Source organism: Durio zibethinus, chromosome 1 (genome assembly GCF_047325235.1).
Source record: "Durio zibethinus cultivar Kanyao isolate XHJ-2024 chromosome 1, ASM4732523v1, whole genome shotgun sequence".
In the NCBI taxonomy this organism is placed as follows: Eukaryota; Viridiplantae; Streptophyta; class Magnoliopsida; order Malvales; family Malvaceae; genus Durio; species Durio zibethinus.
The window spans coordinates 15,923,514-15,995,602 of record NC_143162.1 but is presented as its reverse complement, the minus strand read 5'-3'; positions in this window follow the sequence as shown (position 1 = coordinate 15,995,602).

The following is a 72,089-nucleotide window of genomic DNA, read 5'->3' as shown; positions in this document are numbered from 1 at the left end:
TGGCATTGGCACGCATAAATATGAAGATGTGGCTAAATCCACCTATCACCCTATCGATCCATGGCTTGCGCATCCTGTCTCTCTAGCCGACGTAGTGCCCGCCCGCCCGCCCGCCCGCCCGCTCGTTTCATCGGTTGGCTTAGGCATACGGAGTTCATTCCCAGTATAAGATTGGACCAGACTGAGGGTTGTAGTAGCAGGATCGGCAGCTCACAGAGGGGGACCCGATCGATCCTCGGCTTGTGTATCCCGTCCCTCTAGTCAGCTGAGCGCCCACACGCTCTTTTCGTGGGTTGGCTTAGGCATACGGAGATCATTCCCAGTCTAAGCATACGGAGTTCATTCCCAGTCTAAGATCAGACCGGACCAAAGGTTGTGACAGCACATGCTGGGCTCGGACATGTGCTGGTGCAGCATTTTTCTTCCCCGGGGCACCATCGTCGGAGCATCATTGGAGAACCTGACCGACGGCATTGGGGTTCCGACGATCGGGGTGGCTCGGGGGGGTGTGCGCATATGATGTGCGATGGGTGCTGGTACTTGGCCCTTATATTGGCTCCTATCCCTCATGAAACCTCGAGAACTCACACCCCCTTAAAGAGAATTTGAGATTTTACAGGTTTACTGCCAGTAGCCATTAAAGTGTCTGAAATGGGGACACTTTTTTCAAATGGTCACAAAACCTTGTACACAATGAGTATTTAGCTGAATTATTTTGTGCAAGCCAAAAAAAATACAAGGATCACATGTACCAAGTTTGGGGAAAAAACTCCTTTCGAAAAAATTTTAAAAAATCTCGAACCGTAAAAAGTTTTGAAAATCGTGAAAAATAGAAAACGGGTCGTCTTGCCATGAAACTTCATGTGAAGGCTTAAGGGGCCATTGTATGAATTTACAAGTGATAAAAATGGCATTGGCAAGCAGAAATATGAATATGTGCCTAAACCCACCTTCTACCCTACCAATCCACGGCTTGCGCATCCCATCTCTCTGGCTGATGTAGTGCCCTCCCACCCGCCCGCCAGCTCGTTTCGTCAGTTGGCATAGGCATATGGAGTTCATTCGCAGTCTAAGATCGGACTGGACCCAGGGTTGCGGCAGCACATAATGGGCTCGGGCATGTGCTAGTGCCGCATTTTTCTTCATCGGTGTACCATCGCCAGAGCATCACTGGAGAACCCGACCGACGACATTAGGGTTCCTGCGATCGGGGGGCCGGGGGGTGTGCGGACATGATGTGCGATGGGTGCCGATACTTGGCCCTTATATTGGCCCCCTATCCCTCATCAAACTTCGAGAACTCACACCCCCTTAAAGAACTTTTGAGATTTTACAGGTTTGCTGCCTGTAGCCATTAAAGTGTCTGAAATGGGGACACTTTTTTCAAATGGTCACAAAATCTTGTACCCTTTGAGTTTTTAGTTGAATTTTTTTGTGCATACCAACAAAAATAAAAGGATCACGTCTACCAAGTTTGCGGCTGAAACTCCTTCCAAAAAAATTTTAAAAAATCCTGAACCGCAAAAAGTTTCAAAAATCGTGAAAAAAAGAAAACGAGTCGTCTTGCCATGAAACTTCACGTGAAGGCATAAGGGACCATTGTATGAATTTACAAGTGATAAAAATGGCATGGGCATGCAGAAATATGATGATGTGCCTAAACCCACCTACCACCCTATCGATCGACGGCTTGCGCATCCCGTCTCTCTGGCCGGCGTAGTGCCCACCTACCTGCCCGTCCGTTCGTTTCGTCGGTTGGCTTAGGCATACGGAGTTAATTCCCAGTCTAAGATCAGACCAAAATGAGGGTTGCGGTAGCAGGATCGGCAGCACGCAGAGGGGGAACCCGACTGATCCCCGGCTTGTGCATCCAGCCCCTCTGGCCGACTGAGCGCCCGCACGCTCATTCCATGGGTTGACTTAGGCATACGGAGTTCATTCACAGTCTAAGCACACAGAGTTCATTCACAGTCTAAGATCAGACCGGACCGAGGGTTGCGACAGCACATGCTGGGCTCGGGCATGTGCTGGTGCCGCATTTTTTTTTGTCGGGGCATCATCGTCAGAGTATCACCGGAGAACCTGACCGACGGCATTGGGGTTCGGCGATCTGGGGGGTCGGGGGGGTGTGCGCTCATGATGTGCGATGGGTGCTGGTACTTGGCCCTTATATTGGCCCACTATCCCGCATCAAACCTCGAGAACTCACACCCCCCTTAAAGGGCATTTGGGATTTTAGAGGTTTGCTGCCATTAGCCATTAAAGTGTCTGAAATAGGGACACTTTTTTGAAATGGTCACAAAATCTTGTACACTTCGAGTTTTTAGCTGAATTTTTTTGTGCATGCCAAAAAAAATACAAGGATGACGTCTACCAAGTTTGGGCCCAAAACTCCTTCTAAAAAAATTTTAAAAAAATCCCGAACCGCAAAAGGTTTCAAAAATCGTGAAAAATAGAAAATGAGTTGTCTTGCCAAGAAACTTAACATGAATGCTTAAGGGACAATTGTATGAATTTAGAAGCCATAAAAATGGCATTGGCATGTACCACCCTACCACCCTATCGATCCTCGGCTTGCGCATCCCATCTCTCTGGCCGATGTAGTGCCCGTCCGCCCGCCCGTTCATTTCGTCGGTTGGCCTAGGTATACGGAGTTCATTCCTAGTCTAAGATTGGACCGAATCGAGGGTTGGGGCACCAGGATCGGCAGCACATAGAGGGGGACCCGGTCGATCCCCAACTAGCGCATCCCGCCCCTCAGGCTGACTGAGCGCCCGTACGCTCGTTTCGTGGGTTGACTTAGGCATACGAAGTTCATTCCCAGTCTAAGCATACGGAGTTCATTCCCAGTGTAGGATCGGACTGGACCTAGGGTTGTGGCAGCACATGTTAGGCTCGGGCATGTGCTGGTGTCGCATTTTTCTTTGTCGGGGCACCATCGCCAAAGCATTGTCGGAGAACCTGACCGACGGCATTGGGGTTTCGGGGATCGAGGGGGCCGGGGGGTGTGCGCACATGATGTGCAAAGGGTGTTGGCACTTGGCCCTTATATTGGCTCCCTATCCCTCATCAAACCTCAAGACCTCACGCCCCTTTAAAGAGCATTTGAGATTTTATAGGTTTGCTGCCAGTAGCCATTAAAGTGTCTGAAATGGGGACACTTGTTTCAAATGGTCGCAAAATCTAGTACACTTCAATTTTTTAGCTGAATTGTTTTGTGCATGCCAAAAAAAATACAAGAATCATGTCTACCAAGTTTGGGGCCAAAAAACCTTCTGAAAAAATTTAAAAAAATCCCAAACTGCAAAACATTTCAAAAATCATGAAAAATAAAAAACAAGTCGTCTTGCCATGAAACTTCACGTGAAGGCGTAAGGGACCATTGCATGAATTTGCAAGCCATAAAAATGGCATTGGCACGCAGAAATATGAAGATGTGCCTAAACCCACCTACCACCCTATCGATCCACGGCCTGCGCATCCCGTCTCTCTGGCCGACGTAGTGCCCGCCCGCCCGCTCATTTTGTCGGTTTGCTTGGGCATACGGAGTTCATTCCCAGTCTAAGATCGGACCGGACCGAGGGTTGTAGCAGCAAGATCGGCAGCACATAGAGGTGGACCCGGTCGATCCCCGACTTGCACATCCCGCCCCTCTGGACGGCCGATCCCTGGCTTCTGCATCCCGCCCCTCTGGCTGACTGAAAGCCCGCACGCTCGTTTTGTGGGTTGACTTAGGCATACGGAGTTTATTCCCAATCTAAGCATACGGAGTTCAATCCTAGTCTAAGATCAGACTGGACCGAGGGTTGTGGCAGCACATGTTGGGTTCGGGCATGTGCTGGTGCCGCATTTTTCTTCACCGGGGCATCATCATCGGAGCATCGTCGGAGAACCTGATCGGCGGCATTAGGGTTCCGAGGATCGAGGGGGCCGGGGGGGGTGTGCGCACATGATGTGCGATGGGAGCTGGTACTTGGCCCTTGTATTGGCCCCCTATCCCTCATCAAACCTCGGGAACTCACACCTCCTTAAAGAGCATTTGAGATTTTACAGGTTTGCTTCCACTAGCCATTAAAGTGTCTGAAATGGGGACACTTTTTTTAAATGGTCACAAAATCTTGTATACTTCGAGTTTTTAGCTGAATTTTTTTGTGCTTGCCAAAAAAAATACATGGATCACGCCTACCAAGTTTTGGGCCAAAACTCCTTCCGAGAAAATTTTAAAAAATCCTGAACCGTAAAAAGTTTCAAAAATCATGAAAAATAGAAAACGAGTCATCTTGCCATGAAACTTCACGTGAAGGCTTAAGGGACCATTGTATAACTTTACAAACCATAAAAATGGCATTGGCAAACAAAAATATAAAGGTGTGCCCAAACGCACCTACCACGCTATCGATCCACGGCTTGCGCATCCCGTCTCTCTGGCTGGCGTAGTGCCTGCCCACCCGTCCGCCTGTTCATTTCATCGATTGGCTTAGGCATACGGAGTTCATTCCTAGTCTAAGATCGGATCGGATCGAGGGTTGTGACAGCAGGATCGGCAGCACGTAGAGGGGGACCTGATCGATCCCCAGCTTGCGCATCCCGTCCCTCTGGCCAACTGAGCCCCTGCAGGCTCGTTTCGTGGGTTGACTTAGGCATACAAAGTTCATTCCCAGTCTAAGCATACGGAGTTCATTCCCAGTCTAGGATTGGACCGGACCGAGGGTTGCGGCAGCACATGCTGGGCTCGAGCATGTGCTGGTGCCGCATTTTTCTTCGTCGGGGCACCATCGCCTGAGCATCGTCAGAGAACCTGACCGGCGGTATTGGGGTTCCGGGGATCGAGGGGGCCAGGGGGGTGCGCACATGATGTGCGATGGGTGCTGGTTCTTGGCCCTTATATTGGCCGCCTGTCCCTCATCAAACCTTGAGAACTCACACCCCCTTAAAGAGCATTTGAGATTTTACAGGTTTGCTGCCAGTAGCCATTAAAGTCTCTGAAATGGGGACACTTGTTTCAAATGGTCACAAAATCTTGTACACTTCGAGTTTTTAGCTGAATTCTCTTGTGCGTGCCAACAAAAATACAAGGATCACGTCTACCAAGTTTGGGGCCAAAAATCCTTCCGAAAAAATTTTAAAAAATCTCAAACCGCAAAAAGTTTCAAAAATCATGAAAAGTAGAAAATGAGTCGTCATGCTATGAAAATTCACGTGAAGGCATAAGGGACCATTGTATGAATTTACAAGCCATAAAAATGGCATGGGCATGCAGAAATATGAAGATGTTCTTAAACCCACCCACCACCCTATCGATCCACGGCTTGCGCATCCCGTCTCTCTGGTCGGCGTAGCACCTGCCCGCCCGCCCACCCGCTCGTTTCGTCGATTGGCTTAGGCATACAGAGTTCATTCCCAGTCTAAGATCGAACCAGACTGATGGTTGTAGCAGCAGGATCGACAGCACGTAGAGGGGGACCCGGTCGATCCTCGGCTTGCATATCCCACCCCTCTGTCCGGCTGAGCGCCCGCACGCTCGTTTCGTGGGTTGACTTAGGCATACGGAGTTTATTCCCAATCTAAGCATATGGAGTTCATTCCCAGTCTATGATCAGACCGGACCGAGGGTTGCGATAGGACATGCTGGGCTCGGGCATGAGCTGGTGCCGCATTTTTCTTCACCGGGGCACCATCGTCAGAGCATCACCGAAGAACTTGATCGGCGGAATTGGGGTTTCGGTGATCGTGGGGGCCGGGGGGTGTGCGCACATGATGTGCAATGGGTGCTGGTACTTGGCCCTTATACTGGCCTCCTATCCCTCATCAAACCTCGAGAACTCACACCCCATTAAAGAGCATTTGAGATTTTACAGGTTTGCTGCCAGTAGCCATTAAAGTGTCTGAAATGGGGACACTTTTTTCAAATGGTGGCCAAAATCTTGTACACTTCGAGTTTTTAGCTGAATTTTTTTGTGCATGCCAACAAAAATACAAGGATCACGTCTAAACACAGCAAAAAGTTTTGAAAATCATGAAAAATAGAAAACGAGTCGTCTTGCCATGAAACTTCATGTGAAGGCTTAAGGGACCATTGTATGAATTTACAAGCCATAAAAATGGCATTGGCATGCAGAAATATGAAGATGTGCCCAAACACACCTACCACCCTATCGATCCACGGCTTGCGCATCCCGTCTCTTTGGCCGGCGTAGTGCCTTCCCGCCCGCCCGCTCGTTTCGTCAGTTGGCTTAGGCATACGTAGTTCATTCCCAATCTAAGATCAGACCGAACTGAGGGTTACGACAGTAGGATCGGCCGCATGCAAAGGGGGACCCGATCGATCCCCGGCTTGCGCATCCCACCCCTCTGGCCGACTGAGCGCCCGCACGCTCGTTTCGTGGGTTCACTTAGGCATACGGAGTTCATTCCCAGTCTAAGATTGGACCGGACCGAGGGTTGCGGCAGCACATGTTGGGCTTGGGCATGTGCTGGAGCCGCATTTTTCTTCACCGAGACACCATCGCCGGAGCATCGCCGAAGAACCTGATAGGCGGCATTAGGGTTACGGTGATCGGAGGGGCCGGAGGGGTGTGCGCACATGATGTGTGATGGGTGCTGGTATCTGGCCCTTATATTGGCCCCCTATCCCTCATTAAACCTCAAGAACTCACACCCCCTTAAAGAGCATTTGAGATTTTACAGGTTTGCTGCCAGTAGCCATTAAAGTGTCTGAAATGGGGACACTTTTTTCAAATGGTTTCAAAATCTTGTACACTTCGAGTTTTTAGCTGAATTTTTTTTTGCATACCAAAAAAAAATACAAGGATCACATCTAACAAGTTTGGGGCCAAAACTCCTTCCAAAAAAATTTTAAAAAAACTCGAACTGTAAAAAGTTTTGAAAATCATGAAAAATAGAAAACGAGTCTTCTTGCCATGAAACTTCACGTGAAGGCTTAAGGAAACATTGTATGGATTTACAAGCCATAAAAATGGCATTTGCATGCAAAAATGTGAAGATGTGCCTAAACCCACCTACCACCCTATCGATCGACGGCTTGCGCATCCCATCTCTCTGGCTGACGTAGTGCCCGCCCGCCCTTCCGCTCATTTCTTCAGTTGGCTTAGGCATACGGAGTTCATTCCTAGTCTAACATTGGACGAGATCGAGGGTTGTGGTAGCAAAATCGGTAGCACGCAGAGAGAGACCCGGTCGATCCCCAGCTTGCGCATCCCGCCCCTCTGGTCGGCTGAGCGCTTGCACGCTCATTTCATGGGTTGACTTAGGCATACGGAGTTCATTCCCAGTCTAAGCATACGGAGTTCATTCCCAGTCTAAGATCAGACCGGACCAAAGGTTGCGACAGCACATGCTGGGCTCAGACATGTGCTGGTGTAGCATTTTTCTTCCCTGGGGCACCATCGTCGGAGCATCATTGGAGAACCTGATCGGCGGCATTGGGGTTCCGACGATCGGGGTGGCTCGGGGGGGTGTGCGCATATGATGTGCGATGGGTGCTGGTACTTGGCCCTTATATTGGCCCTATCCCTCATGAAACCTCGAGAACTCACACGCCCTTAAAGAGAATTTGAGATTTTACAGGTTTGCTGCCAGTAGCCATTAAAGTGTCTGAAATGGGGACACTTTTTTCAAATGGTCACAAAACCTTGTACACATTGAGTATTTAGCTGAATTGTTTTATGCAAGCGAACAAAATACAAGGATCACGTGTACCAAGTTTGGGGAAAAAACTCCTTTCGAAAAAATTTTAAAAAATCTCGAACCGTAAAAAGTTTTGAAAATCGTGAAAAATAGAAAACGGTTCGTCTTGCCATGAAACTTCATGTGAAGGCTTAAGGGGCCATTGTATGAATTTACAAGTGATAAAAATAGCATTGGCAAGCAGAAATATGAATATGTGCCTAAACCCACCTTCCACCCTATCAATCCATGGCTTGCGCATCCCGTCTCTCTGGCTGATGTAGTGCCCTCCCACCCGCCCGCCAGCTCGTTTCGTCAGTTGGCATAGGCATATGGAGTTCATTCCCAGTCTAAGATCAGACCAGACCAAGGGTTGTGCCAGCAAGATCGGCAGCACATAGAGGGGGACCCGGTCGATTCCCGACTTGCACATCCCGCCCCTCTGGACGGCTGAGCGCCTGCACGCTCGTTTCATGGGTTGACTTAGGCATACGGAGTTCATTCCCAGTCTAAGCATACAGAGTTCATTCCCAGTCGAAGATCGCATTGGATCGAGGGTTGCGGTAGCACATGCTAGGCTGGGGCATGTGCTGGTGCCGCATTTTTCTTCACCGGGGTGCCATCGTCGGAGCGTCGCAGGAGAACCTGACCGGTGGCATTGGGGTTCCGACGATCGAGGGGGCTGGGGGGTCTGCTCACTTGATGTGCGATGGGTGCTGGTACTCGGCCCTTATATTGGCCCCCTATCCCTCATCAAACCTTGAGAACTCACACCCTCTTAAAGAGCATTTGAGATTTTACAAGTTTGCTGCCAGTAGCCATTAAAGTGTCTGAAATGGGGACACCTTTTTCAAATGGTCACAAAATCTTGTACACTTCAAGTTTTTAGCTGAATTTTTTTGTGCATGCCAACAAAAATAAAAGGATCACGTCTACCAAGTTTGGGGCTAAAACTGCTTTTGAAAATATTTTACAAAATCCTTACCCGTAAAAAGTTTTAAAAATCATGAAAAATAGAAAACGAGTCATCTTGCCATGAAACTTCACGTGAAGGCTTAAGGGACCATTGTATGAATTTACAAGCCATAAACATGGCATTGGCACACAAAAATATGAAGATGTGCCTAAACCCACCTACCACCATATCGATCCACGGCTTGCGTAACCCGTCTCTCTAGCAGGCGTAGCACCCGCCCACCCGCCTGCCTGCTCATTTCATCGGTTGGCTTAGGCATACGGAGTTCATTCCCAGTCTAAGATCGGACCAGACTGAGGGTTGCTGCAATAGGATCGACAGCACGCAGAGGAGAACCTGGTCGATCCGCTGCTTGTGCATTCCACCCCTCTGGTCGGTTGAGCACCTGCTCGCTCGTTTCATGGGTTGACTTTGGCATACGAAGTTCATTACCAGTCTAAGCATACGGAGTTCATTCCCAGTCTAAGATCAGATCGGACCGAGGGCTTCGATAGCACATGCTGGGCTTGTGCATGTGTTGGTGTCGCATTTGTCTTCGTCGGGGCACTATCGTCAGAGCATCGCAGGAGAACCTGACCAGCGGCATTGGGGTTCCAACGATCGGGGGGGCCGGGGAGGGTGTGCGCACATGATGTACGATGGGTGCTAGTACTTAGCCCACATATGAAGTTCATTCCCAGTCTAAGCATGTAGAGTTCATTCCCAGTCTAAGATCGGATCGGACTGAGGGTTACGGTAGCACATGCTGGGCTCGGGCATGTGCTGGTGCCGTATTTTTCTTCGTCGGGGCACCATCCCTGGAGGATCGTTGGAGAACCTGACCGGCAGCATTGGGGTTTCGGCGATCAGGGGGCCCGGGGGGGGTGTGCGCACTTGATGTGCGGCGGGTGCTGGTACTTGGCCCTTATACTGGCCCCCAATCCCTCATCAAACCTCGAGAACTCACACCCCCTTAAAGAGCATTTGAGATTTTACGGGTTTGCTGCCAGTAGCCATTAAAGTGTCTGAAATGGGGAGACCTTTTTCAAATGGTCACAAAATCTTGTACACTTCGAGTTTTTAGCTGAATTTTTTTGTGCATGCCAACAAAAATACCAGGATCACGTCTACAAAGTTTGGGGCTAAAACTCCTACCAAAAAAATTTTAAAAAATCCCAAACCATAAAAAGTTACGAAAGTCATGAAAAATAGAAAACGAGTCGTCTTGCCATGAAACTTCACGTGAAGGCTTAAGGGACCATTGTATGAATTTACAAGCCATAAAAATGGCATTGGCATGTAGAAATATGAACATGTGCCTAAACCCACCTGCCACCCTATCGATCCACAGCTTGCGCATCTCGTCTCTCTGGCCGATGTAGTGCCCGCACGCCCGCCGGCCCGCTCGTTTCGTTGGTTGGCTTAGGCATACAGAGTTCATTCCTAGTCTAAGATTGGATCGGTAGCACGCAGAAGGGGAACTGATCGATCCCTGGCTAGCGTATCCCACCCCTTTGGCCGGCTGAGCGCCCGTACGCTCGTTTCATGGGTTGACTTAGGCATATGGAATTCATTCCCAGTCTAAGCATACGGAGTTCATTCCCAGTCTAAGATCAGACTGGACTGAGGGTTGCGACAACACATGTTGGGCTCGGGCATATGCTGGTGTCGCACCATCACTAGAGCATTGCTGGAGAACTTGATCGACGACATTGGGGTTCCAGCGACTGGGGGGGCCAAGGGGGGGTGCGCACATGATGTGCGATGGGTACTGGTACTTGGCCCTTATATTGGCCCCCTATCCCTCATCAAACCTTGAGAACTCACACCCCCTGAAAGAGCATTTGAGATTTTACAGGTTTGCTGCCAGTAGCCATTAAAGTGTCTAAAATGGGGATACTTTTTTCAAATGGTCACAAAATCTTGTACACTTCAAATTTTTAGCTGAATCTTAAAAAATCCCGAACCGTAAAATAGAAAACGAGTCGTCTTGCCATGAAACTTCACGTGAAGGCTTAAGGGAGCATTGTATGAATTTACAAGCCATAAAAATGGCATTGGCACGTAGAAGTATTAAGATGTGCCTAAACCCACCTACCACCCTATCGATCCACGGCTTGCGCATCCCGTCTCTCTGGCCGGCGTAGTGCCCGCCCACCCGTCCACCCGCTCGTTTTGTCGGTTGGTTTAGGCATACGGAGTTCATTCCTAGTCTAAGATCGGACCAGACCAAGAGTTGCAGCAGCACATGCTGGGCTCGGGCATGTGCTGGTGTCACATTTTTCTTCGCCGGGCCACCATCATCGGAGCATCGCCAGAGAACCTGACCGACGGCATTAGGGTTCTGACGATCGGGGGGGCCGGAGGGCATGTGCGCACATGATGTGTGATGGGTGCTGGTACATGGCCCTTATATTGGCCCCCTATCCCTCATCAAACCTCGAGAACTTACCCCCCCTTAAAGAGCATTTGAGATTTTACAGGTTTGCTGCCAGTAGCCATTAAAGTGTCTGAAATGGGGACAATTTTTTCAAATGGTCACAAAATCTTGTACACTTCGAGTTTTTAGCTGATTTTTTTTTTGTGCATGGCAACAAAAATACATGGATCACGACTACCAAGTTTTGGGCCAAAACTCCTTCCGAAAAAATTTTAAAAAATCCTAAACTCCAAAAAAGTTTTGAAAATCTTGAAAAATAGAAAACAAGTCATCTTGCCATGAAACTTCACGTGAAGGCTTAAGGGACTATTGTATGAATTTATAAGCCATAAAAATGGCATTGGCACATAGAAATATGAAGATGTGCCTAAACCCACCTATCACCCTATCGATCCGTGGCTTGCGCATCTCATCTCTTTGGTCGACGTAGTACCCACCCGTCGGTTTACTCGCTCATTTCGTCGATCCGCTTAGGCATACGGAGTTGATTCCAATTCTAAGATTAGACCAAACTGAGGGTTGCAGTAGTAGGATCAGCAGCACACAGAGGGGGACCCACCGATCCCCGGCTTGTGCATCCCGCCCCTCTGGCCGGCTGAGCCCCCGCACGCTCGTTTCGTGGGTTGACTTTGGCATACAGAGTTCATTCCCAGTCTAAGCATACGAAGTTCATTATCGATCTAAGATCGGACCAGACCGAGGGTTACGACAGCAAATGCTGGGCTCGGGCATGTGCTGGTGCCGCATTTTTCTTCGTCATGGCACCATCGCCGGAGCATCGCCGGAGAACTTGACCGGTAGCATTAGGGTTACGGCATCGGGGCGCCGGGGGGGTGTGCGCACGTGATGTGCGATGGGAGCTGGTACTTGGCCCTTATATTGGCCCCTTATCCCTCATCAAACCTCAAGAAATCACACCCCCTTAAAGAGCATTTGAGATTTTACAGGTTTGCTACCAGTAGCCATTAAAGTGTCTGAAATGGGGACACTTTTTTCAAATGGTCACAAAATCTTGTACACTTCGAGTTTTTAGCTGAATTTTTTTGTGCATGCCAAAAAAAATACAAGGATCAAGTCTACCAAGTTTGGGGCTAAAACTTCTTCCAAAAAAATTTTAAAAAATCCCGAAGTGTAAAATGTTTCAAAAATCGTGAAAAATAGAAAACGAGTCGTCTTGCCACGAAACTTCACGTGAAGGCTTAAGGGACCATTGTATGAATTTACAAGCCATAAAAATGGGCATTGGCACATAGAAATATGAAGATGTGCCTAAACCCACCTACCACCCTATCGTTACACAGCTTATGCATCCTGTCTCTCTGGCCGGCGTAGTGCCCGCCCACTCGTCCGCTCGTTTCGTCGGTTCACTTAGGCATACGGAGTTCATTCCCAATCTAAGATCGCCTGAGACCAAGGGTTGCGGCAGCAGGATCAGCAGCATGCAGAGGGGGACCCGGTCGATCCTCGGCTTACGCATCCCGCCCCGCTGGCCGACTGAGCGCCCGCACGCTCGTTTCGTGGGTTGACTTAGGCATACGGAGTTCATTCCCAGTCTAAGCATACGGAGTTCATTCCCAGTCTAAGATCAGATCAGACCGAGGGTTGCGGCAGCACATGCTGGGCTCAGGCATGTGCTGGTGCAGCATTTTACTTCGCCGGGGCACCATCGTCGGAGAACCTGATCGGCGGCATTTGGGTTCCGGTGGTCGGGGGGCCGAGGGGGTGTGCGCACATGATATGCGATGGGTGCTGGTACTTGCCCTTATATTGGCCCCCTATCCCTCATCAAACCTTGAGAACTCACACGCCTTAAAGAGCATTTGAGATTTTGCAGGTTTGCTGCCAGTAGCCATTAAAGTGCCTGAAATAGGGACACTTTTTCAAATGGTCACAAAATCTTGTACACTTCAAGTTTTTAGCTGAATTGTTTTGTGCATGCCAAAAAAAATAAAAGGATCACGTCTACCAAGTTTTGGGCCAAAACTCCTTCCGAAAAAATTTTAAAAAATCTCGAACCGTAAAAAGTTTCAAAAATTGTGAAAAATAGAAAACGAGTTGTCTTGCCATGAAACTTCACGTGAAGGCATAAGGTACCATTGTATGAATTTACAAGCCATAAAAATGGCTTTGGCACGCAGAAATATGATGATGTGCCTAAACCCACCTACCACCCTATCGATCTACGGCTTGCGCATCCCGTCTCTCTGGCCTGCGTAGTGCCCGCCTGCCCGCTCGCCCGCTCGCCCGCTCGTTTTGTCGGTTGGCTTAGGCATACGGAGTTCATTCCCAGTCTAAGATCGGACCAGACTGAGGGTTGTAGAAGCACATCTAGGCTCGGGCATGTGCTGGTGCCGTATTTTTCTTCGTCGAGGCACCATCGTCAGAGCATCACCGAAGAACCTGACCGACAGCATTGGGGTTACGATGATCGGGGGGGCCGGGGGGTGTGCGCACATGATGTGCGATGGGTGCTGGTACTTGGCCCTTATATTGGCCCCCTATCCCTCATCAAACCTCAAGAACTCACACCCCCTTAAAGAGCATTTGAGATTTTATAGGTTTGCTGCCAGTAGCCATTAAAGTGTCTGAAATTGAGACACTTTTTTCAAGTGGTCACAAAATCTTGTACAGTTCGAGTTTTTAGCTGATTTTTTTTTTTGCATACCAACAAAAATACAAGGATCACGTCTACAAAGTTTTGGGAAAAAACTCTTTCTGAAAAAATTTTAAAAAGTCTTGATCTGCAAAAAGTTTCAAAAATCGTGAAAATTAGAAAACGAGTCGTCTTGCCATGAAACTTCATGTGAAGGCTTAAGGGACCATTGTATGAATTTATAGGCCAAAAAAATGGCACTGGCACGAAGAAATATGAAGATGTGCCTAAACCCACCTACCACCCTATCGATCCACGGCTTACGCATCTCGTCTCTCTGGCCGGCATAGTGCCCGCCCGCCTGCCCACCCGCTCATTTTGTCTGTTGGCTTAGGCATACGAAGTTCATTCCCAGTCTAAGATCGAACCGAACTGAGGGTTGTGGCAGCACATGCTTGGCTCGGGCATGTGCTGGTGCCGTATTTTTCTTCATCGGGGCACCATCGTCAGAGCATCACCGGAGAACCTAACCGGCGGCATTGGGGTTCCGACGATCGGGGGGGTCGGGGTGGGTGTGCGCACATGATATGCGGTGGGTGCTGGTACTTGGCCCTTATATTGGCCCCCTATCCCTCATCAAACCTCGAGAACTCACACCCCTTTAAAGAGCATTTGAGATTTTACAGGTTTGCTGCCAGTAGTCGTTAAAGTGTTTGAAATGAGGACACTTTTTTCAAATGGTCATAAAATCTTGTACACTTCAAGTTTTTTGCTGAATTTTTTTGTGCATGCTAAGAAAAATGCAAGGATCACGTCTACCAGGTTTGGGGCAAAACTCCATTCGAAAAAAGTTAAAAAAATCTCGAACCGCAAAAAGTTTTAAAAATCATGAAAAATAGAAAACGAGTCGTCTTGCCATGAAACTTCACGTGAAGGCTTAAGGGACCATTGTATGAATTTACAAGCCATAAAAATGGCATTGGCACATAGAAATATGAAGATGTGCCTAAACCCCCTACCACCCTATCGATCCACGGCTTGCGCATCCCGTCTCTCTGGTCCGCCCGCTCATTTTGTCAGTTGGCTTAGGCATACAGAGTTAATTCCCAGTCTAAGATTGGATAGTACCGAGGGTTGCGGCAGTAGGATCGGCAGCACGCAAAGGGGGACCCGATCAATCCCCGGCTTGCGCATCCCGCACCTCTGGCCGGTTGATTGCCTGCCCATCCGCCCGCCCGCTCTTTTCGTCTGTTGGCTTAGGCATACGGACTTCATTCCTAGTATAAGATCGATCGAACCGAGGTTTGTGGCAGCACATGCTGGACTCGAGCATGTGCTGGAGTCGTATTTTTCTTCAGCAGGGCACCATCGTCGGAGCATCGCCGGAGAACTTGACCGGCGGCATTGGGGTTTCGGCGATCGGGGGGCCCGGGGGGTGCGCCCATGATGTGCGATGGGTGCTGGTACTTGGCCCTTATATTGGCGCCGTATCCCTCATCAAACCTTGAGAACTCACACCCCCTTAAAGAGCATTTGAGATTTTACAGGTTTGGTGCCAGTAGCCATTAAAGTGTCTGGAATGGGGACACTTTTTTTGAATGGTCACACAATCTTGTACACTTCGAGTTTTTAGCTGATTTTTTTTGTGCATGCCAACACAAATACAAGGATCATGTTTACCAAGTTTGGGGCCAAAACCCCTTCCAAAAAAAATTTAAAAAAGCCCAAACCGCAAAAAGTTTTAAAAATCATGAAAAATAGAAAACGACTTGTCTTGCCATGAAACTTCACGTGAAGGCTTAAGGGACCATTGTATGAATATACAAGCCATAAAAATGGCATTGGCATGCAGAAATATGAAGATGTGTCTAAACCCCCTACCACCCTATCGATCCACGGCTTGCGCATCCCGTCTCTCTGGTCGGGGTAGTGCCTGCCCGCCCACCCGCCCGCTCGTTTCGTCAGTTGGCTTAGGCATATGGAGTTCATTACCAGTCTAAGATTGGATAGGACCAAGGGTTACGGCAGCAGGATTGGCAGCACATAGAGGCGGACCCGGTCGATCCCCGGCTTGGGCATCCCGCCCCTCTGGCCGGCTGAGTGCTTGCCTGCCCGCTCGCTCGTTTCGTCGGTTGGCTTAGGCATACGGAGTTCATTCCCAGTCTAAGATCGACCAGACTGGGGGTTGCGGCAACAAGATTGGCAGCACGCAGAGGGGGACCTGGCCGATCCCCGACTTGCGCATCCCGCCCCTCTGGCTGGCTGAGCGCCCACACGCTCGTTCTGTAGGTTGACTTAGGCATACGGAGTTCATTCCCAGTCTAAGCATACAGAGTTCATTCGCAGTCTAAGATCGAACCGGACCGAGGGTTGCGGCAACACATGCTGGGCTTGGGCATGTGCTGGTGCCGTATTTTTCTTCGTCGGGGCACCACCGCCGGAGCATCGTCGGAGAACCTGACCGGCGGCATTGGGGTTCCGACGATCGGGGGGCCAGGGGGTGTGCGCACATGATGTGCGATGGGTGCTGGTACTTGGCCCTTATATTCACCCCCTATCCCTCATCAAACCTTGAGAACTTACACCCCCTTAAAGAGCATTTGAGATTTATAGGTTTGCTAGCAGTAGCCATTAAAGTGTCTGAAATGGGGACACGTTTTTCAAATGGTCACAAAATCTTGTACACTTCGAGTTTTTAGCTGAAGTTTTTTGTGCATGCCAACAAAAATACAAGGATCACGTCTACCAAGTTTGGGGCTAAAACTCCTTCCGAAAAAATTTTAAAAAATCCCGAACCACAGAAAGTTTCAAAAATCATGAAAAATAGAAAACGAGTCGTCTTGCCATGAAACTTCACGTGAAGGCTTAAAAGACCATTGTATGAATTTACAAGCCATAAAAATGGCATTGGCACGTAGAAATATGAAGATGAGCCTAAACCCACCTACATCCTATCGATCCACGGCTTGTGCATCCCGTCTCTCTGGCCGGTGTAGAGCCCGTAGTGCCCGCCCACCCGCTTATTTCGTCGGTCGGCTTACGCGTACGGAGTTCATTCCTAGTCTAAGATTGGACCAGACCGAGGGTTGCGGCAGTAGGATTGGCAGCACGCAGAGGGGGACCCAGCCGATCCCCAGCTTGCGCATCCCGCCCCGCTGGCCGACTGAGCGCCCATACGCTCATTTTATGGGTTGACTTAGGCATACAGAGTTCATTCCCAGTCTAAGCATACGGAGTTCATTCCCAGCCTAAGATTGGATCGGGCCGAGGGTTGTGGCAGCACATGCTGGGCTCGGGCATGTGCTCTTGCCGTATTTTTCTTCACCGGGGTACCATCACCGAAGCATTGTCGGAGAACTTGACCGACGGCATTGGGGATCCGACGATCGAGGGGGTCGGGGGGTGTACGCACATGATGTGCGATGGGTGCTGGTACTTGGCCTATATATTGGCCCCCTATCCCTCATCAAACCTTGAGAACTCACACCCCCTTAATAAGCATTTGAGATTTTACAGGTTTGCTGCCAGTAGCCATTAAAGTGTCTAAAATGGGGACACTTTTTTCAAATGGTCACAAAATATTGTACACTTTGAGTTTTTACCTAAATTTTTTTGTGCATGCCAACAAAAATACAAGGTCACGGCTACCAAGTTTGGGGCCAAAACTCCTTCCGAAAAAATTTTAAAAAATCCTGAATCGCAAAAAGTTTTGAAAAATAGAAAACGAGTCGTCTTGCCATGAAACTTGACGTGAAGGCTTAAGGGACCATTGTATGAATTTACAAGCCATAAAAATGGCATTGGCATGCAGAAATATGAAGATGTGCCTAAACCCACCTACCACCCTATCAATCCATGGCTTGCGCATCCCGTCTCTTTGGTCGGCATAGTGCCCGCCCACCCGCCCGCCCGCTCATTTCGTCGGTTGGCTTAGACATACAGAGTTCATTCCCAGTCTAAGCTTGGACCAGACCGAGGGCTACGGTAGTAGGATTGGGAGCACACGAGGGGGACCCGACCGGTCCCCGATTGCGCATCCCGCCCTTCTGGCCGGCTGAGCGCCCGCACACTCATTTCATGGGTTGACTTAGGCATACAGAGTTTATTCCCAGTCTAAGCATACGGAGTTCATTCCCAATCTAAGATCGGACCAGACCGAGGGTTTCGGCATCACATGTTGGGCTCGGGCATGTGCTGGTGCCGCATTTTTCTTCGCCGGGGCACCATCGTCGGAGCATCACCGGTGAACCTGACCGACGGCATTGGGGTTTCGGGGATCGGGGGGGCTAGGGGGTGTGCGCACATGATGTGCGATTGGTGCTGATACTTGGCCCTTATATTGGTCCCCTATCCCTCATCAAACCTCGAGAACTCACACTCCCTTAAAGAGCATTTGAGATTTTACAGGTTTGCTGCCAGTAGACATTAAAGTGTCTGAAATGGGGATACTTTTTTCAAATGCTCACAAAATCTTATACACTTCGAGTTTTTAGCAAAATTTTTTTGTGCAAGCCAACAAAAGCACTAGGATCACGTCTACCAAGTTCGGTGCCAAAAATCCTTCCAAAACAATTTAAAAAAATCCTGAACCATAAAAAGTTTCAAAAATCATGAAAAATAAAAAATGAGTAGTCTTGCCATGAAACTTCACGTGAAGGCTTAAGGGACCATTGTATGAATTTACAAGCCATAAAAATGGCATTGACATGCAGCAATATGAATATGTGCCTAAACCCACCTACCACCCTATCGTTCCATGGCTTGCGCATCCTGCCTTTCTGGCCGACGAAGTGCCCACCCGTCCGCCCGCCTATTCGTTTCATCGGTTGGCTTAGGCATATGGAGTTGATTCCCAGTCTAAGATCAGACCAGACCGAGGGTTGCGGTAGCAGGATCGGCAGCATGCAGAGGGGGACCCAGCCAATCCCCGGCTTGCGCATCCTGCCCCTCTAGCCGGCTGAGCGCGCGCACGCTCATTTCTTGGACTGACTTAAGCATACGGAGTTCATTCCCAGTCTAAGCATACGGAGTTCATTCCCAGTCTAGGATCGGATCGGATCAAGGGTTACGGCAGCACGTGCTGGGCTCATGCGTATGCTGGTGCCGTATTTTTCTTCACCGGGGCACCATCGTCGAAGAACCTGACCGTCGGCATTAGGGTTCCGGCGATCGGGGGGCCGGAGGGTGTGCGTACATGATGTGCGATGGGTGCTGGTACTTGGCCCTTATATTGGGCCCCTATCCCTCATCAAACCTCAAGAACTCACACCCCCTTAAAGAGCATTTGAGATTTTACAGGTTTGCTGCCAGTAGCCATTAAAGTGTCTAAAATTGGGACACTTTTTTCAAATGGTCACAAAATCTTGTACACTTTGAGTTTTTAGCTGAATATTTTTGTGCATGCCAACAAAAATACAAGGATCACGTCTACCAAGTTCAGCATCAAAATTCCTTCGGAAAAATTTTTAAAAAATCTTAAACCGTAAAAAGTATCAAAAATCGTGAAAAATAGAAAAGGAGTCGTCTTGCCATGAAACTTCACGTGAAGGCTTAAGGGACCATTGTATGAATTTACAAGCCATAAAAATGGCATTGGCACACAGAAATACAAAGATGTGCCTAAACCCACCTGTCACCCTATCGATCCACGGCTTGCGCATCTCATCTCTCTGGCCGACGTAGTGCCAGCCCGCCCGCCCGCTCGTTTCGTCGGTTAGCTTAGGCATACGGAGTTCATTCCCAGTCTAAGATTGGACTAGACCGAGGGTTGTGGTAGCAGGATCGGTAGCACGCAGAGGTGGACCCGGCCGATCCCCGACTTGCGCATCTTGCCCCTCTGGCCGACTGAGCGCCCGCACGTTCGTTTCTTGGGTTGACTTAGGCATATGGAATTCATTCTCAATCTACGCATACGAAGTTCATTTCCAGTCTAAGATCAGATCAGACCGAGGGTTTCGACAGCACATGCTGGGCTCGGGCATGTGCTGGTGCCGCATTTTTCTTCGTCGAGGCACCATCGTCGGAGAACGGGACCGACGGTATTAGGGTTCCGATGATCGGGGGGGCCGGGGGGGGTGTGCGCACATGATGTGCGATTGGTGCTGGTACTTGGCCCTTATATTGGCCCCCTATCACTCATGAAACCTCGAGAACTCACACCCCCTTAATGAGCATTTGGGGTTTTACAGGTTTGCTGCTAGTAGCCATTAAAGTGTTTGAAATGGGGACAGTTTTTTTAAATGGTAACAAAATCTTGTACACTTCGAGTTTTTAGCTGAATTTTTTTTTGCCATGCCAACAAAAATACAAGGATCACGTCTACCAAATTTGGGGCCAAAACTCCTACTGAAAAAATTTTTAAAAATTCTGAACCGCAAAAAGTTTCAAAAATCATGAAAAATTGAAAACGAGTCATCTTGCCATGAAACTTCACGTCAAGGTTTAGGGGACCATTGTATGAATCCACAAGCCATAAAAATGGCATTGGCATGCAGAAATATGAAGATGTGCTTGAACCCACCTACCACCCTATCGATCCACGGCTTGCGCATCCTGTGTCTCTGGCCGACGTAGTGCCCGCCCGCCCGTCCGCTCGTTTCGTCAGTTGGCTTAGGCATACGGAGTTTATTCCTAGTCTAAGATTGGACCGGACCGAGGGTTGGGGCAGCAGGACCGACAACATGTAGAAGGGGACCCGGCCGATCCTCGGCTTACGCATCCCCCCTCTGGCTGGCTGAGTGCCTGCACGCTCATTTTTTAGGTTGACTTAGGCATACAGAGTTCATTCCCAGTCTAAGCATATGGAGTTATTCCCAGTCTGTGCTGGTGACGCATTTTTCTTCATCGAGGCAACATCGCTGGAGCATCGCCGGAGAACCTGACTGGCGGCATTGGGGTTCCGGCGATGGGGGGCCGGGGGGTGTGCGCACATGATGTGCAATGGGTACTGGAACTTGGCCCTTATATTGGCCCCCTATCCCTCATCAAACCTCGAGAACTCACACCCCCTTAAAGAGCATTTGATATTTTACAGGTTTGCTGCCAGTAGCCATTAAAGTGTCTGAAATGGGGACACTTTTTTCAAATGGTCACAAAATCTTGTACACTTCGAGTTTTTAGCTGAATTTTTTTATGCATGCCAACAAAAATACAAGGATCACGTCTTCGAAGTTTGGGGCCAAAACTCCTTCCAAAACATTTTAAAAAATATCAAACTATAAAAAGTTTTAAAAATCATGAAAAATAGAAAATGAACCGTCTTGCCGTGAAACTTCACGTGAAGGCTTAAGGGACCATTGTATGAATTTACAAGCGATAAAAATGGCATTGGCACGTAGAAATATGAAGATGTGCCTAAACCCACCTACATCCCATCTCTCTGGCCGACATAGTGCCCGCTCGCCCGCCCGATCGTTTCGTCGGGTGGCTTAGGCATATGGAGTTCATTCCCAGTCTAAGATTGGACCAGACTGAAGGTTGTGGTAGCACGCAGAGGGGGACCCGGCCGATCCCCGGCTTACGCATCTCGCCCCTCTGGTACTTGGCCCTCATATTGGCCCCCTATCCCTCATCAAACCTTAAGAACTCACACCCCCTTAAAGAGCATTTGAGATTTTACAGGTTTGCTGCCAGTAGCCATTAAAGTGTTTGAAATGGGGACACTTTTTTCGAATGGTCACAAAATCTTGTACACTCCAAGTTTTTCGCTGAATTTTTTTGTGCATGCCAAAAAAAATACAAGGATCACGCCTACCAAGTTTGGGGCCAGAAATCTTTCCAAAAAAATTTTAAAAAATCCCGAACCGCAAAAAGTTTCGAAAATCATGAAAAATAGAGAACGAGTCGTCTTGCCATGAAACTTCACATGAAGGCTTGAGGGACCATTATATGAATTTACAAGCCATAAAAATGGCGTTGGGATGCAGAAATATGAAGATATGCCTAAACCCACCTACCACCCTATCGATCCACTGGTTGCGCATCCCATCTCTCTGGCCGACGTAGTGACCGCCTGCCCGCCTGCCCGCCCGCCCGCTAGCTCATTTTGTCAGTTGGCTTAGGCCTACGGAGTTCATTCCCAGTCCAAGATTGGATCGGGCTGAGGGTTACGGTAGCAAGATCGGCAGCACATAGAGGGGGACCCACCGATCCCCGGCTTGTGCATCCCGCCCCTCTGGCCGGCTGAGCCTCCGCCCGCTCGTTTCATCGGTTGACTTAGGCTTACGAAGTTCATTCCCAGTGTAAGATCGGATCGGACCGAGGGTTACGGCAACACATGCTAGGCTCAAGCATGTGCTGGTGCCGCATTTTTCTTCGCCGGGGCACCATCGCCAGAGCATCGCCAGAGAACCTAACTGGCGACATTGGGGTTCCAATGATCGGGGGGGTCGGGGGGTGTGCGCACATGATGTGTGATGGGTGCTGGTACTTGGCCCTTATATTGGCTCCCTATCCCTCATCAAACCTCGAGAACTCACACGCCCTTAAAAAGCATTTGAGATTTTACAGGTTTGCTGCCAGTAGCAATTAAAGTGTCTGAAATAGGGACACTTTTTTCAAATGGTCACAAAATCTTGTACACTTCGAGTTTTTAGCTGAATATTTTTATGCATGGCAAAAAAAATACAAGGATCACATCTACCACGTTTGGGGCCAAAACTCCTTCCAAAAAAATTTTAAAAAATCCCGAACCGCAAAAAGTTTCAAAAATCATGAAAAATAGAAAACGAGTCATCTTGCCATGAAAATTCACGTGAAGGCTTAAGGGACCATTGTATGAATTTACAGGCCATAAAAATGGCACTGGCTCATAGAAATATGAAGATGTGCCTAAACCTGCCTACCATCCTATCGATCCACGACTTGCGCATCCCGTCTCTCTAGCCGGCGTAGTACCCGCCCGCCTGCGCGCTCGTTTTGTCGGTTGGCTTAGGCATACAGAGTTCATTCTCAGTCTAAGATCGAATCGGACCGAGGGTTACGGTAGTAGGATCGACAGCAAGCAGAGGGGGACCCGACCGATCTCCGGCTTGCGCATCCTGCCCCTCTGGCCGGCTGAACGCCTGCACGCTCGTTTCGTGGGTTGACTTAGGCATACGGAGTTCATTCCCAGTCTAAGATCGGACTGGACCGAGGGTTACGACAGCACATCCTGGGCTCCGGCATGTGCTGGTGCCGTATTTTTCTTCGTCAGGGCACCATCACCGAAGCATCGTCGAAGAACCTGACCGACGGTATTGGGGTTCCGACGATCGGGGGCCCGGGGGGTGTGCGCACATGATGTGTGATGGGTGCCGGTACTTGGCCCTTATATTGGCCCGCTATCCCTCATCAAACCTCGAGAATTCACACCCCCTTAAAAAGCATTTGAGATTTTACAGGTTTGCTGCCAGTAGCCATTAAAGTGTCTGAAATGGGGACACTTTTTTCAAATGGTCACAAAATCTTGTACACTTCGAGTTTTTAGCTGAATTTTTTTGTGCATGACAAAAAAAAAATACAAGCATCACGCCTACCAAGTTTGGGGCCAAAAATCCTTTCGAAAAATTTAAAAAAATCCCGAATGGCAAAAAGTTTCAAAAATCATGAAAAATAGAAAACGAGTCGTCTTGCCATGAAACTTCAGGTGAAGGCTTAAGGGACCATTGTATGAATTTACAAGCCACAAAAATGGCATTGGCACACAGAAATATGAAGATGTGCCTAAACACACCTACCACCCTATCGATCCGCGGTTTGTTTATCCCGTCTCTTTGGTCGACGTAGTACCCGTCCGCCCGCCCGCCCTCTTGATTCGTTGGTTGGCTTAGGCATACGGAGTTCATTCCCAGTCTAAGATCAGATCAGACCGAGGGTTACGGTAGCACATCCTGGGCTCGGGCATGTGTTGGTGCCACATTTTTTTTCACCGGGGCACCATCGTCGGAGAACCTGACCGCCCGTACGTTCGTTTCGTGAGTTGACTTAGGCATACGAAGTTCATTCCCAGTCTAAGCATACGGAGTTCATTCCTAGTGTAAGATCGGACTGGACCGAGGGTTACGGCAGCACATGCTGGGCTCAGGCATGTGCTGGTGCCACATTTTTCTTTGTCGGGGCACCATCGCCGAAGTATCGTCAGAGGACCTGACCGGCAGCATTGAGGTTCCAACGATCGGGGGGACGGGGGGTGTGCGCACATGATGTGTGATGGGTGCTGGTACTTGGCCCTTATATTGGCCCCCTATCCCTCATCAAACCTCGACAACTCACACCCCCTTAAAGAGCATTTGAGATTTTACAGGTTTGCTGCCAGTAGCCATTAAAGTGTCTGAAATGGGGACACTTTTTTCAAATGGTCACAAAATCTTATACACTTCAATTTTTTAGCTGAATTTTTTTGTACATGCCAAAAAAAATACAAGGATCACGTCTACCAAGTTTGGGGCCAAAAATCCTTTTTAAAAAATTTTAAAAAATCCAAAACCATAAAAAGTTTTGAAAATCGTGACAAATAGAAGACGAGTCGTCTTGCCATGAAACTTCACGTGAAGGCTTAAGGGACCATTGTATGAATTTACAAGCCATAAAAACGGCATTGGCATGTAGAAATATGAAGATTTGCCTCAACCCACCTACCACCCTATCGATCCACGGCTTGCGCATCCCGTCTCTCTGGTCGGCGTAGTGCCCGCCCGCTCGCCCGCTCGTTTCGTCGGTTGGCGTACGCATACAGAGTTGATTCCCAGTCTAAGAATAGACTGGACCAAGAGTTGCAGTAGCAGGATCGGCAGTACGTAGAGGGGGACCCGGCCGATCCCCGGCTTGAGCATCCTCCCTTCTGGCCGGCTGAGTGCCCGCATGCTCGTTTCATGGGTTAACTTAGGCATACGGAGTTAATTCCCAGTCTAAGATCGGACCGGACTGAGGGTTGTGCCAGCACATGCTGGGCTCGAGCTTGTGCTGGTGCCACATTTTTCTTCACCGGGGCACCATCATCGGAGCATCACTGGCGAACCTGACCGGCGGCATTGGGGCTCTGACGATCGGGGGGGCCGCGGGGGTGTGCGTACAAGATGTCCGATGGGTGCTGGCACTCGGCCCTTATATTGGTCCCCTCTCCCTCATCAAACCTCGAGAACTCACACCCCCTTAAAGAGCATTTGAGATTTTACAGGTTTACTTCCAGTAGCCATTAAAGTGTCTGAAATGGGGACACTTTTTTCAAATGGTCACAAAATCTTGTACACTTTGAGTTTTTAGCTGAATTTTTTTGTGCATGCCAAAAAAAATACGAGGATCATGTCTACCAAGTTTGGGGCCAAAACTCCTTCTTAAAAAATTTTAAAAAATCTCAAACCGTAAAAAGTTTTGAAAATCGTGAAAAATAGAAAACGAGTCGTCTTGCCATGAAACTTCACGTGAAGGCTTAAGAGACTATTGTATGAATTTACAAGGCATAAAAATGGCATTGGCATGCAGAAATACAAAGATGCGCCTAAACCCACCTACCACCATATCTATCCACGGCTTGCGCATCTCGTCTCTCTGGCCGACGTAGAGCCCGCCCGCCCGCCCGCTCGCTCGTTTCATCGGATGGCTTAGGCATACGGAGTCCATTCCCAATCTAAGATCGGACTGGGCTCGGGCATGTGCTGGTGCCGCATTTTTCTTCGTCGAGGCACCATCGCCGGAGCATCACCAGAGAATCTGACCGGCAGCATTGGGGTTCCGACGATCGGGGCGGCGGGGGGGTGCACGAACATGATGTGTGATGGGTGCTGGTCCTTGGCCCTTACATTGGCACCCTATCCCTCATCAAACCTCGAGAACTCACACCCCCTTAAAGAGCATTTGAGATTTTACAGGTTTGCAGCCAGTAGCCATTAAAGTGTCTGAAATGGGGACACTTTTTTCAAATGGTAACAAAATCTTGTACACTTTGAGTTTTTAGCTGAATTTTTTTGTGCATGCCAACAAAAATAAAAGGATCATGACCACCAAGTTTGGGGCCAAAACTCCTTCCGAAAAAATTTTAAGAAATCCCGAACAGCAAAAAGTTACAAAAATCAAGAAAAATAAAAAACAAGTCGTCTTGCCATGAAACTTCACGTGAAGGCTTAAGGGACCATTGTATGAATTTACAAGCCATAAAAATGGAATTGGCACACAGAAATATGAAGATGTAACTAAACCCACCTACCACCCTATCGATCCATGGCTTACGCATCCCGTTTCTTTGACGGGCGTAATGGCCGCCCACCCGCCCGCTCGTTTCGTCGGTTAGCTTAGGCATATGGAGTTCATTGTATGAATTTACAAGCCATAAAAATGGCATTGGCACGTAGAAATATGAAGATGTGCCTAAACCCACCTACCACCCTATCGATCCACGGCTTGCGCATCCCGTCTCTCTGGCCGACGTAGTGCCCGCTTGCCCGCCCGCCCGCTTATTTCATCGGTTGGCTTAGGCATACGGAGTTCATTCCCAGTCTAAGATCTGATCAGACCGAGGGTTGCAGCAGCAGGATCAGTAGCACGCAGAGGGGGACCCGACCTATCCCTCGCTTGCGCTTCCCACCCCTCCGGCCGGTTGAGCACCCGCACGTTCTTTTCGTGGGTCGACTTCGGCATACGGAGTTCGTTCCCAGTCTAAGCATACAGAGTTCATTCCCAGTCTAAGATCGGACCGAACCAAGGGTTGCAGCAGCACATGCTAGGCTCGGGCATGTGCTGGTGCCGTATTTTTCTTCGTCAGGGCACCATCGTCGGAGCACCACCAGAGAATCTGACCGGCAGCATTGGGGTTCCGACGATCGGGGCAGCGGGGGGGTGCACGAACATGATGTGTGATGGGTGCAGGTACTTGGCCCTTATATTGGCACCCTATCCCTCATCAAACCTTGAGAACTCACACCCCCTTAAAGAGCATTTCAGATTTTACAGGTTTGCAGCCAGTAGCCATTAAAGTGTCTGAAATGGGGACATTTTTTTCAAATGGTCACAAAATATTGTACACTTTGAGTTTTTAGCTGAATTTTTTTGTGCATGCCAAAAAAAAAAAAAGGATCATGACCACCAAGTTTGGGGCCAAAACTCCTTCCGAAAAAATTTTAAGAAATCCCGAACAGCAAAAAGTTTCAAAAATCATGAAAAATAGAAAACAAGTCGTCTTGCCATGAAACTTCACGCGAAGGCTTAAGGGACCATTGTATGAATTTACAAGCCATAAAAATGGCATTGGCATGCAAAAATATGAAGATGTGCCTAAACCCACATACCACCCTATCGATCCACGACTTGCGCATCTCGTCTCTCTGGCCGGCGTAGTCCCCGCCCGTCCGCCCGACCGCTCGTTTCGTCGGTTGGCTTACGCATACGAAGTTCATTCCCAGTCTAAGATCGGACCAGACCGAGGGTTGCAGCAGCACATGCTGGGCTCGGGCATGTGCTGATGTCACATTTTTCTTCGTCGAGGCACCATCGCCGGAGCATCGTCGGAGAACCTGACCGACGGCATTGGGGTTTCGGCGATCGGGGGACCCGGGGGGTGTGCGCACATGATGTGCGATGCGTGCTGGTACATGGCCCTTATATTGTCCCCCTATCCCTAATCAAACCTCGAGAACTCACACCCCCTTAAAGAGCATTTGAGATTTAACAGGTTTGCTACCAGTAGCCATTAAAGTGTCTGAAATGGGTACACTTTTTTCAAATGGTCACAAAATCTTGTACACCTCGAGTTTTTAGCTGATTTTTTTTATGCATGCCAAAAAAAATACAAGAATCATGGCTACAAAGTTTGGGGCCAAAACTCCTTCGAAAAAAATTTTAAAAAATCTTGAACCGTAAAAAGTTTCAAAAATCGTGAAAAATAGAAAATGAGTCGTCTTGCCATGAAACTTCACGCGAAGGCTTAAGGGACCATTGTATGAATTTACAAGCCATAAAAATGGCATTGGCATGCAGAAATATGAAGATGTGCCTAAACCCACCTACCACCCTATCGATCCACGGCTTGCGTATCCCGTCTCTCTGGCTGGCGTAGTGACTTCCCGCCCGCCCGCCCGCCCGCCCGTTCGTTTCGTCAGTTGGGTTAAGCATACGAAGTTCATTCCCAGTCTAAGATCAAACTGGATCGAGGGTTGTGGCAGCGTGATCGACAGCACGTAGAGGTGGACCCGACTGATTGTCGGCTTGCGTATCCCGCCCCTCTGGCCGGCTGAGAACCCGTACGCTCGTTCCATGGGTTGACTTAGGCATACGAAGTTCATTCCCAATCTAAGCATACAGAGTTCATTCCCAATCTAAGATCAAACCAGACCAAGGGTTGCAGCAGCACATGCTGGGCTCGGGCAAGTGCTGGTTTCGCATCTTCTTCGTCGGGGTGCCATCGTCGGAGCATCGTCGGAGAACCTGACCGCCGGCATTGGGGTTCCAGCGATCGGGGGGGCCGGGGGGTGTGCCCGCATGATGTGCGATGGGTGCTTGTACTTGGCCCTTATATTGGCCCCCTATCCTTCATCAAACCTCAAGAAGTCACACCCCCTTAAAGAGCATTTGAGATTTTACAGGTTTGCTGCCAGTAGCCATTAAAGTGTCTGAAATGGGGACACTATTTTCGATTGGTCACAAAAAGTTGTACACTTCCAGTTTTTAGCTGATTTTTTTTTAGCATACCAACAAAAATACAAGGATCACGACTACCAAGTTTGGGGCCAAAACTCCTTCTGAAAAAAGTTTAAAAAATCTCAGACCATAAAAAGTTTTGAAAATCGTGAAAAATAAAAAACAAGTCGTCTTGCCATGAAACTTCACGTGAACGCTTAAGGGACCATTGTATGAATTTACAAGCCATATAAATGGTATTGGCTAACAGAAATATGAAGATATGCCTAAACCCACCTACCACCCTATCGATCCACGGCTTACGCATCCCGTCTCTCTGGCCGGCGTAGTGGCTGCCCGCCCGCCCGTTCGTTTCGTCGGTTGGCTTAGGAATGCGGAGTTTATTCCCAGTCTAAGATCAGACCAGACCGAGGGTTGTGACAGCAGGATCCGCAGCACGTAGAGGGGGACCCGATCGATCCCCGGAGCATCACCGGAGAATCTAATCGGCGGCATTGGGGTTACGACGATCGGGGGGGTCGGGGGGTGTGTGCACATGATGTGCAATGGGTGCTGGTACTTGGCCCTTATATTGGCACCCTATCCCTCATCAAACTTTGAGAACTCACACCCCCTTAAAGAGCATTTGAGATTTTACAGGTTTGCAGCCAGTAGCCATTAAAGTGTTTGAAATGGGGACACTTTTTTCAAATGGTCACAAAATCTTGTACACTTTGAGTTTTTAGCTGAATTTTTTTGTGCATGCCACCAAAAATAAAAGGATCACCACCACCAAGTTTGGGGCCAAAAATCCTTTTGAAAAATTTTTAAGAAATCCCGAACAGAAAAAATTTACAAAAATTGTAAAAAATGGAAAAGAAGTCGTCTTGCCATGAAACTTCACGTGAAGGCTTAAAGGACCATTGTATGAATTTACAAGCCATAAAAATGGCATTGGCATGCAGAAATATGAAGATGTGCCTAAACCCAGCTACCACCCTATCGATCCACGGCTTGCGTATCCCGTCTCTCTGGCCGGTGTAGTGCCCGCTTGCCCGTCGGCCCGCTCATTTCGTCGGTCGGCTTAGGCATACGGAGTTCATTCCCAGTCTAAGATCCAACCAGACCGAGGGTTGCGGTAGTAGGATCAGCAGCACGTAGAGGGGGACCCGATCGATCCCTGGCTTATGCTTCCCGCCCCTCTGGCCAGTTGAGCGCCTGCACGCTCGTTTCGTGGGTCGACTTAGGCATACGGAGTTCGTTCCCAGTCTAAGCATACGGAGTTCATTCTCAGTCTAAGATCGGACCAGACCAAGGGGTGCAGCAGCACATTCTGGGCTCGAGCATGTGCTGGTGCCGCATTTTTCTTCGCCGGAGCACCATCGCCAGAGCATCACTGAAGAATCTGACCGGCAGCATTGGGGTTCCAACGATCGAGGGGGGCCGGGGGTGTGCGCACATGATGTGCGATGGGTGCTGGTACTTGGCCCTTATATTGGCCCCCTATCCATCGTCAAACCTCGAGAACTCACACCCCCTTAAAGAGCATTTGAGATTTTACAGGTTTGCTGCCATTAGCCATTAAAGTGTCTGAAATGGGGACACTTTTTTCAAATGGTCACAAAATCTTGTACACTTTGACTTTTTTGCTGAATTTTTTTGTGCATGCCAACAAAAATACGAGTATCACGTCTACCAAGTTTTGGGCCAAAACACCTTCCGAAAAAATTTTAAAAAATCCCGAACCGTAAAAAGTTTCAAAAATCGTGAAAAATAGAAAATGAGTTGTCTTGCCATGAAACTTCACACGAAGGCTTAGGGGACCATTGTATGAATTTACAAGCCATAAAAATGGCATTGGCACACAGAAATATGAAGATGTGCCTAAACCCATCTACCACCCTATCGATCCACGGCTTGCGTATTTCGTCTCTCTGGCTGGTGTAGTGACCGCCTGCCCGCCCGCCCATTCATTTTGTCGGTTGGCTTAGGCATACAGAGTTCATTCCCAGTCTAAGATCGGACCAGACCGAGGGTTGCGGCAACAGGATCAACAGCATGCAGAGGGGGACCCGATCGATCCCTGGCTTGCGCTTCCCGCCCCTCTGGCCGGTTGAGTGCTCGCACGCTCGTTTCATTGGTCGACTTAGGCATACGGAGTTCGTTCCCAGTCTAAGCATACAGAGTTCATTCCCAGTCTAAGATCGGACCGGACCAAGGGTTGCAGCAGCACATACTGGGCTCGGGCATGTGCTGGTGTCGCATTTTTCTTTGTCGGGGCACCATCATCGGAGCATCATCGGAGAATCTGATCGGTGGCATTAGGGTTCCGATAATCGGGGGGGTCGGGGGGGTGTGCGCACATGATGTGCGATGGGTGCTGGTACTTGGCCCTTATATTGTCACCCTATCCTTCATCAAACATTGAGAACTCACACCCCCTTAAAGAGCATTTGAGAATTTACAGGTTTGCAGCCAGTAGCCATTAAAATGTCTGAAATGGGGACACTTTTTCAAATGGTCACAAAATATTGTACAAAGTATTGTACGCTTCCCGCCCCTCTGGCCGGTTGAGCGCCCGCACGCTCTTTTCGTGGGTCGACATAAGCATACGGAGTTCATTCCCAGTCTAAGCATACGGAGTTCATTCCCAATCTAAGATCGGACCGGACCAAGGGTTGTAGCAGCACATGCTGGGCTCGGGCATGTGCTGGTGCCGCATTTTTCTTCACCGGGGCACCATCGTCGGAGCACCACCAGAGAATCTGACCGGCAGCATTGGGGTTCCGACGATCGGGGCGGCGGGGGGATGTGCGCACATGATGTGCGATGGGTTCTGGTACTTGGCCCTTATATTGGCACCCCTCATCAAACCTCGAGAACTCACACCCCCTTAAAGAGCATTTGAGATTTTACAGGTTTGCAGCCAGTAGCCATTAAAGTGTCTGAAATGGGGACACTTTTTTCGAATGGTCACAAAATATTGTACACTTTGAGTTTTTAGCTGAATTTTTTTGTGCATGCAAAAAAAATTAAAACGATCACGACCACCAAGTTTGGGGCCAAAACTCATTCCGAAAAAATTTTAAGAAATCCCGAACAGCAAAAAGTTTCAAAAATCATGAATAATAGAAAACAAGTCGTCTTGCCATTAAACTTCACGCGAAGGCTTAAGGGACCATTGTATGAATTTACAGGCCATAAAAATGGCATTGGCACGTAGAAATATGAAGATGTGCCTAAACCCACCTACCACCCTATGGATCCACGGCTTGCGTATCCCGTCTCTCTGGCTGGCGTAGTGACCGCCCGCCCACCCGCTCGTTCGTTTCGTCAGTTGGCTTAGGCATACAAAGTTCATTCCCAGTCTAAGATTGGACTGGATCGAGGGTTATGGCAGCAGGATCGGTAGCACGTAAAGGTGGACCCGATCGATCCTCGGCTTGCGTATCCCGCCCCTCTGGCCGGCTGAGAGCCTGCACGCTCGTTTCGTGGGTTGACTTAGGCATACAGAGTTCATTCCCAGTCTAAGCATACGGAGTTCATTCCCAGTCTAAGATCGGACCGAACCAAGGGTTGCTGCAGCACATGCTGGGCTCGGGCAAGTGCTGGTTTCGCATTTCTCTTCGTTGGGGCATCATCGTCGGAGCATCGTCGGAGAACCTGACCGGCGACATTGAAGTTTCGACGATCGGGGGGGCCGGGGGGTGTGCCCGCATGATGTGCGATGGGTGCTTGTACTTGGCCCTTATATTGGCCCCCTATCCCTCATCAAACCTCAAAAAGTCACACCCCCTTAAAGAGCATTTGAGATTTTACAGGTTTACTGCCAATAGCCATTAAAGTGTCTGAAATGGGGACACTATTTTCGAATGGTCACAAAAAGTTGTACACTTCCATTTTTTAGCTGATTTTTTTTATGCATACCGACAAAAATACAAGGATCACGTCTACCAAGTTTGGGGTAAAAACTCCTTCTGAAAAAATTTTAAAAAATCTCGGACCGTAAAAAGTTTTAGAAATCGTGAAAAATAAAAAACAAGTCGTCTTGCCATGAAACTTCACATGAAGGCTTAAGGGACCATTGTATGAATTTACAAAGCCATGTAAATGGCATTGGCTATCAAAAATATGAAGATATGCCTAAACCCACCTACCACCCTATCAATCCACGGCTTACGCATCCCGTTTCTCTGGCCGACGTAGTGCCTGCCCGCCCGCCCGCTCGTTTCGTCGGTTGGCTTAGGCATACGGAGTTCATTCCCAGTCTAAGATCAGACCAGACTGAGGGTTGTGGCAGCAGGATCGGCAGCACACAGAGGGGGACCCGATCGATCCCCGGCTTGCGCATCCTGCCCCTCTGGTCGGCTGAGCGCCCACACGCTCGTTTCGTGGGTTAACTTAGGCATACGGAGTTCATTCCCAGTCTAAGATTGAACCGGACCGAGGGTTGCGGCAGCACAGGTTGGGCTTGAGCATGTGCTGGTGTCTCATTTTTCTTCATCGGGGCACCTTCGCCGGAGAACCTAACCGACGGCATTGGGGTTCCGGCGATCAGGGGGTCGGGGGGGTGTGCGCACATGATGTGCGATGGGTGCTGGTATTTGGCCCTTATATTGGCCCCCTATCCCTCATCAAACCTCGAGAACTCACACCACCTTAAAGAGCTTTGAGATTTAACAAGTTTACTGCCGGTAGCCATTAAAGTGTCTGAAATGGGGACACTTTTTTCAAATGGTCACAAAATCTTGTACACTTTGACTTTTTAGCTGAATGTTTTTGTGCATGCCAAAAAAAATACAAGCCTCACGTCTACCGAGTTTGGGGCCAAAACTCCTTCCAAAAAAATTTTAAAAAATCTCGAACCAGAAAAGTTTCCAAAATCGTGAAAAATAGAAAACGAGTCGTCTTGCCATGAAACTTCACGTGAAGGCTTAAGGGACCATTGTATGAATTTACAAGCCACAAAAATGGCATTGGCATGCAGAAATATGAGGATGTGCCTAAACCCACCTACCACCCTATCGATCGACGACTTGCGCATCTCGTCTCTTTAGCCGACGTAGTGCCTGCTCGTCCGCCTGCCTGCTCGTTTCGTCGGTTGGCTTAGGCATACAGAGTTCATTCCCAGTCTTAGATCAGACCGGACAGAGGGTTGTGACAGCAGGATTGGCAGCACGCAGAAGGGACCCAGCCGATCCTCGATTTACGCATCCCACCCCTCTGGCTGGCTGAGTGCCCGAATGCTCGTTTCGTGGGTTGACTTAGCCATACGGAGTTCATTCCCAGTCTAAGATTAGATCAGAACGAGGATTGTGGCAGCACATGCTGGGCTCGGGCATATGCTGGTGTCGTATTTTTCTCCATCGGGGCACCATCGTCGGAGCATCGTCGGAGAACCTGACCGACGGCATTGGGGTTCCAACGATCGAGGGGCCAGAGGGTGTGCGCACATGATGTGCGATGGGTGCTGGTACTTGGCCCTTATATTGGCCCCTTATCCCTCATCAAACATTGAGAACTCACACCCCCTTAAAGAGCATTTGAGATTTTACAGGTTTGCTGTCAGTAGCCATTAAATTGTCTGAAATGGGGACACTTTTTTCAAATGGTCTCAAAATCTCGTACACTTCGAGTTTTTAGCTGAATTTTTTTATGAATGCCAAAAAAAATACAAGGATCACGTCTACCAAGTTTGTTGCCAAAACTCCTTCCGAAAAATTTAAAAAAATCCTGAACCGTAAAAAGTTTTGAAAATCACGAAAAATAGAAAACGAGTCGTTTTGCCATGAAACTTCACGTGAAGGCTTAAGGGACCATTGTATGAATTTATAAGCCATAAAAATGGCATTGGCATGCAAAAATATGAAGATGTGCCTAAACCCACCTACCACCCTATCGATCCACGGCTTGCGCATCTCGTCTCTCCGACCGACATAGTGCCCGCCTGTCCGCCCGCCCGCTCATTTCGTCGGTTGGCTTAGGCATATGGAGTTCATTCCCAGTCTAAGATCAGACCGGACTGAGGGTTATGGCAGCAGGATCAACAGCACGCAGAGGGGGACCCGGCCGATCCCCGGCTTGCGCATCCCGCCCCTCTGGTCGACTGAGCGCCTGTACGCTCGTTTTATGGGTTGACTTAGGCATATAGAGTTCATTCCCAGTCTAAGATCGGACGAGACCGAGTGTTGCGGCAACACATTCTGGGCTCGAGCATGTGCTAGTACTGCATTTTTCTTCACCGGGGCACCATCACCGGAGCAACGCCGGAGAACCTGACCGGCGGCATTGGGTTCCGACGATCGGGGGGGCCGGGGGGGGTGTGCGCACAAGATGTGCGATGGGTGTAGGTACTTGGCCCTTATATTGGCCCCCTATCCCTCATCAAACCTCGAGAACTCACACCCCCTTAAAGAGCATTCGAGATTTTACAGGTTTGCTGCCAGTAGCCATTAAAGTGTTTGAAATGGGGACACACTTTTTTCAAAAGGTCACAAAATCTTGTACACTTCGAGTTTTGAGCTGAATTTTTTTTTGCATGCCAACAAAAATACAAGGATCATGTTAGCCAAGTTTGGGGCCAAAACTCCTTCCGAAACAATTTTAAAAGGTCTCGAATCCCAAAAAGTTTCAAAAATCATGAAAAATAGAAAACGAGACGTCTTGCCATGAAACTTCACGTGAAGGCTTAAGGGACCATTGTATGAATTTACAAGCCAAAAAAATGGAATTGGCACGTAGAAATATGAAGATGTGCCTAAACCCACCTACCACCATATCGATCCACGGCTTGCGCATCCCGTCTCTCTGGCCGGCGTAGTGCCCGCCCGTCTGCTCGTTTCTTCGGTTGGCTTAGGCATACTGAGTTCTTTCCTAGTCTAAGATCGAATGGACCGATGGTTGTGGGATCGACAGCACGTAGAGAGGAACCCGGTCGATCCCTGGCTTACGCATCCCACGCCTCTGGCCGACTGACCACCCGTACGCTCGTTTCGTGGGTTGACTTAGGCATACGGAGTTCATTCCCAGTCTAAGCATACCGCGTTCATTCCCAGTCTAAGATCGGACCAGACCGAGGGTTACGGCAGCACATGCTGGGCTCGGGCATGTGTTGGTGCCGCATTTTTCTTCGTCAGGGCACCATCGTCGGAGCATCACCGCAGAACTTGACCGACGGTATTGGGGTTCTGGCGATCGGGGGGCCGGGGGGGTGTGCGCACAAGATGTGCGATGGGTGGTGGAACTTGGCCCTTATATTGGCCCCCTATCCCTCATCAAACCTTGAGAACTCACACCCTCTTAAAGAGCATTTGAGATTTTACAGGTTTGCTGCCAGTAGCCATTAAAGTGTCTGAAATGGGGATACATTTTTCAAATGGTCACAAAATCTTGTACGCTTTGAGTTTTTAGTTGATGTTTTTTGTGCATGCCATCAAAAATACAAAGATCACGTCTACCAAGTTTGGGGGCAAAACTCTTTCCAAAAAAATTTTAAAAAATCCCGAACCACAAAAAGTTTCAAAAATCATGAAAAATAGAAAACGAGTCATCTTGCCATGAAACTTCACGTGAAGGCTTAAGGGACCATTGTATGAATTTACAAGCCATAAAAAAGGCATTGGCACATAGAAATATGAAGATGTGCCTAAAACCACCTACCACCCAATCGATCCACGGCTTACGCATCCCGTCTCTCTGGCCGACGTAGTGCCCGCCCGCCCACCCGCCTACTCATTTTGTCGGTTGGTTTAGGCATACGGAGTTCATTTCCAGTCTAAGATCAGACCAGACTGAGGGTTGCGGTAGTAGGATCGGTAGCACACAGAGGGTGACCCGATCGATCCCTGACGTGAGCATCCCGCCCCTCTGGCCGGCTGAGTGCCTGCACGCTCGTTTCGTGGGTTAGGCATATGGAGTTAATTCCAATCTAAGATTGGATCGGACCAATCTAAGGTTGACTTAGGCATACGGAGTTAATTCCAATCTAAGATTGGATCGGACCAAGGGTTACGGCAGCACATGCTGGGCTCGGGCATGTGTTGGTGCCGCATTTTTCTTCATCGGGGCACCATCGTCGGAGTATCGTCGGAGAACCTTACCGGTGGTATTGGGGTTCTGGTGATCGGGGGGTGAGGGGGTGTGCGCACATGATGTGGGATGGTAGCTGGTACTTGGCCCTTATATTGGCCCCCTGTCCCTCATCAAACCTCGAGAACTCACACCCCCTTAAAGAGCAATTGAGATTTTACAGGTTTGCTGCCAGTAGCCATTAAAGTGTCTGAAATGGGGACACTTTTTTCAAATGGTCACAAAATCTTGTACACTTCGAGTTTTTAGCTGAATTTTTTGTGCATGGCAAAAAAAATTCAGGGATCACTTCTACCAAGTTTGGGGCCAAAACTCCTTCAGAAAAAATTTTAAAAAATCCCGAACTGAAAAAAGTTTCGAAAATCATAAAAAATAGAAAACGAGTCATCTTGCCATGAAACTTCACGTGAAGGCTTAAGGGACAATTGTATGAATTTATAAGCCATAAAAATGGCATTGGCACGTAGAAATATGAAGATGTACCTAAATCCACCTACCACCCTATCTATCCACGGCTTGCGCATCCCGTCTCTCTGGCCGACGTAGTGCCCGCCCGTCCGCCTGCCCGCTTGTTTCTTCGGTTGGCTTAGGCATACGGAGTTCATTCCCAGTCTAAGATTGGACCAAACCGAGGGTTGTGGCAGCAGGATCGGCAGCACACAGAGGGGAACCCGGCTGACCCTCGGGTTATGCATCCCGCCCCTTTGGCCTGCTGAGCACCTGCACACTCGTTTCGTGGGTTGACTTAGGCATACGGAGTTCATTCCTTGTCTAAGCATATGGAGTTCATTCCTAGTCTAAGATCAGACCGGACCGAGGGTTGCGACAGCACATGCTAGGCTCTGGCATGTACTGGTGTCGTATTTTTCTTCATCGGGGCACCATCGCCAGAGTATCATCGGAGAACCTGACCGGCGGCAATGGGGTTCTGGCGATCGGGGGGTTGGGGGCGGAGTATGTGCTCATGATGTGCGATGGGTGCTGGCACTTGGCCCTTATATTGGCCCCCTATCCCTCATCAAACCTCAAGAACTAACACCCCCCTAAAGAGCATTTGAGATTTTATAAGTTTGCTGTTAGTAGCCATTAAAGTGTCTGAAATGGGGACACTTTTTTCAAACGGTCAAAAAATCTTGTACACTTTGAGTTTTTGGCTGAATATTTTTATGCATGCCAAAAAAAAATACAAGGATCACGTCTACCAAGTTTGGGGCCAAAACTCCTTTCAAAAAAATTTTAAAAAATCCTGAACCGTAAAAAGTTTCAAAAATCGTGAAAAATAAAAAATGAGTCATCTGGCCATAAAACTTCACGTGAAGGCTTAAGGGACCATTGTTTGAATTTACAAGCCATAAAAATGGCATTGGCATGTAGAAATATCAAGATGTGCCAAAACCCACCTACCACCCTATCGATCCACGGCTTGCGCATCCCGTCTCTCTGGCCGGTGTAATGCCCGCCCGCCCGCCTGCTCGTTTCATCGGTTGGCTTAGGCATATGGAGTACATTCCTAGTCTCAGATCAGACCAGACCAAGGGTTGCGGTAGCAGAATCGGTAGCACGCAGACGGAGACCCAATCGATCCCCGGCTTGCACATCCCGCCCCTCTGGCCGACTAATCGCCCGCACGCTCATTCCATGGGTTGACTTAGGCATACAGAGTTCATTCCCAGTCTAAGATCGGATCGGACCGGACCGAGGGTTGCACCAGCACACACTGGGCTCGAGCATGTGCTGGTGTCACATTTTTTTTCGTCGGGGCACCACCGCCGGAGCATCGCCGGAGAACCTGACCGATGGCATTGGGGTTTCGGTGATAGGGGGGCCGGGGGGGTGTGCGCTCATGATGTGCGATGGGTGCTGGTACTTGGCCCCTATATTGGCCCCCTATCCCTCACAAAACCTCGAGAACTCACACCCCCTTAAAGAGCATTTGAGATTTTACAGGTTTGCTGCCAGTAGCCATTAAAGTGTCTGAAATGGGGACACTTTTTTCAAATGGTCACAAAATCTTATAAACTTCAAGTTTTTAGCTGAATTGTTTTGTGCATGCCAACAAAAATAAAAGTATCCCGTCTAACAAGTTTGGGGGAAAAACTCATTCTAAAAAAATTTTAAAAAATCCTGAACCGTAAAAAGTTTCAAAAATCTTGAAAAATAGAAAACGAGTCGTCTTGCCATGAAACTTCACGTGAAGGCTTAAGGGACCATTGTATGAATTTACAAGCCATAAAAATGGCATTGGCGCATAGAAATATGAAGATGTGCCTAAACTCACCTACCAACCTATCGATCCACGGCTTGCGCATCCTGTCTCTCTGGCCGACATAGTGCCCGCCCGCCCGTCCGCCCGCTCGTTTCGTCAGTTTGCTTAGGCATACAGAGTTCATTCCCAGTCTAAGATTGGATCAGACCGAGGGTTGCGGTAGCAGGATCGGCAGCAAGTAGAGGGGGACTCGGCCGATCCCCGGCTTGCGCATCTTGCCCCTCTGGCCGGCTAAGTGCCCGCACCCTCGTTTCGTGGGTTGACTTAAGCATACGGTGTTCATTCCCAGTCTAAGATCGGACCGGACCGAGGGTTGCAGCAGCACATGCTAGGCTAGAGCATGTGCTGGTGCCACATTTTTCTTCGTCGGGGCACCATCACCGGAGCATCGTCGGAGAACCTGACCGGTGGCATTGGGGTTCCGACGATAGATGAGGTTCGGAGGGTGTGCGCACATGATGTGTGATGGGTGCTGTAACTTGGCCCTTATATTGGCCCCCTATCCCTCACCAAACCTTGAGAACTCACACCCCCTTAAAGAGTATTTGAGATTTTACAGGTTTGCTGCCAGTAGCCATTAAAGTGTCTGAAATGGGGACACTTTTTTCGAATGGTCACAAAATCTTATTCACTTCGAGTTTTTAGCTGAATTTTTTTGTGCATGCCAAAAAAAATACAAGGATCACGTCTAAAAAGTTTGGACCCAAAACTCCTTTCAAAAAAATTTTAAAAAATCAAGAACCGTAAAAAGTTTCTAAAATCGTGAAAAATAGAAAACGAGTTGTTTTGCCATGAAACTTCACGTGAAGGCTTAAGGGACCATTGTATGAATTTACAAGCCATAAAAATGGCATTGGCATGCAGAAATATGAAGATGTGCCTAAACCACCCTCCCACCCTATCGATCCACGGCTTGCGCATCCCGTCTCTCTGGTTGGCGTAGTGCCCGTCCGCCCGCCTGCCCATTTGTTTCGTCGGTTGGCTTAGGCATACGGAGTTCATTCTCAGTCTGAGATCAGACCAGACTGAGGGTTGCGGCAGCAGGATCGGCAGCTCGTAGAGGGGGACCCGGCCGATCACCGGCTTGCGCATCTCACCCCTCTGGCCGGCTGAGCGCCCGCACGCTCGCTCCGTGGGTTGACTTAGGCATACGGAGTTCATTCCCAATCTAAGCATATGGAGTTCATTCCCAGTCTAGGAATACGGAGTTCATTCCCAGTCTAAGATCGAACTGAATCGAGGGGTACGAAGCACATGCTGGGCTCGGGCATGTGTTGGTGCTACATATTTCTTTACCGGGGCACCACCGTCGGAGCATCACCGGAGAACCTGACCGACGGCATTGGGGTTTCGGCGATCGGGGGGGCCAGGGGGTGTACGCTCATGATGTGCGATGGGTGCTGGTACTTGGCCCCTATATTGGCCCCCTATCCCTCACCAAACCTCGAGAACTCACACCCCCTTAAAGAGCATTTGTGATTTTACAGGTTCGCTGCCAGTAGCCATTAAAGTGTCTAAAATGGGGACACTTTTTTCAAATGGTCACAAAATCTTGTAAACTTCAAGTTTTTAGCTGAATTTTTTTGTGCATGCCAACAAAATAAAAGGATTCCGTGTAACAAGTTTGGGCCAAAAACGCCTTCTGAAAAAATTTTAAAAAATCCCGAACCGTAAAAAGTTTCAAAAGTCTTGAAAATAGAAAACGAGTTGTCTTGCCATGAAACTTCATGTGAAGGCTTAAGGGACCAATGTATGAATTTACAAGCCTTAAAAATGTCATTGGCGCACAGAAATATGAAGATGTGCCTAAACCCACCTACCACCCTATCGATCCACGGCTTGGGCATCCCGTCTCTCCGGCCGATGTAATGCCCGCCCGCCCGCCTGCTCGTTTCATCAGTTGGGTTAGGCATATGGAGTTCATTCCCAGTCTCAGATCAGACCAGACCAAGGGTTGCGGCAGCAGAATCGGTAGCACGTAGAGGGAGACCCAATCGATCCCCGACTTGCGCATCCCGCCCCTCTGGCCGACTAATCACCCGCACGCTCATTTCATGGGTTGACCTAGGCATACAAAGTTCATTCCCAGTCTAAGATCGGACCGGACCGAGGGTTGCAACAGCACACACTAGGCTCGGGCATGTGCCGGTGTCACATTTTTTTTCGTCGGGGCACCACCGCCGGAGCATCGTCGGAGAACCTGACCGATGGCATTGGGGTTTCGGTGATCGGGGGGGCCGGGGGGGTGTGCGCACATGATGTGCGATGGGTGCTGGTACTTGGCCCCTATATTGGCCCCCTATCCCTCACCAAACCTCAAGAACTCACACCCCCTTAAAGAGCATTTGAGATTTTACAGGTTTGCTACCAGTAGCCGTTAAAGTGTCCGAAATGGGGACACTTTTTTCAAATGGTCACAAAATCTTGTAAACTTCAAGTTTTTAGCTGAATCTTTTTGTGCATGCCAACAAAATAAAAGGATCCCGTCTAACAAGTTTGGGGCAAAAACTCCTTCTGAAAAAATTTAAAAAAATCCCGAACCGTAAAAAGTTTCAAAAATCTTGAAAATAAAAAACGAGTTGTCTTGCCATGAAACTTCACGTGAAGGCTTAAGGGACCATTGTATGAATTTACAAGCTTTAAAAATGGCATTGGCGCACAGAAATATGAAGATGTGCCTAAACCCACCTACCACCCTATCGATCCACGGCTTGCGCATCCCGTCTCTCTGGCCGGCGTAGTGCCCACCCGCCCGTCCGCCCGCTTGTTCTGTCGGTTGGCTTAGGCATACGGAGTTCATTCCCAGTGTAAAATTGGATCAGATCAAGGGTTGCGGTAGCAGGATCAGCAGCAAGCAGAGGGGGACCCGGTCAATCCCCGGCTTGCGCATCTCGCCCCTCTGGCCGGCTAAGCGCCCGCACCCTCGTTTAATGGGTTGACTTAGGCATGCAGAGTTCATTCCCAGTCTAAGATCGGACCAGACCGAGGGTTGCGGTAGCACATGCTAGGCTCGAGCATGTGCTGGTGCCATATTTTTCTTTGCCGGGGCACCATCACCGGAGCATTGTCGGAGAACCTGACCGGCGGCATTGGGGTTCCGACGATCGGGGGGGCCCGGGGGGTGTGTGCACATGATGTGCGATTGGTGCTGTAACTTGGCCCTTATATTGGCCCCCTATCCCACACCAAACCTTGAGAACTCACACCCCCTTAAAGAGTATTTGAGATTTTACAGGTTTGCTGCCAGTAGCCATTAAAGTGTCTGAAATGGGGACACATTTTTCAAATGGTCACAAAATCTTGAACACTTCGAGTTTTTAGCTGAATTTTTTATGCAAGCTAACAAAATTACAAGGATCACGTCTACCAAGTTTGTTGCCAAAACTCCTTCCGAAAAAATTTTAAAACATCTCAAACTGTAAAAAGTTTTGAAAATCGTGAAAAATAGAAAACGAATCGTCTTGCCATGAAACTTCACATGAAGGCTTAAGGGACCACTGTATGAATTTACAAGCCATAAAAATGGAATTGGCATGCAGAAATGTTAAGATGTGCCTAAACCCACCTACCACCCTATCGATCCACAGCATGCGCATCTCGTCTCTCTGGCTGGCGTAGTGCCCGCCTACCCGCCCGCCCGCTCATTTTGTCTGTTGGCTTAGGCATACGAAGTTCATTCCCAGTCTAAGATCAGACCGCACTGAGGGTTGCGGTAGCAAGATCGACAGCACGTAGAGGGGGACCCGGCCGATCCTCGGCTTGCGCATCTCGCCCTTCTGGCCGGCTGAGCGCCCGCACGCTCGTTTCGTGGGTTGACTTAGGCATACAGAGTTCATTCCCAGTATAAGCATACAGAGTTCATTCCCAGTCTAAGATTGGACCGGACCAAGGGTTGCGGCAGCACATGCTGGGCTCGGGCATGTGCTGGTGCCGCATTTGTCTTCATCGGGGCACCATCGCCGGAGCATCATCGGAGAACCTAACCGGCGACATTGGGGTTTCAACGATCGGGGGGGCCGGGGGGTGTGCGCACATGATGTGCGATGGGTGCTGGTATTTGGCCCTTATATTGGCCTCCTATCCCCCATCAAACCTCAAGAACTCACTCCCCCTTAAAGAGCATTTGAGATTTTACAGGTTTGCAGCCAGTAGCCATTAAAGTGTCTGAAATGGGGACACTTTTTTCAAATGGGCACAAAATCTTGTACACTTCGAGTTTTTAGCTGAATTTTTTTGTGCATGCCAACAAAAATACAAGGATCATGTCTACCAAGTTTGGGGCCAAAACACCTTCCGAGAAAATTTTAAAAATTCTTGAACCGCAAAAAGTTTCAAAAATCGTAAAAAAATAGAAAACGAGTCGTCTTGCCATGAAACTTCACGTGAAGGCTTAAGGGACCATTGTATGAATTTACAAGCCATAAAAATGGAATTGGCACACAAAAATATGAAGATGTACCTAAACCCACCTACCACCCTATCGATCCATGGCTTACGCATCCCGTTTCTTTGACCGGCGTAGTGCCCGCCCACCCGCCCGCTCATTTCGTCGGTTAGCTTAGGCATATGGAGTTCATTCCCAGTCTAAGATCAGACCGAACCGAGGGTTGTGGCAGCGGGATCGATAGCACGCAGAGGGGGACGTGATCGATCCTCGGCTTGCGCATCCCGCCCTTCTAGCCGGCTGAGCGCCCGCATGCTCATTTTGTGGGTTGACTTAGGCATACGGAGTTCATTTCTAGTCTAAGCATACGGAGTTCATTCCCAGTCTAAGATCGAACCGGACCAAGGGTTACGGCAGCACATGCTGGGCTCGGGCATGTGCTGGTGTCGTATTTTTCTTTGTCGGGGTACCATCGCCAAAGCATCATCGGAGAACTTGACCGGCGGCATCGGGTTTCAGGCGATAGGGGGCCGGGGGGGTGTGCGCACATGATGTGCTATGGGTGCTGGTACTTGGCCCTTATATTGGCCCCCTATCCCTCATCAAACCTTGAGAACTCACACCCCCTTAAGGAGCATTTCAGATTTTACAGGTTTCCTGCCTGTAGCCATTAAAGTGTCTGAAATGGGAGCACTTTTTTCAAATGGTCACAAAATCTTGTACACTTGGAGTTTTTAGCTGAATTTTTTTGCGCATGCCAAAAAAAATACAAGGATCACGTCTACCAAGTTTTTGGCCAAAAATCCTTCTGAAAAAATTTTAAAAAATCCCGAACCACAAAAAGTTTCGAAAATCATGAAAAATAGAAAACGAGTCATCTTGCCCTGAAACTTCACGTGAAGGCTTAAGGGACCATTGTATGAATTTACAAGCCATAAAAATGGCACTGGCATGCAGACATATGAAGATGTGCCTAAACACACCTACCACCCTATCGATCCACAGCTTACGCATCCTATCTCTCTGGGCGGCGTAATGCCCGTCGGCCCGTTCGCCTGCTCGTTTCGTTGGTTGGCTTAGGCATAAGGAGTTCATTCCCAATCTAAGATCGGACCGGACTGAGGGTTACAGCAACAGGATCGGCAGCACGCAGAAGGGGACCCGATCGATCCCCGGCTTGCGCATCCCGCCCCTCTGGCCGGTTGAGCGCTCGCACGCTCGTTTTGTGGGATGGCTTAGGCATACGGAGTTCATTCCCAGTCTAAGCATATGGAGTTCATTCCCAATCTAAGATCGGATCGGACCGAGGGTTGCGGCAGCACATGCAGGGCTCGGGCATGTGCTGGTGCCACATTTTTCTTCCCCGGGGCACCATCACCGGAGAACCTAACCGACGGTATTGGGGTTTCGACGATCGGGGGGCCGGGGGGTGTGCACACATGATGTGCGATGGGTGCTGGTACTTGGCCCTTATATTGGCCCCCTATCCCTCATCAAACCTCGAGAACTCACACCCCCTTAAAGAGCATTTGAGATTTTACAGGTTTGCTACCAGTAGCCATTAAAGTGTCTGAAATGCGGACACTTTTTTCAAATGGTCACAAAAGCTTGAACACTTTGAGTTTTTAGCTGAATTTTTTATGCATGCCAACAAAAATACAAGGATCACGTCTACCAAGTTTGGGGCCAAAACTCCTTCTGAAAAAATTTTAAAAAATCTCGAAACCAAAAATTTTCAAAAATCGTGAAAAATAGAAAACAAGTCGTCTTGCCATTAAACTTCACGTGAAGGCTTAAGGGACCATTGTTTGAATTTACAAGCCATAAAAATGGCATTGGCATGCAAAAATATGAAGATGTGCCCATACACTCCTACCATCCTATCGATCCACAGCTTGCGCATCTCGTCTCTCCGGTCGGCGTAGTGCCCGCCCGCCCGCTCGTTTCGTCAGTTGGCTTAGGCATACGGAGTTCATTCCCAGTATAAGATCAGACCAGACCGAGGGCTGCGGTAGTAGGATTGGCAGCACGCAGAGGGGGACCCGGGCGATCCCCAGCTTGCGCATCCCGCCTCTCTGGCCGACTGAGCGCTCGCACGCTCGTTTCGTGGGTTGACTTAGGCATACGGAGTTCATTCCCAGTCTAAGATCGGACCAGACCGAGGGTTGTGGCAGCACATGCTAGGCTCGGGTATGTGCTGGTGCCGCATTTTTCTTCGGTAGGGCACCATCGCCAGAGCATCACCGGAGAACCTGACCGACGGCATTGGGGTTCCGACGATCGGGGGGGCCGTGGGGGTGTGCGCACATGATATGCGATGGGTGCTAGTACTTGGCCCTTATATTGGCCCCCTATCCCTCATCAAACCTCGAGAACTCACACCAGCTTAAGGAGCATTTGATATTTTACAGGTTTGCTACCAGTAGCCATTAAAGTGTCTGAAATGGGGATACTTTTTTCAAATGGTCACAAAATCTTGTACTCTTCGAATTTTTAGCTGAATTTTTTTCTGCAAGCAAAAAAAAAATACAAGGATCACGCATACCAAGTTTAGGGCCAAAACTCCTTGCGAAAAAATTTTAAAAAATCTCAAACCGAAAAAAGTTTCAAAAATCATGAAAAATAGAAAACGAGTTGTCTTGCCATGGAACTTCACGTGAAGGCTTAAGAGACCATTTTATGAATTTACAAGCCATAAAAATGGCATTGGCATGCAGAAATATAAAGATGTACCTAAACCCACCTACGACGCTATCGATCCACGGCTTGCGCATCCCATCGCTCTGGCCGGCGTGGTGCCCGCCCGCTTGCCTGCCTGCCTGCTCGTTTCGTCTGTTGGCTTAGGCATACAGAGTTCATTCCTAGTCTAAGATTGGACAGAACCGAGGGTTGTGGCTGCAGGATCAGCAGCATGCAAAGGAGGACCCAGCCGATCCCCGGCTTGCGCATCCCGCCCTCTGGCCAGTTGAGCGCCTGCACGCTCGTTTCGTGGGTTGACTTAGGCATACGGAGTACATTCCCAGTCTAAGCATACGGAGTTCATTCCCAGTCTAAGATCAGATCAGACCGAGGGTTGCGGCAGCACATGCTCGGCTCAGGCATGTGCTGGCGCCGCATTTTTCTTCGTCGGTGCACCGTCGCCGGAGAACCTGACCGGCGGTATTGGGGTTTCGATGATCGGGGGGCCGAGGGGGGTGTGCGCACATGATGTGCGATGGGTGTTGGTACATGGCCCTTATATTGGGCCCCTATCCCTTATCAAACCTCGAGAACTCACACCCCCTTAAAGAGCATTTGAGATTTTACAAGTTTGCTGCCAGTAGCCACTAAAGTGTTTGAAATGGGGACACTTTTTTTAAATGGTCACAAAATCTTGTACACTTCGAGTTTTTAGCTCAATTTTTTTTTGCACGCCAAAAAAAATTCAGGGATCATGTCCACCAAGTTTGGGAACAAAAGTCCTTCCGAAAAAATTTTAAAAAATCTCGAACCACAAAAAGTTTCAAAAATCGTGAAAAATAGAAAACGAGTCGTCTTGCCATGAAACTTCACGTGATGGCTTAAGGGACCAAAGTATCAAATTACAAGCCACAAAAATGGCATTGGCATGCAGAAATATGAAGATGTGCCTAAACCGACCTACCACCCTATCAATCCACAGCTTGCACGTCCGTCTCTCTCTCTGGCTGGCCTAGTGCCCGCCCACCCGCCCGCCTGCTCATTTCGTCGGTTGGCTTAGGCATACGGAGTTCATTCCCAGTCTAAGATCGCATTGGACCGAGTGTTGCTGTAGCAAGATCGGCAGCATGCAGAAGGGGACCTGACCGATGCCCGGCTTGTGCATCCTGCCCCTCTGGCCGGCTGAGCGCCCACACGGTCGTTTCATGGGTTGACTTGGGCATACTGAGTTCATTCCCAGTCTAAGTATACAGAGTTCATTTCCAGTCTAAGATCGAACTGGACCGAGGGTTACGATAGCAAATGCTAGGCTCGAGCATGTGCTGGTGCCATATTTTTCTTCGTCGGGGCACCATCGTCGGAGCATCGTCGGAGAACCCGACCGACGACATTAGGGTTCCGGCAATTGGGGGGCCGTGGGGGTGTGCGCACATGATGTGCGGTGGGTGCTGGTACTTGGCCCTTATATTGTCCCCCTATCCCTCATCAAACCTCGAGAACTCACACCCCCTTAAAGAGCATTTGAGATTTTCCAGGTTTGCTGCCAGTAGCCATTAAAGTGTCTGAAATGGGGACACTTTTTTCAATTGGTCACAAAATCTTGTACACTTCGAGTTTTTAACTGAATTTTTTTTGTGCATACCAACCAAAATACAAGGATCGCTTCTACCAAGTTTTGGGCCGAAACACTTTCCAAAAAAGTTTTAAAAAATCCAAAACTGCAAAAATTTTTGAAAATCATGAAAAATAGAAAACGAGTCGTCTTGCCATGAAACTTCACGTGAAGGCTTAAGGGACCATTGTTTGAATTTACAAGCCATAAAAATGGCATTGGCATGCAGAAATATGATGATGTGCCCATACACTCCTACCATCCTATCGATCCACGGCTTGCGCATCCCGTCTCTGTGGCCAGCGTAGTGCCCGCCCACCCGCTCGTTTCGTCGGTTGGCTTAGGCATACGGAGTTCATTCCCAGTCTAAGATCAGACCGGAAGGAGGGTTGAGGCAGTAGGATTGGCAGCACGCTGAGGGCGACCCAGCCGATCCTCAGCTTGTGCATTCCGTGCCTCTGGCCGACTGAGCGCCCACACCCTCGTTTCATGGGTTGACTTAGGCATACGGAGTTCATTTCTACTCTAAGCATACGGAGTTCATTCCCCATCTAAGATGCGACTGGACCGAGGGTTGCGGCAGCACATGCTAGGCTCGGGCATATGCTGGTGCCGCATTTTTCTTCGTCGGGGTACCATCGCCGAAGCATCGTCGGAGAACCTGACCGGCAGTATTAGGGTTCCGGTGATCGGGGGGCCGGGGGGTGTGCGCACATGATGTGTGATGGGTGCTGGTATTTGGCCCTTATATTGGGCCCCTATCCCTCATCAAACCTCAAGAACTCACACCCCCTTGAAGAGCATTTGAGATTTTACAGGTTTGCTGCCAGTAGCCATTAAAGTGTCTGAAACGGGGACACTTTTTTCAAATGGTCACAAAATCTTGTACACTTCGAGTTTTTAGCTGAATTTTTTTGTGCATCCAAAAAAAAATACAAGGATCATGTCTACCTAGTTTGGGGCCAAAACTCCTTCCGAAAAAATTTTAAAAAATCCCAAACCGCAAAAAGTTTCAAAAATCATGAAAAATAAAAAACGAGTCATCATGCCATGAAACTTCAGGTGAAGGCTTAAGGGACCATTGTATGAATTTACAAGCCATAAAAATGGCATTGGCATGCAGAAATATGAAGATGTGCCTAAACCCACCTACCACCCTATCGATCCACGGCTTACGCATCCCGTGTCTTTGGCCGGCGTAGTGCCAGCCCGCCTGCCCGCCTGCCCGCCTATTCGTTTTATCGGTTGGCTTAGGCTTATGAAGTTCATTCCCAGTCTAAGATCAGACCAACCTGAGGGTTGCGGCAGTAGGATCGACAGCACGCAGAGGGGGACCTGATCGATCCCCGACTTACGCATCCCACCCCTCTGGCCGGCTGAGCACCAGCATGCTCGTTTCTTGGGTTGACTTAGGCATACAGAGTTCATTCCCAGTCTAAGCGTACGGAGTTCATTCCCAGTCTAAGATCAGATCGGACCAAAAGTTGTGACAGTACGTGCTGGGCTCCGGCATGTGCTGGTGCCGTATTTTTCTTCGTCGGGGCACCATCGTCAGAGCATCGCTGGACAACCTGACCTGCGGCATTGTGGTTCCGGCAATCGGGGGGCCGGGGGGGTGTGCGCAAATGATGTGCGATGGGTGCTGCTACTTGGCCTGCATATTATCTGCCTATCCCTCATCAAACCTCGAGCACTTACACCCCCTTAAAGTGCATTTCAGATTTTACAGGTTTGCTGCCAGTAGCCATTAAAGTGTCTAAAATTGGGACACCTTTTTCAAATGGTCACAAAATCTTGTACGCTTCGAGTTTTTAGATGAATTTTTTTATGCATGCCAAAAAAAATACAAGGATCACGTCTACCAAGTTTGGGGCCAAAACTCCTTCCAAAAAAATTTTAAAAAATCTTGAACCATAAAAAGTTTCAAAAATCATGAAAAATAGAAAACGAGTCGTCTTGCGATGAAACTTCACGTGAAGGCTTAAGGGACCATTGTATGAATTTACAAGCCATAAAAATGGCATTGGCGTGCAGAAATATGAAGATATGCCTAAACGTACCTACCACCCTATCGATCCGCGGCTTGCGCATCCCGTCTCTCTGGCCGACGTAGTGCCCGCCCGCCCGCTCGCCCGCTCGCCCGCTCATTTCATCGGTTGGCTTATACATACGGAGTTCATTCCCAGTCTAAGCATACAGAGTTCAATCTCGGTCTAAGATCAGACCAGACTGAGGGTTGCAGCAGCACATGCTAGGCTCAGGCATGTGCTGGTGCCATATTTTTCTTCGTCGGGGCACCATCATCGGAGCATCGTCAGAGAACATGACCATCGGCATTGGGGTTCCGACGATCAGGGGTGCCGGGGGGGGTGTGCGCACATGATGTGCGATGGGTGCTAGTTCTTGGGCCTTATATTGGCCCCCTATCCCTCATCAAACCTCGAGAACTCACACCCCCTTAAAGAGCATTTGAGATTTTACAAGTTTGCTGCTTAAAGTGTCTGAAATGGGGACACTTTTTTCAAATGGTCACAAAATCTTGTACACTTCGAGTTTTTAGCTGAATTTTTTTGTGCATGCCAACAAAAACACAAGGATCACGTCTACCAAGGTTGGGGCCAAAACACTTTCCAAAAAAATTTTAAAAAATCCCGAAGCGCAAAAAGTTTTGAAAATCATGAAAGCAGAGGGGGACCCGACCAATCCCCGACTTGTGCATCCCGCCCCTCTGGCCGGCTAAGCACCTGCACACTCGTTTCATGAGTTGACTTAGGCATACGGAGTTCATTCCTAGTCTAAGCGTACGAAGTCCATTCCCAATCTAAGATCAAACCTGGCCGATCCCTGGCTTGCGCATCCCGCCCTTCTAGCTGGCTGAGTGCCCGTACGCTTGTTTCGTGGGTTGACTTAGGCATACGGAGTTCATTCCCAGTCTAAGCATACGAAGTTCATTCCCAGTCTAAGATCAGACCGGACTGAGGGTTATGACAGCACATGCTGGGCTCGGGCATGTGCTGGAGCCGTATTTTTCTTCGTCGGGGAACCATCGCCGGAAAACCTGACCGACGGCATTGGGGTTCTGACGATCGGGGGGGTCGGGGAGGTGTGTGCACATGATGTGTGATGGGTGCTGGTACTTGGCCCTTATATTTGCCCCCTATCCCTCATCAAACCTCGAGAACTCACACCCCCTTAAAGAGCATTTGAGATTTTACAGGTTTGCTGCCAGTAGCATTAAAGTGTCTAAAATGGGGACACTTTTTTCAAATGGTCACAAAATCTTGTACACTTTGCGTTTTTAGATGAATTTTTTTGTGCATGTAAAAAAAATACAAGGATCACGTCTACCAAGTTTGGGGCCCAAAATCCTTTCAAAGAAATTTTAAAAAATCTCGAACCGCATAAAGTTTTAAAAATTATGAAAAATACAAAATGAGTCGTCTTTCCATGAAACTTAACATGAAGGCTTAAGGGACCATTGTATGAATTTACAAGCCATAAAAATGGCACTGGCACATAGAAATATGAAGATGTGCCTAAACCCACGTACCACCCTATCGATCCACGACTTGTGCATCCCGACTCTCGTTTCGTCAGTTGGCTTCAGTATACGGAGTTCATTCCAAGTCTAAGATTCGACCAGACTGAGGGTTGTGGTAGCAGGATCAGTAGCATGTAGAGGGGGACCCAGTCGATCCCCGGCTTGCACATACCGCCCCTCTGGCCGGCAGAGTGCCCACACGCTCGTTTCGTGGGTTGACTTAGGCATATGGAGTTCATTCCCAGTCTAAGATCGGATCGGATCGAGGGTTACGACAGCACATGTTGGGCTCGGGCATGTGCTGGTGGTGCATTTTTCTTCGTCGGGGCACATCGTCGGAGCATCACCGGAGAACCTGACCGGTGGCATTGCGGTTTCGGCGATCGGGGTGGCCGGGGGGGGTGCGCACATAATGTGCGATGGGTGCTGGTTCTTGGCCCTTATATTGGCCCCCTATCTCTCATCAAACCTCGAGAACTCACACCCCTTTAAAGAGCATTTGAGATTTTACAGGTTTGCTGCCAGTAGCCATTAAAGTGTCTGAAATGGGGATATTTTTTTCAAATGGTCACAAAATCTTTTACACTTCGAGTTTTTAGCTGAATGTTTTTGTGCATGCCAAAAAAAATACAAGGATCACGTCAACCAATTTTGGGGCCAAAACTCCTTCCGAAAAAATTTTAAAAAATCTCGAACAGCAAAATGGTTCAAAAATCGTGAAAAATAGAAAACGAGTCGTCTAGCCATGAAACTTCACGTGTAGGTTTAAGGGACCATTGTAAGAATTTAAAAGCCATAAAAATAGAATTGGCACGTAGAAATATGAAGATATGCCTAAACCCACCTACCACCCTATCATCCACAGCTTGCGCATCCCGTCTCTCTGGCCGGCGTAGTGCCCGCCCGCCCACCCGCCCCTCCGCTCGTTTCGTCGGTTGGCTTAGGCATACGAAGTTCATTCGTAGTGTAAGATCAAACCAGACCGAGGGTTGTGGTAGCAGGATCGACAGCACGTAGAGGGGGACCCGATCGATCCTCGGCTTGCGCATCCCGCCCCTCTGGCCGACTGAGCGCCCGCACGCTCGTTTCGTGGGTTGACTTAGGCATACGGAGTTCATTCCCAGTCTAAGCATATGGAGTTCATTTCCAGTCTAAGATCAAACCGAACCAAGGCTTGTGGTAGCACATGCTGGCCTCGGGCATGTGTTGGTGCCATATTTTTCTTCGTCGGGGCACCATCGCTGGAGCATCACTTGAGAACCTGATCGACGGCATTGGGGTTCCGGCGATCGGGGGGCCGGAAGGGGGGTGTGCGCAAATGATGTGCAATGGGTGTTGGTACTTGGCCCTTATATTAGCCCCCTATCCCTCATCAAACCTCGAGAACTCACACCTCCTTAAAGAGCATTTGAGATTTTACAGGTTTGCTGCCAGTAGCCATTAAAGTGTCTGAAATGGGGACACTTTTTTCAAAGGGTCACAAAATGTTGTACACTTCGAGCTTTTAGCTGAATGTTTTTGTGCATGCCAACAAAAATACAAGGATCATGTCTGCCAAGTTTGGGGCCAAAACCCCTTCCAAAAAATTTTAAAAAAATCTCGAATCGAAAAAGTTTCAAAAATCATGAAAAATAGAAAACGAGTCGTCTTGCCATGAAACTTCACGTGAAGGCTTAAGGGACCATTGTATGAATTTACAAGCCATAAAAATGGCATTGGCATGCAGAACTATGAAGATGTGCCTAAACCCACCTACCACCCTATCGGTCCACGACTTGTGCGTCCCGTCTCTCTGGCCGACGTAGTGCCCGCCTGCCCGCTCGCTCGTTTCATTTTTTGGCTTAGGCATACGCAGTTCATTTCCAGTCTAAGATTGGACCGGACTGAGGGTTGCGGCAGCAGGATCGACCGCATGCAGAGGGGCACTCGACCGATCCCCGGCTTGCGCATCCCACCCTTCTGGCCAGCTGAGTACCCGCACGCTCATTTCGTGAGTTGACTTAGGCATACGGAGTTCATTCCTACTCTAAGCGTACGGAGTCCATTCCCAATCTAAGATCAAACCAGACCGAGGGTTACGGCAGCACATGCTGGGCTCGGGCCTGTGCTGGTGTCGTATTTTTCTTCGTCGAGGCACCATCGCCGGAGCATCGCCGAAGAACCTGACCGACGGCATTGGGGTTCCGAGGATCGGGGGGGCTGGGGGGGGTGTGCACACATGATGTACGATGGGTGCTGGTACTTGGCCTTTATATTGGCCTTCTATCCCAAACCGCAAAACGTTTCGAAAATCCTAAAACATAGAAAACGAGTCGTCTTGCCATTAAACTTCACGTGAAGGCTTAAGGGACCATTGTATGAATTTTCAAGCCATAAAAATGGCAATGGCATGCAGAAATATAAAGATGTGCCTAATCCCACCTACCACCCTATCGATCCACGGCTTGCGCATCCCGTCTCTCTGGCCGGCGTAGTGCCCGCCTGCCCGCCCGCCCGCTCGTTTCGTCGGTTGGCTTAGGCATACGGAGTTCATTCCCAGTCTAAGATCAGATCGGATCGAGGGTTGAGGCAGCGGGATTGGCTGCACGTAGAGGGGGACCCAGCCGATCCCCAGCTTGTGCATTCCACCCCTCTGGTCGGCTGCGCACCCACACCCTCGTTTCGTGGGTTGACTTAGGCATACGGAGTTCATTCCTAGTCTAAGCATACGGAGTTCATTCCCCGTCTAAATGGGATCAGACCGAGGGTTGCGGCAGCACATGCTAGGCTCGGGCATGTGCTGGTGCCACATTTTTCTTCGCCGGGGCACCATCACCGGAGAACCTGACCGACGGTATTGAGGTTCTGGTGATCGGGGGGGCTGGGGGTGTGCGCACATGATGTGTGATGGGTGCTGGTACTTGGCCCTTATATTGGCCCCCTATCCCTCATCAAACCTCGAGAACTCACACCCCCTTAAAGAGCATTTGAGCTTTTACAGGTTTGCTGCTAGTAGCCATTAAAGTGTCTGAAATGGGACACTTTTTTCAAATGGTCACAAAATCTTGTACACTTTGAGTTTTTTGCTGAATTTTTTTGTGCATGCCAACAAAAATACAAGGATCATGTCTACCAGGTTTGGGGTGAAAACTCCTTCCGAAAAAATTTTAAAAAATCCCAAACCGTAAAAAGTTTTTAAAATTGAGAAAATTAGAAAACGAGTCGTCTTCCATGAAACTTCAAGTGAAGGCTTAAGGGACCATTGTATGAATTTACAAGCGATAAAAATGGCATTGGCATGCAGAAATATGAAGATGTGCCTAAACTCACCTACCACCCTATCGATTCATGGCTTGCGCATCCTGTCTCTCTGGTCGACGTAGTGCCCGCCCGCCCGCTCATTTCATCAGTCAGCTTAGGCATACAGAGTTCATTCCCAGTCTAAGATTGGATCAGACCGAGGGTTCCGGCAGCAGCATCGGTAGCACGTAGAGGGGTACCCGACCGATTCTCGACTTGTGCATCCTACCCCTCTGGCCAGCTGAGCGCCCGCACGGTCGTTTTGTAGGTTGACTTAGGAATACGGAGTTCATTCCCAGTCTAAGATCAGATCGAACCGAGGGTTGGGGCAGCACATGCTGGGCTCGGGCATGTGCTGGTGCCGTATTTTTCTTCACGGTGGCACCATCACCGAAGAATCACCGGAGAACCTGACCGACGATATTGGGGTTCCGACGATCGGGTGGGCCGGGGGGTGTGTGCACATGATGTGCGATGGGTGCTGGTACTTAGCCGTTAGGCATACGAAGTTCGTTCCCAGTCTAAGATCGGATCGGACCGATGCTGCGGCAGCACATGCTAGGCTCGAGCATGTGCTGGTGCCACATTTTTATTCGTTGGGACACCATCACCAGAGCATCACCGGAGAACCTGACCGGTGGCATTGGGGTTCCTACGATCGGGGGGGCCGGGGGGGTGTACGCACATGATGTGCGATGGGTGCTGGTACTTGGCCCTTAGGCATACGAAGTTTGTTCCCAGTCTAAGATCGGACCGGACCAAGGGTCGTGGCAGCACATGCTGGGCTCAAGCATGTGCTGGTGCCACATTTTTCTTCGTTGGGGCACCATCACCGGAGCATCACCGGAGAACCTGACCAGTGGCATTGGGGTTCCTGCGATTGGGGGGGTGTACGCACATGATGTGCGATGGGTGCTGGTACTTGACCCTATCGATCCACGGATTGCTAATCCTGTCTCTTTGTCCAATGGATGCTGGTACTTGGCCCTTATATTGGCCCCCTATCCCTCATCAAACCTCGAGAACTCACACCCCCTTAAAGAGCATTTGAGATTTTACAGGTTTGCTACCAGTAGCCATTAAAGTGCCTGAAATGGGAACACTTTTTTCAAATGGTCACAAAATCTTGTACACTTTGAATTTTTAGCTGAATTGTTTTGTGCATGCCAACAAAAATACAAGGATCACGTTTACCAAGTTTGGGGCCAAAACTCCTTCCAAAAAAGTTTTGAAAATCCCAAACCGTAAAAAGTTTTGAAAATCATAAAAAATAGAAAACGAGTCGTCTTGCCATAAAACTTCATGTGAAGGCTTAAGGGACCATTGTATGAATTCAAAAGCCATAAAAATGGCATTGGCACGTAGAAATATGAAGATGTGCCTAAACCCACCGACCACCCATCGATCCACGGCTTGCGCATCCTGTCTCTCTGGCCGGCGTAGTGCCCGCCCACCCGTCCGCCCGCTCATTTCGTCGGTTGGTTTAGGCATACAAAGTTCATTCCTAGTCTAAGATCAGACCGGACCGAGGGTTGTGACAGCAGGATCGGCTGCACGCAGAGGGGGACCCGGTCGATCCCCTGCTTGCGAATCCCGCCCCTCTGGCCGGCTGAGCGACCGCATGCTCATTTCGCGGGTTGACTTAGGCATACGGAGTTCATTCCCAGTCTAAGCATAAGGAGTTCATTCCCAGTCTAAGATCCGACTGGACCGAGGGTTACAGCAGCACATGCTGGGCTTGGGCATGTGCTGGTGCCGTATTTTTCTTTGTCGGGGCACCATCGTCGGAGCATCGCCAGAGAACCTGACCGACGGTATTGGGGTTTCGGCGATCGGGGGGGGCGGGGGGTGTGCGCACATGATGTGCGATGGGTGCTGGTACTTGGCCCTTATATTGGCCCCCTATCCCTCATCAAACCTCGAGAACTCACACACCCTTAAAGAGCATTTGAGATTTTACAGGTTTGCTGCTAGTAGCCATTAAAGTGTCAGAAATGGGGACACTTTTTTCAAATGGTCACAAAATCTTGTTCACTTCGAGTTTTTAGCTGAATTTTTTTGTGCATGCCAAAAAAAATACAAGGATCACATCTACCAAATTTGGGGCCAAAAATCCTTCCGAAAAAATTTTAAAAAATCTTGAACCGCAAAAAGTTTCAAAAATCGTGAAAAATAGAAAACGAGTCGTCTTGCCATGAAACTTCACGTGATGGCCTAAGGGACCATTGTATGAATTTACGAGCCATAAAAATGGCATTGGCATGTAGAAATATGAAGATGTGCCTAAACCCACCTACCACCCTATCCCGTCTCTCTGGCCGACGTAGTACCCGCTCGCCCATCCGCCCGCTCGTTTCGTCGGTTGGCTTAGGCATATGAAGTTCATTCCCCGTCTAAGATCGGACCACACCATGGGTTGCGGTAGTAGGATCAGCAGCACGCAGAGAGGGACCCGACCGATCCCCGGCTTACGCATCCCGCCCCTCTGGCCGGCTGAGCACCCGCAAGCTCGTTTCATGGGTTGACTTAGGCATACGGAGTTCATTGCCAGTGTAAGCATACGGAGTTCATTCCCAGTCTAAGATCGGATCGGACCAAGTGCTGCGGCAGCACATGCTGGGCTCGAGCATGTGCTGGTGTCACATTTTTCTTCGCCGGGGCACCGTCGCCGGAGCATCACCAGAGAGCCTCACCGGTGGCATTGGGGTTCTGGCGATCGGTGGGGCAGGGGGTATGCGCACATGATGTGCGAGGGGTGCTGGTACTTGGCCCTTAGGCATACGAAGTTCATTCCCAGTCTAAGATCGGATCGGACCGACGCTGCGGCAGCACATGCTGGGCTCGAGCATGTGCTGGTGCCACATTTTTCTTCGTTGGGGCACCATCACCAGAGCATCACTGGAGAACCTGATCGGTGGCATTGGGGTTCCTGCGATCGGGGGGGCCGGGGGGGTGTACGCACATGATGTGCGATGGGTGCTGGTACTTAGCCCTTAGGCATACGAAGTTCGTTCCCAGTCTAAGATCGGATCGGACTAAGGGTTGCGGCAGCACATGCTAGGCTCGAGCATGTGCTGGTGCCACATTTTTCTTCATTGGGGCACCATCACCGGAGCATCACCGGAGAACCTGACTAGTGGCATTGGGGTTCCTGTGATCGGGGGGCCGGCGGTGGTGTACGCACATGATGTGCGATGGGTGCTGGTACTTGGCCCTTATATTGGCCCTTATATGGCATTGGCACGTAGAAATATGAAGATGTGCCTAAATAAACCTACCACCCTATCGATCCACGGCTTGCACATCCTGTCTCTCTGGCCGACGTAGTGCCCGCCCGCTTATTTCGTCGGTTGGCTTAGGCATACGGAGTTCATTCCCAGTCTAAGATTGGACTGGGCCAAGGGTTGTGATAGTAGGATCGACAGCACGTAGAGGTGAACCCGGCCAATCCCCGGCTTACGCATCTCTTCCCTTTGGTCGGTTGAACGCCCGCACGCTCGTTTCATGGGTTGACCTAGGCATACAGAGTTCATTCCTAGTCTAAGCATATGGAGTTCATTCCCAGTCTAAGATCGGACCGGACCGAGGGTTGCGATAGCACATGCTGGGCTCGAGCACGTGCTGGCGCCGCATTTTTCTTCGTCAGGGCACCATCGTCGGAGCACCATCGTCGGAGCATCACCGGAGAACCTGACTGGCAGCATTGGGGTTCCGGCGATCGGGGGGGCCGGGGGGTGCCCGCACATGATGTGCGATGGGTGCTGGTACTTGGCCTTTATATTGGCCCCCTATCCCTCATCAAACCTCGAGAACTCACACCCCATTAAAGAGCATTTGAGATTTTATAGGTTTGCTGCCAGTAGCGATTAAAGTGTCTGAAATGGGGACACTTTTTTCAAATGGTCACAAAATCTTGTACACTTCGAGTTTTTAGTTGAATTGTTTTGTGCATGCCAACAAAAATATAAGGATCACTTCTACCAAGTTTGTTGCCAAAACTCCTTCCGAAAAAATTTTAAAAAATCCCAAATCGTAAAAAGTTTCAAAAATTATGAAAAATAGAAAACGAGTCGTCTTGCCATGAAACTTCACGTGAAGGCTTAAGGGACCATTCTATGAATTTACAAGCTATAAAATTGGCATTGTCACACAGAAATATGAAGATGTGCCTAAACCCACCTACCATCGTACTGATCCACGGCTTGCGCATCCCGTCTCTCTGGCCGGCGAAGTGCCCGCCTGCCCTCATGCTCGTTTCGTCGGTTGGCTTGGTCATACGAGTTCATTCCCAATCTAAGATCGGATCAGACCGAGGGCTATGGTAGCAAGATCGGCAGGACGCAGAGGGGGACCCGATCGATCCTCGGCTTGCGCATCCCACCCCTCTGGCCGGCTGAGCACCCGCACGCTCGTTTCGTGGGTTGACTTAGGCATACGGAGTTTGTTCCCAGTCTAAGATCAGACCGGACCAAGGGTTACAGTAGCAAATGTTGGGCTCGGGCATGTGCTGGTGTCGTATTTTTCTTCGTCGGGGCACCATCGTCGGAGCACCGTTGGAGAACCTGACCAGCAGCATGGGGTTCCGATGATCGGGGGGTCGGGGGGGTGTTTGTACATTATGTGCGATGGGTGCTGCTATTTGGCCCTTAGATTGGCCCCCTATCCCTCATCAAACCTCGAGAACTCACCCCCTCTTAAAGAGCATTTGAGAGTTTACAGGTTTGCTGCTAGTAGCCATTAAAGTGTCTGAAATGGGGACACTTTTTTCAAATGGTCACAAAATCTTGTACACTTCGAGTTTTTAGCTGATTGTTTTTGTGCATGCCAAAAAAAATACAAGGATCACGTCTACCAAGTTTGGGGCCAAAACTCCTTCCGAAAAAATTTAAAAAAAACTCAAACCGTAAAAATTTTTAAAAATCATGAAAAATAGAAAACGAGTCGTCTTGCCATGAAACTTCACGTGAAGGCTTAACGGACCATTATATGAATTTACAAGCCATAAAAATGGCATTGGCACACAGAAATATGAAGATGTGCCTAAACCCTCCTACCACCATATCGATCCACGGCTTGTGCATCCCGTCTGTCTGCCATAGTAGTGGCCGCCCGCCCGTTCGTTTCGTCCGTTGGCTTAGGCATACAGAGTTTGTTCCCAGTCTAAGATCAGATCGGATCGAGGAGTGTGGTAGTAGGGTTGGTGGTAGGCCGAGGGGGACCCGATCGATCCTCGTCTTGCGCATCCCGCCACTCTGGCTTTGGCATACGAAGTTCATTCCCTGTCTAAGCATACTGAGTTCATTCCCAATATATGATCGGATCAGATCGAGGGTTACGGTAGCACATGCTGGGCTCGGGCATGTACTGATGCTGTATTTTTCTTCGTCGAAGCATCACCGGAGAACCTGAACGGCGGCATTGGGGTTCTGGCGATCGGGGGTTGACTTAGCCATTCGAAGTTCATTCCCAGTCTAAGCATACGGAGTTCATTCCCACTCTAACATCGGATCAGAGCGAGGGTTGTGATAGCACATGCTACGCTCGGGCATGTGCTGGTTTCGCATTTGTCTTCGTCGGGGCACCATCGTCGGAGCATCACCGGAGAACCTGACCGACGGTATTGGGGTTCCGATGATCGGGGGGGCTGGAGGGGTGTGCGCCCATGATGTACGATGGGTACTGGTACTTGGCCCTTATATTGGCCCCCTATCCCTCATCAAACCTCGAGAACTTACACCCCCTTAAAGAGCATTTGAGATTTTACAGGTTTGCTACCAGTAGCCATTAAAGTGCCTGAAATGGGAACACTTTTTTCAAATGGTCACAAAATCTTGTACACTTCGAATTTTTAGCTGAATTGTTTTGTGCATGCCAACAAAAATACAAGGATCACGTCTACCAAGTTTGGGGCCAAAACTCCTTCCGAAAAAGTTTTGAAAAATCCCAAACCGTAAAAAGTTTTGAAAATCGTAAAAAATAGAAAACGAGTCGTCTTGCCATAAAACTTCATGTGAAGGCTTAAGGGACCATTGTATGAATTTACAAGCCAAAAAAATGGCATTGGCATGTAGAAATATGAAGATGTGCCTAAACCCACCGACCACCCATCGATCCACGGCTTGCGCATCCCGTCTCTCTGGCCGGCGTAGTGCCCGCCCGCCCGCCCGCCCGTTCATTTCGTCGGTTGGTTTAGGCATACGGAGTTCATTCCCTGTCTAAGATCAGACCAGACCGAGGGTTGTTGCAGCAGCATCGGCTGCACGTAGAGGGGGACCCGACCGATCCCTTGCTTGCGAATCCCGCCCCTCTGGCCGGCTGAGCGACCGCATGCTCATTTCGTGGGTTGACTTAGGCATACGGAGTTCATTCCCAGTCTAAGCATATGAAGTTCATTCCCAGTCTAAGATCCGACCGGACCGAGGGTTATGGTAGCACATGTTGGGCTTGGGCATGTGCTGGTGCCGCATTTTCCTTTGTCGGGGCACCATCGTCGGAGCATCGCCAGAGAACCTGACCGACCATATTGGGGTTTCGGTGATCGGGGGGGCCGGGGGGTGTGCGCACATGATGTGCGATGGGTGCTGGTACTTGGCCCTTATATTTGCTCCCTATCCCTCATCAAACCTCGAGAACTCACACCCCTTAAAGAGCATTTGAGATTTTACAGGTTTGCTGCCAGTAGCCATTAAAGTGTCTAAAATGGGGACACTTTTTTCAAATGGTCACAAAATCTTGTACACTTCAAGTTCTTAGCTGAAGTTTTTTATGCATGCCAACAAAAATATAAGGATCACGTCTACCAAGTTTGGGGCCAAAACTCCTTCCGAATAAATTTTAAAAAATCCCGAACTGCAAAAAGTTTCAAAAATCGTGAAAAATAGAAAACGAGTCGTCTTGCCATGAAACTTCATGTGAAGGCTTAAGGGACCATTGTATGAATTTAGAAGCCATAAAAATGACATTGGCACGTAGAAATATAAAGATGTGCCTAAACCCACCTACCACCCTATCGATCCACGGCTTACACATCCCGTCTCTCTGGCCGAGGTAATGCCCGCCCGCCCGCTCGCCCACTCGCCCGCTCGCCCGCTCGTGTCATCGGTTGGCTTAGGCATACGTAGTTCATTCCCAGACTAAGATTGGATTGGATCAAGGGTTGCGACAGCAGGATCGGTAGCATGCAAAGGGGGACCTAGCCGATCCCCGGCTTGTGCATCCCGCCCCTCTGGCCGACTGAGTGCCCGCACGCTCGTTTCATGGTTTGACTTAGGCATACGGAGTTCATTCCCAATCTAATCATACAGAGTTCATTCCCAGTCTAAGATCAGACAAGATTGAGGGTTACGACGGCATGCTGGGCTCGAGCATGTGCTGATGCTGCATTTTTCTTCATCGGGGCACCATCATCGGAGCATCGCCGGAGAACTTGACCGGCAGTATTGGGGTTTCGGCGATTGGGGGGCCGGGGGGTGTGTGCGCACATGATGTGTGATGGGTGCTGGTACTTGGCCCTTATATTGGCCCCCTATCCCTCATCAAACCTTGAGAACTCACACCCCCTTGAAGAGCATTTGAGATTTTACAGGTTTGCTGCCAGTAGCCATTAAAGTGCCTGAAATGGGGACACTTTTTTCAAATGGTCACAAAATCTTGTACACTTCGAGTTTTTAGCTGAATTTTTTTGTGCATGCCAAAAAAAATACAAGGATCACGTCTACCATGTTTGGGGCCAAAACTCCTGCCGAAAATATTTTAAAAAATCCTGAACCGTAAAAAGTTTCAAAAATCGTGAAAAATAAAAAAGGAGTCGTCTTGCCATGAAACTTCATGTGAAGGCTTAAGGGACCATTGTATGAATTTACAAGCCATAAAAATGGCATTGGCACATAGAAATATGAAGATGTGCCTAAACCCACCTACCACCCTATCGATCCACGTTGTCACGGACTAAGCTTTCTCTCAACAAGCAATAGACCGTACGGCACTTTAATGGGTGCTCTCAACCAAGTCAACCTTCAATAGATCGATATCTGAACAAATAACCATAAGCTATGGTTAGTCACAAGCATTCACAATAAGGCACAACATATCGAGCTCAATCTCAAGCACACACACAACAAGGCATATTCGCATCAAGAAAAAGAAAAACACATCGAGGCAACAATCGAGACATTCAATCGGGATGAGTTTTGTTATAAACGAGACTTATACATCGAGACCTCCCACCATCACCAGGGCTAGGGGGCAGCCCTTGGTGGGTGGCCTAAGCTCGCATAGCAATCGGTGAGACAGCCCAACACTACGCTGCCGGCTCACCCCCCTAAAGAGCCTTAGAGATTTTAGAGCTATGCTACCGATAACCATTACAATGTTTGAAATGGGGACACTTTTCCTAGCACAAGGGATCTACCCGGCCATGGCCCTATATATGGGTGGCTCATGGCAACCTAAGTCCTGGCCTTATACAAGGTTGGCTCATGACGTCCTCCCCCCACCTATTCTATCGACATCCTCATCGACTTGCTGGCTTGAAATTCTTCAATCTTCCTTTGAAATCTCTAGAGGTTGTGTTCTCTCTCCCAGCTGGTTTCTTCTGGTCCTAATCCCTCCTATTTCACTAAGTACTCTCGAACTAGTCTTCGAGATATCTTGGTTTCCCTGTCAACTAAGATCTCTTCGACTCGACGCTCTGAAGGTGGCTTTATGGTGATGGCGGCTCTGGTTGGCTCCCTTCAGCTAGCATCTGTAGGATCTACATGGAAAGGTTTCAGGTTGCTCACATGAAATACTGGGTGCACTTTTATTCACTTTGGTGGGTCAATTTTGTAAGAAGCATTCCCCACCTTGGAAATGACCCTTACTGGACCTTCATATTTATGCACCAGTCTACGATCTTTCTTTTTCAGGAACCTGGTTTGTTCAGAAACTAGTCGGACAAGAACCAAATCACCAGCTTGAAATTATTGAGCTCTACGACCCTTGTCTGCCCATTTCTTCATCCGTTTTGATGCTTTCTCCAGGTAGGCTTACGTAATCTCTGTGTTTTGTTTCCACTCTTTGCTGAGATTGAAGGCTCTCGGATTCTTTCCTCTATATTGTTCCAAGGAAGTGTGGGGTAGCCTTGGTAATTGTCCGTGACCACCTCAAATGGGCTCTTGTTGGTGGAAGAGCTTTTGTTGGAATTAAAGCAGAGTTGAGCCACATCCAATAATGAAGGCCAGCCTTTCTAATTAGCTTGAACAAAATGCCTCAAGTCTTCCTTTAATAATCCGTTGAACCGTTCTATTTGACCATCAGTTTAGGGGTGATAGCTTGAGGAGATGTTGAGTTGGGACCCCAATATCTTGAAAAGTTCTCTCCAGAAGGACCCCGTGAATCACGGATCTTGATCACTGACAATGTTTTGAGGGAGGCCCCAGTATTTGACCACATGTTTGAATAATAGTCAAGCTGTGTCTTCCACTGTGCAATACTTGGGAGCGGGAATGAATGTGGCATACTTAGAGAACCGATCAATTACCACTAAAATCGCTCAAAGGTCACCAACCTTGGGTAGGCTTGAAATGAAATCGAGAGAGATGCTTTCCCAAGGTCTAGTGGGTACTGGTAGTGGTTCAAGCATGCCTGCAGGTTTCTTCCTTTCAACCTTGTCTTGTTGGCAAATGAGGCAAGTCTTCATATAGTCCATTACATCTTGTCGCATGTGAGGCCAATAGTATCCCTGTTTCAATAACACCAAAGTGCGTTGCCAACCCGGGTGTCCCGCCCATGGTGTGTCATGACATTCCCTCATTAGCATCTGTCTCAGACCTTCTGTTCTTGGCACAAATACTTGAGGTCCCTTGGTCCATAGGACCCCATTTTCTTGCCAGAAGTACTTGGACTTCCCTTCTTCCACTAGCTTCAAGATGGCACAAGCTTGCGGGTCCTTCCTTAAGTGATCTCCAATCAACTTATGAATGTCTGTAGTGGCTCTACTAGCCGCCATTGGGGCAATACTTCTAAGGGCCGCTAGATTTGCTCACCTACTCAATGTATTGGCCACTTGATTGGTCTTTTCAGTGGTGTGCTCAAAACAAAAGTTGAATTTCGCTAAAAATTCCTGCCACCTAGCTTGTTTTTTCGTAAGCCTTGGTTGGCTGAGAAAATGGCTAACGGTCGTATTGTCTGTCTTCATGACAAAGTGTGAACCCAACAAGTAATGTCACCAAGCCCTCAAGCAGTGAACCACCGTGAGGAGTTCTTTTTCTTGAGCCATATATTTCCTTTCAGCTTCACTTAGCTTCCTACTTTCAAATGCTATCGGGTGATGTTGTTGCAAAAGCACTCCTCCAATAGCAAAATCGGATGCATCCGTCTGAATTTCGAAGGGCTTTTCAATATCAGGGAGAGCTAAGATGGGATCCTTCATAACAGCATCCTTCAATCCCTCTAAGGCCTCTTGGCACTCGCTCATCCAACACCATTTACGCTCCTTCTTCAATAGCTCTGTGAGGGCTGTGGTCTTACGAGAGTACCCTTCCACAAACCTTCTATAGTAGTTGGCTAGTCCCAAAAATGAGCGGAGCTCACTAACATTCTTCGGTGTTATCCACTCCTTGATGGCCCTAACCTTTCCTATGTCCATTCGAATGTGGCCACGTTCGACAATGTGACCGAGAAAATGGATTCGGGTCTGAGCAAATGCACACTTCTCCCTTTTTATGTATAACTGGTGGTCATGTAATCTTTGAAGTACCTGGCGTAGGTGCTCTTGATGCTCTTCCAAAGTGGAGCTATATACCACTATATCGTCTAAATAGATGACTACAAATTTGTCTAAGTAGTCATGGAACACCTGATTCATCAATGTACAAAATGTGGCAGGAGCATTGGTCAGTCCAAAAGGTATAACAAGAAATTCAAATGCACCATACCGTGTCACACAAGTGGTCTTTGGCTCATCTCTCTCAGCGATTCGAACCTAATGGTAGCCAGATCTCAGGTCCTATTTGGAGAAGTACTTGGCCCGGCTTAATTGATCAAACAAGTCTGCTATAAAGGGAATGGGATATTTGTTTCTCACGGTGACTTTGTTCAGGGCCCTGTAGTCAACACATAATCGTAAACTTCCATCGTGCTTCTTCTGAAATAGCACTGGCGCTCTGAAAGGAGCCTTTGACGATCTGATGAACTCGACTTGTAGCAGCTCATCTAACTGCTTTCTTAGTTCGGCTAACTTTGGTGGGGCCATGCGGTAGGGCGCTCTAGCAGGGGGTTTCACTCTTGAGAGGAGCTTGATTTCATGGTCCACTGCTCGCCGAGGGGGTAGAACTTTAGGCAACATCTTTGGCATCACCTCTTCGAATTCTTCCAACACTTTTTCTACACGATCAGGTATGGGTTCTACTTCTGACCCTTCTTTGTAAATTGGCACCGCCACAAAGGAGGGTTCCCTTCTTTTTATCACTTTTCTAAACTGCAAAGCTGAAATCATTTTCTTCCCACTCTTTGGTAGGATGTTGGCTGGCACCACACATGGGTGTTCTCCTAAGAACAACAAGCAGCTAGCAGTGGGGATAGGGATAACCTGAGACAACATCATGAAGTCCAATCTAAGGACAACATCAAAGTCATCCATGGGGGAAACTGTAAAGTCTACCTTCCCCTCCCATGGCCCCAATTAGGTTGTCACACTTTTGGAGCTTCCACTGATCGCAAAGGCTAGCGAATTGATCGCCTTCATTCGTCCACAGTCTTTACTAATCTGAAGATCACACCTTTTTGCTTATTCTGGTGTGATGAAAGTGTCGGTTGCACCCGTATCCACCATGGCCTTGGTGGCTTTCTCATTGATCATCAAGTTCACATACATCAAGCCTCTACTCTGCTCTTTCTTTATAGTGTTCAATTGGATACGGAGGGCATTGAGGAACCTTATTGAACCCATCCTGGCTGGCTTCTCTTTAGCTTCTTCAATGCTCTTTAGCGCTTTTGTGGACTCTTGAGATGAGGTCCTTAAGGCATTAAGGGCTCCCCTATACGGGCATTCAGCCACCCAATGCGACCCCTTGCAAAGAAAGTAAGCTAGCGATTGTCTAGGCTTGAAAATCCCTGCGTTACTTGTCTAGGCCTGGGTGCTATCTCTACCAAAGGACCTCATGTCTGATCCCCCACTGAAGGGTCGGTCCAACCTAGTCATCTTTCCCCCACTCCCAAAGTTAAAGCTACTGCCAGCTGATGGAGGATTTTTCCATTTTAAAGAGCCATCATTGTAATCGTGAAGACGTTCAGCTGCAGCCATGGCCGTGGCCACATCTTGCACTTTCTGCCTTTATAGTTCTATCCTTGCCCAAGGCTTGAGGCCCTCAAGAAAATAGAACATCTTTTCTTTTTTGGACATGTCCCGAATATCCAACATCAGGGTGGAAAAGCTTCTCACAAATTCTCGCACCGTTCCAGTTTGCACCAACTCTCGAAGTCTCCTTCGAGCCATATACTCCACATTCTCAAGGAAAAATTGGTTTTCCAATTCTTGCTTCAGATCCATCCAAGTCTTAATCGGGCACTCATCTTCGATAAACTTGGAGTACCACCACAGCTTGGCATCCCCTGCGAGGTACATCGACACCATTGTCACCTTGTCTTCCTCTGAATTTGTGTGTACAGCTCGGAAGTATTGTTCCATGTCAAACAAGAAAATTTCAAGTTCCTTAGCATCCCTTGCCCCCTCATAGCATCGAGGCTCTGGCACTTTGGGCCTTTGTCCCCTTTCCATCGAGCTTCAACCCGATCTGGCCACAGCCATTTGTAAGATGCTCACTTATGCTCTGAGCTCCTCAAACTCCTTTTGGAGAATGTTCAAGGCATCTCTAGCCTCTTCGCTCACATTGTGGAGAGTATCGGATAACTCCTGCTAGGTTTTCTCGATCTCCCTCACTCGATCTTTCGTCACCATATGAGTTTTCATTACGGCCACCACAGCCTCAAGTTCCTCAATTCGATATCGATGTCTGGTCCACCATTTGTGGCCATCTCATCCATTTTTCTAGCACTTCTCAACCGTGCTCTGATACCACGTGTCATGGACTAAGCTTTCTCTCAACAAGCAATGGACCGTACGGCACTTGAATGGGTGCTCCCAACCAAGTCAACCTTCAATAGATCGATATCTGAAAAAATAACCATAAGCTATGGTTAGTCACAAGCATTCACAATAAGGCACAACATATCGAGATCAATCTCAAGCACACACACAAGAAGGCATATTCGTATCAAGAAAAAGAAAAACACATTGAGGCAATAATCGGGACATTTAATCGAGATGAGTTTTATTATAAATGGGACTCATACATCGGGACCTCCCACCATCACCAGGGCTAGGGGGCAGCCCTTGGTGGGTGGCCTAAGCTCGCATAGCAACCGGTGAGACAGTCCAACACTACGCTGCTGGCTCACCCCCCTAAAGAGCCTTAGAGATTTTAGAGCTATGCTACCAGTAACCATTACAATGTTCAAAATGGGGACACTTTTCCTAGCACAAGGGATCTACCCGACCATGGCCCTATACATGGGTGGCTCATGGCAACCTAAGTCCCGGTTATGGCCCTATACAAGGTTGGCTCATGACACACGGCTTGCGCATCCCGTCTCTCTGGCCGACGTAGTGCCCGCCCGCTCGTTCCGACGATTGGCTTAGGCATACGGAGTTTATTCCCAGTCTAAGATCGGACCAGACCGAGGGTTGTGGCAGCAGGATCGACAGCACATAGAGGGGGACCCGATCGATCCCCCGCTTGCGCATCCCGCCTCTCTGGCCGGTTGAGCACCCGCACGCTCGTTTCGTGGGTTGACTTAGGCATACGGAGTTCATTCCCAGTCTAAGCATACGGAGTTCATTCCCAGTCTAAGATCGGACCGGATTGAGCATTGCGGTAGCACATGCTGCATTTTTCTTCGTCGGGGCACCATCGTCGGAGCATCACCGGAGAACCTGACCGGCGGCATAAGGGTTCCGGTGATCGGAGGGGCCGTGGGGTGTGCGCACATGATGTGTGATGGGTGCTGGTACTTGGCCCTTATATTGGCCCCTTATCCCTCATCAAACCTCAAGAACTCACACCCCTTAAAGAGCATTTGAGATTTTACAGGTTTGCTGCTAGTAGCCATTAAAATGTCTAAAATGGGGACACTTTTTTCAAATGGTCACAAAATCTTGTACACTTCGAGTTTTTAGCTGAATTGTTTTGTGCATGCCAACAAAAATACAAGGATCACGTCTACCAAGTTTGGGGCCAAAACTCCTTTCGAAAAAATTTAAAAAAATCTCGAACCACAAAAAGTTTCAAAAATTATGAAAAATAGAAAACGGGCCGTCTTGCCATGAAACTTCACGTGAAGGCTTAAGGGACCATTGTATGAATTTACAAGCCATAAAAATGGCATTGGCATGTAGAAATATGAAGATGTGCCTAAACCCACCTACCACCCTATAGATCCACGGCTTGCGCATCCTGTCTCTTTGGCCGGCGTAGTGCCTGCCCGCCCATTCATTTCGTCAGTTGGCTTAGGCATACGGAGTTCATTCCCAGTGTAAGATCGGACCAGACTGAGGGTTGCGGCAGTAGGATTGGCAGCATGCAGAGGGGTACCCGACCGATCCCCGGCTTGCGCATCTCGCCCCTCTGGCTGGCTGAGAGCCCGCACGCTCATTTCGTGGGTTAACTTAGGCATACGGAGTTCATTCCCAGTCCAAGATCAGATCAGATCAAGGGTTACGGCAGCACATGCTGGGCTCGGGCATGTGCTGGTGCCGTATTTTTCTTCGTCGGGGCACCATCGTCGGAGCATCACCGGAGAACCTAACCGACGGCATTGGGGTTCCGGTGATCGGGGGGGTCGGGGGGGTGTGCACACATGATGTGCGATGGGTGCTGGTACTTGGCCCTTATATTGGCCCCCTATCCCTCATCAAACCTTGAGAACTCACACCCCCTTAAAGAGCATTTGAGATTTGACAGGTTTGCTACCAGTAGCCATTAAAGTGTCTGAAATGGGGACACTTTTTTCAAATGGTTAGAAAATCTTGTACACTTTGAGTTTTTAGCTGAATTTTTTTATGCATGCCAACAAAAATACAAGGATCACATCTTCCAAGTTTGGGGCCAAAACTCCTTCCAAAAAAATTTTACAAAATCCCAAACCGTAAAAAGTTTAAAAAATCGTGAAAAATAGCAAACGAGTCATCATGCCATGAAACTTCACATGAAGGCTTAAGGGACCATTGTATGAATTTACAAGCCATAAAAATGGCATTGGCATGCAGAAATATGAAGATGTGCCTAAACCCACCTACCACCCTATCGATCCATAGCTTGCGCATCCCGTCTCTCTGGCCGGCGTAATGCCCGCCCGCCCACCCACCTGCTCGTTTCGTCGGTTGGCTTAGGCATACGGAGTTCATTCCCAGTCTAAGATCGGATCAGACCGAGGGTTACGATAGCAGGATCGACAGCACGCAAAGGAAGACCCGATCGATCCCCGGCTTGCGCATCCCGCCCCTCTAGCCGGCTGAGCACCCGCACGCTCGTTTCGTAGGTTGACTTAGGCATACGGAGTTCATTCCTAGTCTAAGTATACGGAGTTCATTCCCAGTCTAAGATCGGACTGGACCAAGGGTTGTGAAAGCACATGCTGGGCTCGGGCATTTGCTGGTGCCGCATTTTTCTTCACCGGGGCACCATCGCCAGAGCATCGCCGGAGAACCTAACCGGCGGCATTGGGGTTCCGGCGATCAGGGGGCCGGGGGGGTGTGCGCACATGATGTGCGATGGGTGCTGGTACTTGGCCCTTATATTGGCCCCCTATCCCTCATCAAACCTCGAGAACTCACACCCCCTTAAAGAGAATTTGAGATTTTACAAGTTTGCTGCCAGTAGCCATTAAAGTGTCTGAAATGGGGACACTTTTTTGAAATGGTCACAAAATCCTGTACACTTCGAGTTTTTAGTTGAATTTTTTTGTGCATGCTAACAAAAATACAAGGATCACGTCTTCCAAGTTTGGGGCCAAAAATCATTCCAAAAAAAATTTAAAAAATCCTGAACCGCAGAAAGTTTCAAAAATCATGAAAAATAGAGTCGTCTTACCATGAAACTTCACGTGAAGGCTTAAGGGACCATTGTATAAATTTACAAGCCATAAAAATGGCATTGGCATGCAGAAATATGAAGATGCGCCTAAACCCACCTGCCACCCTATCGATCCACAGCTTGCGCATCCCGTCTCTCTGGCTGGCGTAGTGCCCGCCCGCCCGCCCGCTCGTTTTCTCGATTGGCTTAGGCATACAGAGTTCATTCCCAGTCTAAGATCAGACCGGACCGAGGGTTGCGGTAGTAGGATCGATAGCACGCCGAGGGGGACCCGACCGATCCCCAACTTGCGCATTCCTCCCCTCTGGCCGATGAAGTGCCCGCACGCTCCTTTCGTGGGTTGACTTAGGCATATGGAGTTCATTCGTAGTCTAAGATCGGATCGGACCGAGGGTTGCAGCAGCACATGCTAGGCTTAGGCATGTGCTGGTGTCGCATTTTTCTTCGTCGGGGCACCATCGTCGGAGCATCATCGGAGAACCTGACCGGTGGCATTGGGGTTCCGACGATCGGGGGGGCCGGGGTGGTGTGCGCAAATGATGTGCAATGGGTGCTGGTACTTGGCCCTTATATTGTTCCTCTATCCCTCTTCAAACCTCGAGAACTCACACCCCCTTAAAGAGCATTTGATATTTTACAGGTATTTTTCCAGTAGCCATTAAAGTGTATAAAATGGGGACACTTTTTTCAAATGGTCACAAAATCTTGTACAATTCGAGTTTTTAGCTGAATTTTTTTATGCATGCCAACAAAAATACAAGGATCACATCTACCAAGTTTAGGGCCAAAACTCCTTCCGAAAAAATTTTAAAAAATCTTGAACCCTAAAAAGTTTCAAAAATTATGAAAAATAGAAAACGAGTCGCCTTGCCATGAAACTTCACGTGAAGGCTTAAGGGACCATTGTAAGAATTTAAAAGCCATAAAAATGGCATTGGCACATAGAAATATGAAGATGTACCTAAACCCACCTACCACTCTATCGATCCACGGCTTGCGCATCCCATCTCTCTGGCCGACGTAGTGCCTGCCTGCCTGCCCGCCCGCCCGCTCGTTTTGTCAGTTGGCTTAGGCATATAGAGTTCATTCTCAGTCTAAGATCAGACAGGACCGAGGGTTACGGCAGCAAGATCGACAGTACACAGTGGGGGACCTGACCGATCCTCGGCTTGTGGATCCCGCCCTTCTGGCTGGCTGAGCACCCACACGCTTGTTTTGTGGGTTGACTTACGCATAAGGAGTTCATTCCCAGTCCAAGCATACAGAGTTCATTCCTAGTCTAAGATCGGATCGGACCGAGGGTTGCGGCAACACATGCTGGGTTTGGGCATGTGCTGGTGCCACATTTTTGTTCCCCGGGGACCATCTCCAGAGCATCATCGGAGAACCTGACCGACGTCATTGGGGTTTCAGCAATCGGGGGCGACAGCAGGATCGGCAGTATGCAGAGAGGGACTCGATCGATCCTCGGCTTGGGTATCCCACCCCTTTGGCCGGCTGAGTGCCTGCACGGATGTTTCGTGGGTTGACTTAGGCATACGGAGTTCATTCCCAGTCTAAGATCAGACCAGACCAAAGGTTATGGTAGCACATGCTAGGCTCGGGCATGTGCTGGTGCCGTATTTTTCTTTGCCCGGGCATCATCACCGGAGCATCACTAGAGAACCTGACGGACGGCATTGGGGTTCCGGCGATCGAGGGTCGGGGCCGGTGTGCGCACTTGATGTGCGACGGGTGCTCGTACTTGGCCATTATATTGGCCCCCTATCCCTCATCAAACCTTGAGAACTCACACCCCCTTAAAGAGCATTTGAGCTTTTATTGGTTTGCTGCCAGTAGCCATTAAAGTG